We start from the raw sequence: 72,089 nt of genomic DNA, 5'->3' as shown, positions 1-72,089 counted from the left end.
TGCAAACTGTATTGTCGGACACATTTTTTTCATACCCCGGTGGTACCTGCATATAAATCTCCTCCTCAAGTTCCCCATGTAGGAAAGCATTCTTCACATCAAATTGTTGTAAATTCCAACCATAATTGGCAGCAAGTGACAAAATTACTCTCACTGTATTCATTTTCGCAACCGGTGCAAATGTCTCTGAGTAGTCAATTCCATAGGTTTGTGTAAACCCTTTGGCAACCAACCTGGCTTTATATCTTTCGATTGATCCATCAGCCTTATATTTTACCATGTACACCCATTTGCATCCAACTGGCCTCTTTCCTTCTGGTAAAGTCACTATCTCCCATGTTCCATTCTTCTTTAGTGTGTCCATCTCAATATTCATGGCTTGCTTCCATTTTTCATCAGACAATGCCTCAGAAACATTAATAGGTATGGAAGTAGCGTTAAGGTTTGTAAGGAAGGCTCTATGGGTAGGTGAGAATTTTTGAAAAGAAAGATAGTTTGAAAGGGGATATAAAGGTTGTTTGGTGCATTTTCTGGTATCTTTCCTAATAGCAATTGGAAGGTCTAGGTCATCATCTATTGTATGGGTCATAATTTTATCCTGCAATTCAGAAGAATTAATTACCTCATTTGAAGGAGTCGAGTCAGGCTCTTGAACTTGTGTCGATTCAGGAACGGCCTTTGACTTTCTCATGTAAACCAGATTCTTTCCATATCTCACATCCACTTCAGGTTCATGTTCAACTACTGGTATATTTGATTGATTTGACTCTACTCTCAGCTCTTCAGGCTCAGATGGGTTTGGTACAAGTGTGTTTAGCTCAAGACCAGAAAGATCAGGTCTATTTGACTCGAAACTGGACGAATTAGGTGGATTTGACTCGAGACCAGGGAGATTGAGTGTATTAGAGTCATGACCAGATGTATTTGACTTAATACTAGAAAAATTGAGTGTATTTGACTCAAGACCAGAAAGATCAAGACTTTCAAGCTTATCTTCCTTATAACTCTCCCCCTGAAGATAAGGTTGAGTGAAGTATGGTTCCTCTTCACGGAAGGTTACATCTCGCGACACAAAGAATCTTTTAGATGGAGGATGAAAACACTTATATCCCTTTTGAGTAGAGGAATAACCGACAAAAACACATCTTAGAGCTCTAGGATCGAGTTTTTTTCTATCTTGACTATGCACATGGACAAATGAGACACACCCAATGATTCGAGGTTTGAGATTACTACTTGTTAACAAATTTGGATAGAAGGAAGAAAGAACATCCATAGGACTCTTGAACCCTAATACTCTAGAGGGTAATCGATTAATAAGATATGTGCTAGTGAGAACGGCCTCCCCCCATAAATATTTGGGAACATTTTTATGAAACAATAGTGCTCGGGTTTGGTCTAATAGATGCCCATTTTTTCTTTCTGCGATTCCATTTTGTTGTGGTGTTTTAACACAAGAAGACTCATGGACAACTCCCTCTTTTTGACAGAAAGAAATAAGAACATGATTGAAGTACTCTTTTCCATTATCAGACCTAAGCCTTTTAATGTTTACTCCAAATTGATTTTTAATCATGTAGAAAAACTTTGGAAAAACAGTACTGACGTCAGACTTGTGATGGAGTAAAAATACCCAAGTAACCCGGGTACAATCATCTATAAAAGTCACAAACCACCTAGCACCTGTTACATTTGGATTGGTAGAGGGACCCCAAACATCTGAATGAATAAGATAGAAAGGGGAAAGACTTCTTTTGTTGTTTAATGGAAATGATAGACGCTTATGTTTAGCAAACTCGCACACATCACAATGAAGACTTTCAATATCTACCTTATTGAATAAAGACGGAAACAAAACTTTAATGACTCCAAAAGAAGGATGACCTAATCGACAATGAAAAAGAAAGATTTTTTCCTTTTTGGAGAGTATTGACTCTGACATAAATGAGTGAGACAAGTGGACTTTTTTACAGTGACCCGGTTCTTCAAGATAGTAAAGGCCATTCCTTTCTCTAGCACGTCCAATCGTCTTTCCCGAGTCCTTATCCTGAAATATACAACAATCATTAAAAAAAGTCACACTACAGGATAAATCATTTGTAAGTTTTTGTATGGAGACAAGGTTCATGGATAGCTTCGGAACATGGAGAACCCTTTTTAAGGTTATAGAATGATTTATTTGAATATCTCCAAAGCCAGCTACAATTACAAGAGTACCATCAACAGTAGAAATTTTTTTATTACTGGGACAAGGGGAATATATGGAGAACTGTTTTGAAGAGGGTGTCATGTGGTCTGTGGCTCCTGAATCTAATATCCAAAATAAATGAGAAGGTGTTTCTGAGACATGAAATCCAAATGAGAGTGGAAGCTTACCAGAATACGCCACACTATAATTACTTGATGATTTTTCGATACTATTAGTCTTAAAGAAAACAGGAGCAATCACCAAATGTTTATGTGTAAGATATCAAAGAAGATAAGATTCAATGAAGAAATCAACCCAGAAAATGCAGGGACAGCGGCTGGAACTTGCAGACAGTGGCTGGAACTTGGAGACAGTTGCGAGAACTGTGCAGACAACTGCTGGAACGGTGCAGACAACGGCTGAAAAATGTGCAGAGTTGTACTGACGACTGCAGGAAACTGTATGAAACAGTACGGACGGCTGCCGGAAAAATATAGATAGCGTTTAATTGAAAAAACTTGACAGCAGGTGTTGCCCAGTCAAGATTTAAGGGTTCTGACAGCATAAAAATGCCTGGTCAGATTTCTAAATACTAATATTAGCGGAAGTAGAGTCCCCTAGATTAGGAGCTCTGATGCCATGTGAAAAATAGAAATCAGAATGTTCTGAATGTGCTTGAGTGAGTAAAGCACTCAGCATCCATAATATTTATACACACTATATAATTAATTACATATTATGTTTACAAGGAGAAATAAATAATAGTCCAACTTCCTAAATGCATGAATCTAAATATACAAGAACCTAAAACTTAAATGCTCTTTTTAATGGAAAATATACAATGTATTTTTTTTATTTCCAACACGTAGTTCTTTCCTTTCAGGGATTGCTTTTGCCGAACATTTGGTTCATTTGTATTCGTATCAAGTTCCTAATGGCCTACAACAACAATTTGAGGTATTTTCATATCAAATTTCGATATGAAACTAATACAAAAAAAATTGCGGACAATTAATTCCTCGCTAATAACGTATTTGTTTTCGTTATTATAGATTGATGCTCATGATGGTGCGGTTAATGACGTAGTTTTTACATATCCGGAAAATCAGCTATGCATTATAACATGCGGAGATGATAAATTAATTAAGGTGATAGAAGAGTTTCTAGTCTATGATAGATTGTATCTAGCTATTTGAGATTATAAGTGTTAATATTGGAAGAATGATACATATAGGTATGGGATTTGGATGGACATAAGATCCATTGCTTGGAAGGTCACGTAGCACCTGTTTGTTCGCTTCTACCTCGCTCGAAGGAAAATATTCAGGTTAAATACTTTTTATCACCCCTCTTCATATTGTGGATGTTGATTGACATCAAATTCTTTAGTTTTTATTTTCGACTTCGATTGACGGGAAAGTTAGAGCTTGGATGTATGATGACAAGAGTTTCCATCTGGAGTACGACGCTCCCGAAAAATGTTCCACTACACTGATCTATAGTGCTGATGGAACTAGGTAGGAAGACTAGGAATAATCTAGATTATACTTTTTATTTTTTGTATCTTGGAAAGATATTAAAATGCAAAGGGATCATTAGAGAAACTTATTAAACATTTGAGTTTTAAGTGAAATCTAGATTATACTTGTCATTTTTAATAATGAGACTATGTAGTAACTTTGTTGAAAATTTTATAGTATCTTGTTTTATGAATTTGAATTTGTCTTATTTAAATTCAAAACATTTTAAATTATAATTTTATTTTTATATATAATTTATAATGTTTCAGTCATCTATTAAAATAAAAATTTGTTTAATTTGAGATAGAAACTACCTGCGGATTTTCCTGCGGATATTTCCTGTGGATTTTTTCTGCGGATTTATCTGCGGTCTTTCCTGCCGAAAATATTACCCACGAAGGTTTTAGTTGGGGACATAAAACCGCAGGAAAATCCGCAGGAAACGTGTATCCTGCGAAAATTTAGCTAAAATTTGCAGGTAATTCCGCAGAAAATTTGAGTATTTCCAGTAGTGGCACCTATAAGATTGATAGACTAGTTAAGGGATACTTCAATTTAGAGTTTAAAAGAAAACTATAGATCAAGAAAAATCTGGCTACCTGGGGGAAAAATAAAATTCAACTTGTTAGGTCGGTTAAAAGAGACTTTTGAAAACCTAAATTTATTAAGTCGGACATGTTTTAACTGACCTAAGAAAATTTCTTAAGTCAGGTCTAAATCCGACTTAAGTCAGCAGTTCTTAGGTCAGGCTCGAAACCGTCTTAATAAGTTATTTCTAACGGACTTAAAAAGTATTTTTTTTGTCTACTAGCGCTTAATGAACAAGTTGCCTATATTGGTAGCAACTTCTCTTTTTCTTTCATGCGGCAGAACTTATGTATGGATGTTTTGAGTAATATCATGATGTACCTTATTACTCTAGCTTATTCTAGGATGCCGCCTTGCATTCACTTGCCATGGCACGCACCATGCAACCAAATTGCCATCTTATGACATTAACTTCATATGCCTAACCCTTCAGTGGACCATATATCATCATGAGCTTATGATTCATGTAAGAGAAACAATTAGCATATCAAGATTGACGTTTAAGGGACCTTGATATGAAACTTGCGTCACCGTGTAAGCATGTCTCGAAACGTCTTGATAACAACCGTTTTTGCCACAGCACCACCAAACCAATGTATTTGCCTTAGCAACTTCAAATGCTTCCCCTTCTTGACATTCTAAATTTTCAATCAATGACTCAACCAATTAGCTTTCCTTTCACGTGGCCATATGTTGGTGCAAACTCCTCCAAATGCCAGCCTCCTTCAATCAAGAGCAAGAGCGAACATCCTAGATTAACCCTTACGTTGATGATTCATAAGATCGGGGCCTGGATCACTAAGTAAATTTCCCTCAAAAATCAAAATCTTGCCTTCAATAGGGATTAGAACATTTGGAAATTTTACTGATTTGAGATTTGTCAACATTGAGACATGGTTTGTCCTCCCCGTGTTTTTTTCCTCCAAACTCCAATTAAGATTATTCCAACCACAAGAATGTAGTAGGAATTGATATATTCACTTGTATGCTTCATTTGCTTAAATTGAATCTCAAATGAGAAAGTTATTGCTCTTGAAAAATGATAGTATGAACATGATTTCTTTAAGAAAAAGTCAACTGGAAGTCAAACCTCAACTTTCATATTTCCTTGATTTTCTAGACTCACCATGGCTAATCTTGATCACACTTCATCAAATGTCAATATTATAAGCGTCAACCTTGATTTTCCAAATCCTGAAAAAGTCAACGGTTGACTTTTGTCCAGATGAATTTCTTGATTGACAACCCTTAATTTCGACTTTCACCAATAATCAACCAATGAAATCAACTGAGTGGCACATGATATACCCCATGACACCTCACAACATCTCAAGGCTCTTGAATATAAACTTTGACCAAAAAGTCAATTGTGTTGACTTTGGTCAAAATCCCTAATTTTGAGGACCAGATGAACTTAAAGCTTGCAACTTCAAATCAAAGACCATGAATGTGATGATTGTGAAACCCTGATCCATGGGGGAGCTTGGTGAAGGTATTGTGGTCTAGTGAGACCTCAACTATTCTCTTTCACTCAGGTAAAATTCCAAGAGAAGCTCCTATCTTGTCAACTTCTTGAAGAAGCAACTATGCTATGGATGCATGCATTGAATTATGACCTAAATGGAATATGTTTATGAATATGACTTAAACCACTTCTAAGTTAAAAATGGGAGGGAAAATTTTGGGGTACAACAACATGTTTCCAGTTGATTAGAAGTTTGAAATATAATCCATTGTAAGTTCAAAAAAGGAAGGAAAATATATCTAGTTGTTGCGCATCATTAAGGCGCTATCCTAATTGCTTGAGACTCAATTTTAAACTGAGCTAACCAATTACCAAATATGCTAATCAATTAGGTAAGTTAAAATTCACCCATAACAATGTTAACAACTCCCAATTCATGTGGCACAACTTCAAGATGTTTTTGAAGATATTTTCTTTGGTAAAAACCATTTGAAAATATATTTTAGTGTGTGTGTGCTTTAGCCATGCACTTTTAGGGTAAAGCCCTTATGCTTTACAATTAGTTCAGTCATTTCTAATTTAGAAGGACTCTTTATCACTTCAAGACTTTGTCAAATGCTTTCTCTTTTGTGGACACTTGCTTGAGATGATGCTTTAGTTACATTCCATTTGATAACCATTATCGGATAGCCAAGTCATCAAACCCTAATACTTAAGTTTGTATCTTTATCATCTTAACCGTTTATGCTTGAATTGTCAGAAGACATTAGTTGTCATCACCAAAAGTTGATGTCCTTGTTAAAAACATATCACTTGTAAAATAAGGTTCCATATTATAATCTCATTAGCCAGGCTATAAACAACTCTGCTTGAAAGACTTAGATTCTCCAGGCTAACTAAACTCTCGTCCGAGGGACTTAGTGTCTCTTTAGCTGGATTTCACATTGTTATGGATAAAGAACCCTGATTCCTAGAATAGCTAAGACCTCATGAAAGGAAATAATAGTTCTCAGGATACTCCCACAAGCCATGATTTAAAAACACTCAGTCTTCTACCCAAGACCTTGTGCTTAAGGGACTATGTAGTGTTATATTTGCAAAATGTCTCGCCTAGGGGGATGCCTTTGGACCGCCCTAGAAGAGGCGATAGTAAAATATTTCTCAAAGGGAGATATCGCCTTGCCCCATGGTTTTCCAATCTCCTCGACGTGGGAAACATGGGATAAGACACTTCTTGAACAATGAGAAAGTCAGGGTCATTAACTGGCCCACATCTACCTTGGAAATATGGATTCAACGGTCCGTCATTGATTGAATGGGCAATGTCCCTTTCTAAGAAAACCCTAGGCCCAAACAGGCCTTTATAATTATATCTCCACTCAAGGGGAGAAGGGAAAAATCTTAAGGAAGAAGAAAAGATCATTCTTTACACCCTTAAAGAGCATAACACTTACTAAGGTCATAACACATGATTGGCCGTAACCATACGTTTGCTCCCAAGCATCACCGATCATCTGAACAATCTCTCATATCATGTGAGCAAGAATTCTAAATTGCCTAAAAACACCACCGTACAAGGCTTGTCTCTGACGTGGGCAGACCCTAACCACCATATCGTGTTATAAACCTACTAAGGTCTCTCAGTCTCCCTGCCCTTGTAGGGGGAACACATACACAGCTTTAATGTTGCACCCATTGTAGAGTATAAGTTCCTTGTTGTAACACCCTTCTAAACCCCCGCGGAAATTATAATAATAATCAGAGTAAACATGAAACAAGGGTGCCACAATTAAGAAAAATAGTTAAAACCATAAGTCGTCCGTCATGCTTTATTAGGAACGATCCACAAACTATCAAAACATATGATCAACACAGCGGAATATCATTCAACGGTATCGTAAGACATCACCAAAACATAAACCAAACGATACATAATCCAAAACAGCAAAAATAGAGTATTATAAGTAAATCTAAGTCTATCGTTCCCCAGTGTTACAAATCAGAGCATGACTCGACACGAACTACGGACTAGCCTACGAGCGATCCTCACCAATTCAAGATGCCGTTACTCCTTAATCTGAAAAATATCAACATGTAAGGGTGATTCTCATTCACAATTAACAAGTGTTATTAGATCATATACAATAATATATCATCAGTTTATCATTCACCCAATTGCATGTATTCAGATTTTCAAGAAAGCAGTCATCAACAAAAACACAATTACATCACCGAATACAACACTGAAAAACATCCAATCATGTCATAAGAATAATGCATATGTAATGTACTGACACTATGCATGTGGTACCAAACGTGAGATTAACCCACCCGACCGATCCAACATCTTCAAGATACGGCCCAACCGGCACAAATTCCACACAATGGGAATTATGCCCTCACTGATCCAACACATCTTCTGGAATCAGCCACCATATGATTTATGAATGAATGCACACACATAACATACTTACAACATCACCATTATCATCAATAACAAGTATGTACATGTCTCAACATCATTCAATAACTACTCATATATCAATCTCAACTAATCACCACAATCACAATATAGTTATATCCTAATCACATCAATCACATTGTTACATAAGGCCACATATGTCAACAATGCATAACATCACCAAAATAATTTAATCGAGGTTTTAGAATAAGTTCGGATATTGCCCAAAAATGTTATTTAATTAGATAGGATTTTTAATTACGGACACAACGCTCGAAACGACGCTTAAAACGGACGTACGGTTCAAAAAATATGAGTTTTACAAAATTTAAATTTTTTGAAAGTTGTCAAGTGTAACCGGTTACAGCAAGGCTGTTACCCGGTTACACATTACCGTCACTATATTCACTATTTGTTATGTTCAGCTGTAACCGGTTACAGCAGGGCTGTTACCCGGTTACAGTACCCCAGAATACCCAATCTGCCTATTTTACAACGTTGTAACCGGTTACAGCAGGGCTGCTACCCGGTTACAGCAGGGCTGCTACCCGGTTACAGCGTAACCAGAACCAAAAATCACAATTTTCACAACATATCAGTCCCTCTACTCATACCATTTCATATCCATATGAATTTCATACCAAAATCTCACTAAATTTAGTCATTTAGCATATTCCTAACATCACACAAATCCAGTTGACATCCATAATCATTCATACGCATTCTATTGCGCCAAAACATACAATTGAACCTAAAACCTCAAAATTCCAAAACCTAACATACATCACAATTAACACGAACAACAACCCCAAATCAATATTATCATCCAAAACCCAATAATAAATGATAATTGGAAGAGTCCCCGCTTACCTGAATTCAAAACTTGCTTTAGTGCTATCTTCCTCTTCTTCTCCTCTTTCACGTACTCTATCTTCTCTCTACTTGGCCTCTTATCTTCTTTTTGGCTTTCTATCTCTTTTCTAAAAAAATCCTCTATTTTATGAAAAGTAAGGAAATTCACTTAGTAAGGGCCTATCACTTAGCACCACTCTTTTACTAAACACAACACCAAGCCCAATAACTTCTTTTCTCCAAATTCTTCGTTTAATTGAATAAAACCGATTAATTCCAAATAACTAATTAAAATTCCGATTAAATTAATTTATGAAATTATGGGGTGTTATAACTCTCTCCCATTAAAATAGTTTTTGTCCTCGAAAACATACCTTAAGTAAACAACTCAGGATACGAGTCCTTCATCTGGCCTTCCAACTCCCAAGTAATATTTCCACCTGCCGGTCCTCCCCAAGCTACTCTAACCAAAGCTGTCTCCTTACCACGCAATTGTTTCAGATTTCGTTCTTTGATCCTCAGAGGTGAGGTCTCAACCGTCAAATTGTCTTTCACCTGTATATCATCCACTTGGATCACATGAGAAGGATCAGCAATGTACTTTCTCAACTGCGACACATGGAACACATCGTGAAAATTCGCAAGTGTCGGTGGTAGAGCAATACGGTAAGCTACTTCTCCCACTCTTTCCATAGTATGAAACGGACCAATGAAACACGACATTAACTTTTTTGACTTTAAAGCTCAACCAGCACCAGTCGTAGGAGTAACTCTCAGAAACACATGATCTCCCTCTTGAAACTCAAGTGTTCTCCGCCTCTTATCATGGTAGCTCTTCTGACGACTCTGAGAAGCTTTTATTTTCTCATGAATCATCTTAATCTTCTTTGTAGTTTCTTGAACAGTTTTTGGCCCAATTACAACACCTTCACCAGATTCATACCAGCACAATGGCGTCCTACACCTTCGACCATACAAGGCCTCAAACGGAGCCATACCAATACTCGAATGATAACTACTGTTATAAGTAAATTCAATCAAAGGTAGGTAACTATCCCAAGCACCACCTTTCTCTGGCACACAGGCGCGCAACAAGTCTTCTAACGATTGAATCGTCCTCTCTGTTTGACCATCAGTCTGCGGATGATAAGCAGAACTCAATCTTAACTTAGTACCCAACGCTTTCTACAAACCTTCCCAGAATCTCGATGTAAACCTTGGATCTCTATCTGACACGATACTCGAAGGAATACCATGCCTTCCCGCAATTCCGATTTCACAAAATCATATCCCCACAGAGTAATCCTCAAGAAGATATCTTCAAATGTTCTCATCCAACAAAAGACATAGCTCCTCAACAGAGTTCACATCTTTGACATCACCGGTTCTCCAACACTTTGCTCTTCTCCAACATGATTTATTAATGTCTCTAATCCCCAATCAGGGTACATTAAGTTACTAATCATCCCCAAGCAGAAATCATAAATCCCCAACTGAGCATCTTCAAAACGAAATCAGACAACAGAATCACCATAACACATAGATTTATTTTCTCAATCGAAACAGGATAAATCATATTCTGATATCATATATGATAAACGTATTCATACATTGCATACATTACCTCATAATAAATTCATACATAACATGTAAGTTTCTCATTTATTTTGAGAGACTCGTCACATAATACATGCATCATGACATTGCATAAAGACTAACTTTACCTTTTTCAGGATACAAGTACAAGCAGACGATCATATCTCTGATCCAATTCATTTACTACGAACGGTACTAACACGGTCAACTCTCAAGGATCTAATTCTATCATCACGAACGGTGTAGACACGATTAAAGAAAGAGACATACTTAATCATGACACTCAATTCAGAAAAGACAACTGAGTCACGATAATGGAATCACGGCAACTGAGTCACGATAATGGAATCACGACAACTGAGTCACGATAATGGAATCACGACAACTGAGTCACAATAATGGAATCACGACAACTGAGTCACGATAATGGAATCACGATAACGAAGTCACGAAAACTGAGTCACGATAATGGAATCACGACAAGGAAGTCACGACAACTGAGTCACGATAATGGAATCACGACAACTGAGTCACGATAATGGAATCACGACAATGGAGTCACGACAATGAAGTCACGACAATGGAGTCACGACAATTGAGTCACATATCTAATCCCGGTATTCAGTTCGCAAACAATCATGGCAATGAAGTCACGACGATGAAGTCACAGCAATGAAGTCACGACGATAAAGTTACAGCAATGGAGTCACGACAATTGAGTCACATATCTAATCCCGGTATTCAGTTCAGAAACAATCATGGCAATGAAGTCACGACAATGAAGTCACAGCAATGAAGTCACGACGATGAAGTCACAACAATCGAGTCACGACAATACGACAATGGAGTCATGACAATAGAGTCATTACAATTAGTTCACTTCACATCCCCAACATCCAGGTGGCATCTGTAAGCCCATCGCCGATAAATTTCCTGTCAAAACACCCGGATGGCATCTTTAAGCCCATCTCCAACAAACACTTCTCAATAATTCAAGCTCGGATATAGTCTAACGTACGACTTATTCTGACTTTCGTATTGATCAGATCAGACGACATCCTTAAGCCCGTCTCCGGCAAAAGCCCCTGTTTCAGCCAGGGCAAATTCCTGGGTATTCTAGTGTTCAATCCTTTTCTACCTTCAGATTCCGACTGGCACACATACCACTCTACATCTTCAGGTTTAAGAAAATTGAACAGGGGCAGCTGTCATACCCCAAAATTTTCCCACCACATCTTTACTCGAACTCAGAAGCTCAAGACTTGACTGACTGTACACTCTCCTAAACAACAACCCTCAAACCAGGGTTTTGATCTCTTCAAAGTAAAATCAAGTTACAAGACCTCAAATGGACCTCATAACCTCTCATATGCCTCAAAAAATCCTCATGCCAATTTTCAAGCTCTGATTCAAAAGATTGCTCATTCAATGGCCCAAACGATCAATAATCGGCTGGTTGACCTAAAAGTCAAACTATGGTCAAACCACAGTCAAAACTTCTGATTTTTTGTCAACACCTTCATTATGAAGTATCATTCACTGTTTGATCAAGTATTGATCATGGTTCATCAAGAAAAGATAAGAAATCAACAATTCCAAAAGTTTCTAAATTAGGGTTTTAAGGAGAAAGTCAACCCAACTTTGACCAGCCATAGCTCTCACATGGAACATAAAAAACTTCCCAACCAAAGCTCATTTTGAAGGAAATTGAATTCTATACAATTTTGTCTCTCACATGCCAAGTCTAAAAATGCTTCATTTGAGAGATATGGACCAAAACATTATAGGTCCTTTTCAAAAGTCAACCAAAAGACATTTTTTTCAAAAAGAACACACAAGGAGCATGGAAAATTATTTTGACATGAGACCAAAGACATTGGTTAGAGGACATCCTGGGCTTTCTAAAAAGTCCTAGAATATGTTCATATGACACAAATTGAGGGAGATATGAAGCTCATAAGTTGGTCAAATTTCAAGAAGATTACAAAAAGCTAAGTGAGGAAATTTGGTTTTTTAAGCAATGGGCCTTAACAATTGAAGTACCCACGTGGATTTTAGCTTATAAAAGGCCCATGAATCATTTTATCTTTATCTTGTGGTTTTTTATTTATTTTATTTTGAATTTATTCATTAAAATCAAAATAAATCAAAATAAAATCATTTTTTAATGATAAAATACGATTTGAATATTTGTAAAATCATATAATCAGCTGGAGGTTGATCCAATGGCCATGATTTAAGGAAAACATGCATAAAAGAGTAGAAGACTCAAAATATAAATACTTGGTGCAATATGGAATCAAATATTTTCTAATATTTTCCTCACAAATTAAGGGATCTTTGGCCTAAGTTCTCAACCCTAAAATACCTCTCTATATATTCCTAACAAGACCTAGTGGAGAGAGGACGAAAATTGCAGCCTCATAGAACTATCCAAAGCTTCCAACTTCACTCAAAATGTTAGAGCACACAAGAATAATTCGGTGGCTGTTCTCTTTCGATTTTAAGCGTTGCAACACACTTCTGAGATCACCAGCACCCGTCCCCAGCCACTTGGAAAGATCGGAACGCGTTGGATCACCACTTTTGCGGCTGCACCATCTTGGTTTAAATTCTGGAATTTATAGCTACTAAAACAATCGTAGCAATTTTGTAGCAATTTTGTGGCTGGCGTTTCGCAGGTTTAATGAAGAAGATGATGACCAAGCCATGACTTTCTGGGGATACGTGCGCGTGCGTGATTGGGCGGTCAACGGTTGCTGAATCTCTCCTTACTTCTCATTGGTTACGCATGCAGCATATGGGGCCCGATGGACTTTTCTTTGACTCCACCAATAATTATCTTGTTTCTACTTATTTAATGTCATCAAGTTTTCTAACAGATTAAACGTTTCAGTTCATCTGGCAATGTGGACACGCCATTCCCTTCCACGACCTGGGTTCGATTCCCAGGTTTTCACAAAATAATTTTACAATTTATTTGTGTACAAATCCAATGCCACGCTCAAGAGGGAGACCACTGTGCGCCGTCAACGTGAGGCCGTTAGATCCTTGTGCTATCAAATCCGACGCTCCAAAACGCACATCCACCATACACCTTCACAGATCAACCACACTGGATCACACGCCCAGCTAAGTTCCCATTATTTTTATTTTTCTTTTTTTTATTTATTTATTTTTAATTATATACATTTTTTATTTATTTATTTTTTTCTCTTATTCTTATTTATTTTATTTCATTTAAATATGTTTTTACATAATAAGTTTATTTGACTTTTTATTTTTATTTAATCAAAACTCGATTTTTCTCATAACCTTAAAGTTATTTGTTTCTAATCATAAAATTATTTTCATATATATTTTTAATTGATTAGCTAATTGAAATTTAATAGTTAATTTTTATTTTGTTAACTTTGATACATTTATAAACCCTGGTAGCCTTAGGCTTACTGGTAGGTGTTTCCCATTAACTTGCCATGCCTGTTCATTGGTTTGCCTAAATTGTTACAAATTTAACTTTTGATATTGTTGAGACCTTTAATGCACTCACAATTTCCTTTCTTTGTGCCCAATTGTCAGGATTAGCACCAGGATTTCCTCCGACTACGAACCATATCCAATCAAAGCTAAGTCCCGATTCAATTTTCTTTGTTATTTATTTTTGCTTTTCTTTTTATATTTAATACAATATTATTTTTGCCTTTTAATTTTTTTCCCTTGCTAATTTAAAAAGAACTGTCCATACACTCATTTCCCTATTATTTTTCTGTTTAATTCTCAGATTTTCAGAGTCAATGTTCGAGGAAGATCATGGCATTCGAAGATATGCTTTTATTTTTTCTATTACCCTATAAGGGGTTTCGCCTTTTAATTTCCCCCATCCCCGCAGGTGTTTATTGTAATAGCGTAGGGAATTTTATTTTTGCCTTTATTTTATTTTAACTGCGTGGTTAGTAATCTTAGGGAGTGCAAGCCTTTAACAGAATTAGGATAACTAATTATAAGATAAATACTGAATTAGCCACTTGATTGTGCCACACACACACCTCTAGGGTAATTCCTCTTGTTGCCTGTTGCCTTATTAATTGGTTGCCTTAATTTTGTTGCCTAAAAATAGTCAAGTCCCTCGATTCCGAGGATACCTAAAGCAATGTTGCCTGTCGCCTTAAAAGTTATTGAAACTCCCTCGATGTTGCCTTATAAAATGATTGTCCAAGTTGCTAAGGTATCCTCGCATGATGCCTTAAATGACTATTATATCCTTCCCTTAGACTACCTGCCCTCTTTATGGCAAGGGACAGTCTTGTGGAGAACGATATCTTCGATGACCCTTCAATATCCAATTGAAAGACTTCCTGCCCTCTCATGGTATGGATAGATCCTTTGACCCGAAAGACTAAAAGAACAATTTTTCTAACTTAAGGGTAGTTTCTATTAATTGCTTGCTCTAAATTCAAATTCAAACTTTTTTCCCACTCTTTTCCAAGATCAAATTCAAAAAGACTACGCTTATTTACAAGCTAAAGTTCTTCTTCAAAGTTTTTACTATTCACACTCCGCTTTTCAAACAATTCAAACATTTTGAAAACAAAAGTGAGCCAAGAAATTAAGAGCCCATGGATAACCATGGATACAAAGGGTGCCTTACACCTTCCCTTTGTATAACTTACCCCCCGAACTCAAAATCTTTTCAAAAGGTCTTTTTCTGTTCTTTTAGCCTTTCCTAATTGGATAAAAAAAGTCGGTGGCGACTCTTGCTATCCGCACATTTCAAATAAAGTCAGTTCACCGTATTACAGAACTGGCGACTCTGCTGGGGATGCTTTCGAATAAAAGAGGGGTTACCTTAGAGCTAGGATCACTTTAAATTTGTTTGACTTGTTTGCTTTATCTTTAAAGGTTGTTTTGGGTATTCTGCTGTGTGAAAGATCCTACACCCGGATCTAGTGTACCTTAGGTATGTGGCATTAGACCAGGGAGGCTGTACGACATGTATCGTTATGGTTGAACTGGTGGCCACCGTTAGTGCGACGCTTTGGTTTGTCCTGATGGCCCTTGAATATGATCGAGGAGACATTTGGCTACCGCGTGGTGTCATAAGCACTGATTCGCCCTTAGAACCCTAGTTGAACTTGACTTTGGCCTATAGGAAGTAGCGAGATAGCTGGCTTTGGATTCCTGACTGAAGCCGGTTGATACTCGATGCTACACTCATTGTGATTGGACTCTAGGGATGCTTTTGGCTGGCCGATCGAGTGCCATGTTGAGACAATGCCCGCGAGAAAGATCAGGGATATGAGCACCATAGAACCCGGTTACTATTCTAGGACACGTTGAACCAACTTAACTTCAGTGGGAAGGGTACTTACCTACGAACTTCATGCAAGCCTTTAAACCTAAGGACACTTGTGTGACTTGTATGTGCTTGCTACTAACCCTTTGGTTTTCTGGCAGATTTTTCTTGTGGGACTCACTCGTCCTTATTACCCTACGTTTTGTCTGATGCATTGCATTCGCATGACATCATGACATCATAAGCATAACATGATTTAACTAACCCTTTCAAGGATCTTAGGAATTTAGGGCGCACGATTTCAGGTGCTCTTATAAAGGACTGAACTCTTATCAAGGGGCAAGAGGATTTACTTTCCTCTCGCCACATACCTTCCAATTCAGAGACGTTGTACCTATCAAGGGGCAAGAGGATTTATTTTCCTCTAGCCATATACCTTCAAATTCAGAAGTATTCCAAATCAGAGGCTATGACCCACTCGATATGGTGAGCTTGATTCTCAAAGAAAGACGTTCAAAGACAAAGTTCAGATTTCTTCAGACGAAGACGCAACCAAATCATTTTCTAATGTTGCTAACTAAATGCCTAAAGATCCTTGAAAATATTGCATTTGCATTCATAACATCGCATAACATATTTCTTACAATAGGTCTCTCATCCTTCCTCGCTGTTTATTTCAGCATCATGAATCTCGAATAATCAGTTAAGGATCTCCAAGCTCAAAACACTGAGTTCCAAGCCTTGATTTTGAATTTGTCCAAGGGGCAAGAAGAGCTGAAAGTCATGCTGACTAAAAAGAAGAAAAAGAAGGGTAAGAAGACTCAGGTGAAAAAGCTTAGACCGATCTTGCAACTCAGGGATGCCGAAGCCTCTGAAGACAACGACGAGGATGAGCAAGATGATGATGCTAGTATCAAAACCGACGCAAAAAGTAACCATGATTCTGCCAAACCTTCTGAGGAAGAAGAGGACTATTACCATGAGGACGAACATCCTGATGACAAGTACAAATTGCTGGAAGAACGTATGAAAGCTATGGAAATTCAGAAGGTACCCGGTCTGGATTTTGAGGAACTAGGACTCGTCTCTGGAGTTGTCATCCCTCTGAAGTTCAAGATTCCGACTTTTGCTAAATATGACGTAGTCTCTTGTCCTAAGTTGCATTTAAGATCATATGTGAGGAAGATTCAACCTCACACCGCTGATAAAAAGCTGTGGATCCACTTCTTCCAAGATAGCTTATCTGGAACTCAGCTCGAATGGTACTATCAACTGGAGAGTACCAACATCCATACCTGGGAAGATTTGGTTGTTGCTTTTTACCAGCAATACCAATACAATGCTGACCTCGCACCAACTCGCATGCAACTACAAAGCATGTCTATGGGACCCGAGGAAAGTTTCAAGGAGTATGCTCAAAAATGGAGAGATCTAGCTGGAAGAGTCAAACCCTCCTTGGCTGACAGAGAGTTGGTAGATATGTTTATAAGTACACTGACCGACCCTTTCTATAGTCATTTGCTGGGAAGTTCATCATCTGGATTCACTGAACTTATACTGACTGGGGAACGTGTCGAGGATGGCATCCGAAGCGGTAAGATTCAAGCCGCTACATCCTCAGGAGTCACAAAGAAGCATCCCAATGGGAAGTCAGAGCCAAATGAGATATACGGTCAGAAAAGGAGTAACCATGACCAATCTGTTGGGACAGTCCTGATATCCACACCAACACCTCAAAAAGGTCGTCAAAACAAGCAAAACACGCCTAGGCGTCAATTCACAAAGATCAATATGTCACTGGCTCAAGCATTACAACACTTGTTGAAGTCAGAATTGATCACTTTAAAGGATCCCCCTAAGAATCCTAGTACTTATGCTCGTAGTTATAATCCTAAAGTGAGGTGTGCATATCACTCCGATAGTCCTGGTCATGATACGAATAGCTGCTGGACATTGAGGAACAAGATCCAAGATATGATCGATGCTGGGGAAATTGAATTTGATCCTCCTGAGACTCCTAACGTGACTGCTAATGTTGTGGATGGCTAGAAGGAGGAACTTTCAGATCATTAGTTTACTTTTCATTTGCTGATTTCTATTCTGTTTGTTTAAACATTCGAATTATGATAGACATTATCTGTTTTAATAATCATCATTAGTGCATTGCATATGTTTGTCTTGAATAAATTACTTCTCTATCACTCATTTTAAATTATGTCTTTACTTTGCATATATTTTGTGATATTCAACTCCTGCTAAGCTGTAAGCCTTTTGAGGGAGGATGACGAAAACAATACCACAACCTCATACAGTATGCTTTTGAGCGGACTATGCTGACGATGTACAGGCATTGTTTCAATTCCTAAACAGTGGAGATATAAGGATGTTAATCTCTCGTCAACCCCTTTGAGCCTAAGGAGTAGAAGTTTTCTTTCTTGAACAAATTAAAACCCTTGATCATAACCTGGGGCAGGATAGTTCTCAGTTAATTTGGCTGTGCATTCTATTTTAAGAGAATCATTCAGTACACTTTTCAACAAAGGTTTCAATCACAAGCGTTCATCCGCACACATCAAAGAAGTGTTGGAGATGTCAATCAAAAGCCAACGATGGTTCATCAATCATTAAGCAAGGCAGTCAATATCTTTCAAAAAAAAATGATGAAAAAACATATATACAAAGAAAAGCCTGCTAAGTCAAAAATCAAAAAAAGAAGACTTAGGCAAAAATCAAGGCATGCCGCTGACTGTAAGCTCAAAATAGACAGTTCAGGCAAAAGTTAGGGATATCAAAAAGATGAAAAAAGAGAATTCAATAAATTCCTCAACAACACAATGTTGTGACTACCAAAAGGAAGAAGTGTCTGTCATCTCAAAAGTTCTCTTTGCTTGTGAGCCATCATCATTATCAAAGGTGCAAATCCAAAAGGTCTCTTGGAACCTGAATGCATAAGTTGAATTAGATGAGCTTAGGACTGAAGATCATCACGAAGGGGATGGGTACGATCAAATTTTGAGCCTTTATCCTTTGTTTCTTAAACAGTGAACCAAGCCACGTTACAACCCTTGAAAGTCCTAATTGAAGCATGGTTAGTTCGAAAGCATACTGTCACCAAAAAGGTATCCCGACTCCTTAAGGTTTACTAAAATGCTGAGTCGATATTTCGCGTCTACAAAAATAGCATGTTTTTACAAATATCACGCTTTTACATCTCTTGTTTTAATGTTTTTTCAAAAACTCAAGACAAACGTATGCATTGTATCTCATGAATTCATTATTAAACATATTCTGCTACATAATTTCAAATGTTAGCAACAGAAAGAGTTTGCATAGGGTATGACTAATGACTCAAAGTTATCCCGACCAATAAGCAATGTCTCCCACACAAGGGGCACGACACGTTTTGCCCAATCAATCTGGGGCAATCAAGTCAAGATTCCAAGAATCTTTCAAAATGCCAAACAGTCAAAGGCATACATCCCAAGTGGATTTCAAACTATTTCCCAATCAATATGGGGCAATCAAGTCAAGATTCCAAGAATCTCTCAAAAAGCCAAACAGTAAGGGGTATCATCCTAAGTGTACGATTACTAGGGGCATGTCACCTACAGTATACATTTCATAAAGTCCTCGCGAGGAGAATCTTTCCAAAGTTCCTACTAGCAGGGGCAAATCTATACAAGTCCAGTTCGACATCTTGATCAATACTTAGTGACGTGTCCTAATCAAATCCAGGAATGGTAGCTACTATAATACTGGGGGCAATATTCAAGGCATCCATGCCTTCCCGCAATTCCGATTTCATAAAATCATATCCCCACAGAGTAATCCTCAAGAAGATATCTTCAAATGTTCTCATCCAACAAAAGACATAGCTCCTCAACAGAGTTCACATCTTTGACATCACCGGTTCTCCAACACTTTGCTCTTCTCCAACATGATTTATTAATGTCTCTAATCCCCAATCAGGGTACATTAAGTTACTAATCATCCCCAAGCAGAAATCATAAATCCCCAACTGAGCATCTTCAAAACGAAATCAGACAACAGAATCACCATAACACAGAGATTTATTTTCTCAATCGAAACAGGATAAATCATATTCTGATATCATATATCATAAATGTATTCATACATTGCATACATTACCTCATAATAAATTCATACATAACATGTAAGTTTCTCATTTATTTTGAGAGACTCGTCACATAATACATGCATCATGACATTGCATAAAGACTAACTTTACCTTTTTCAGGATACAAGTACAAGCAGACGATCATATCTCTGATCCAATTCATTTACTACGAACGGTACTAACACGGTCAACTCTCAAGGATCTAATTCTATCATCACGAACGGTGTAGACACGATTAAAGAAAGAGACATACTTAATCATGACACTCAATTCAGAAAAGACAACTGAGTCACGATAATGGAATCACGGCAACTGAGTCACGATAATGGAATCACAACAACTGAGTCACGATAATGGAATCACGACAACTGAGTCACAATAATGGAATCACGACAACTGAGTCACGATAATGGAATCACGATAACGAAGTCACGAAAACTGAGTCACGATAATGGAATCACGACAAGGAAGTCACGACAACTGAGTCACGATAATGGAATCACGACAACTGAGTCACGATAATGGAATCACGACAACAAAGTCACGACAACTGAGTCACGATAATGGAATCACGACAACTGAGTCACGATAATGGAGTCACGACAATGGAGTCACGACAATTGAGTCACATATCTAATCCCGGTATTCAGTTCAGAAGTAATCATGGCAATGAAGTCACGACGATGAAGTCACAGCAATGAAGTCACGACGATGAAGTCACATCAATGGATTCACGACAATTGAGTCACATATCTAATCCCGGTATTCAGTTCAGAAACAATCATGGCAATGAAGTCACGACAATGAAGTCACAGCAATGAAGTCACGACGATGAAGTCACAGCAATCGAGTCACGACAATACGACAATGGAGTCATGACAATAGAGTCATTACAATTAGTTCACTTCACATCCCCAACATCCAGATGGCATCTATAAGCCCATTGCCGATAAATTTCCTGTCAAAACGTCCGGATGGCATCTTTAAGCCCATCTCCAACAAACACTTCTCAATACTTCGAGCTCAGATATATTCTAACGTACGACTTATTCTGACTCTCATATCTATCAGATCAGACGGCATCCTTAAGCCCGTCTCCGGCAAAAGCCCCTGTTTCAGCCAGTGCAAATTCCTGGGTATTCTAGTGTTCAATCCTCTTCTACCTTCAGATTCCGACTGGCACACATACCACTCTATATCTTCAGGTTTAAGATAATTGAACAGGGGCAGCTGTCATACCTCAAAATTTGCCCACCACATCTTTACTCGAACTCAGAAGCTCAAGACTTGACTGACTGTACACTCTCCTAAACAACAACCCTCAAACTAGGGTTTTGATCTCTTCAAAGTAAAATCAAGTTACAAGACCTCAAATGGACCTCATAACCTCTCATATGCCTCAAAGAATCCTCATGCCAATTTTCAAGCTCTGATTCAAAAGATTGCTCATTCAATGGCCCAAACGATCAATAATCGACTGGTTGACCTAAAAGTCAAACTATGGTCAAACCACAGTCAAAACTTCTGATTTTTTGTCAACACCTTCATTATGAAGTATCATTCACCGTTTGATCAAGTATTGATCATGGTTCATCAAGAAAAGATCATAAATCAACAATTCCAAAAGTTTCTAAATTAGGGTTTTTAGGAGAAAGTCAACCCAACTTTGACCAGCCATAACTCTCACATGGAACATCAAAAATTTCCCAACCAAAGCTCATTTTGAAGGAAATTGAATTCTATACAATTTTTTCTCTCACATGCCAAGTCTAAAAATGCTTCATTTGAGAGATATGGACCAAAACATTATAGGTCCTTTTCAAAAGTCAACCAAAAGACATTTTTTTCAAAAAGAACACACAAGGAGCATGGAAAATTATTTTGACATGAGACCAAAGACATTGGTTAGAGGACATCTTGGGCTTTCTAAAAAGTCCTAGAATATGTTCATATGACACAAATTGAGGGAGATATGAAGCTCATAAGTTGGTCAAATTTCAAGAAGATTACAAAAACCTAAGTGAGGAAATTTGGTTTTTTAAGCAATGGGCCTTAACAATTGAAGTACCCACGTGGATTTTAGCTTATAAAAGGCCCATGAATCATTTTATCTTTATCTTGTGGTTTTTTATTTATTTTATTTTGAATTTATTCATTAAAATCAAAATAAATCAAAATAAAATCATTATTTAATGATAAAATACGATTTGAATATTTGTAAAATCATATAATCAGATGGAGGTTGATCCAATGGCCATGATTTAAGGAAGACATGCATAAAATAGTAGAAGACTCAAAATAGAAATACTTGGTGCAATATGGAATCAAATATTTTCTAATATTTTCCTCACAAATTAAGGGATCTTTGGCCTAAGTTCTCAACCCTAAAATACCTCTCTATATATTCCTAACAAGACCTAATGGAGAGAGGACGAAAATTGCAGCCTCATAGAACTCTCGAAAGCTTCCAACTTCACTCAAAAAGTTAGAGCACACAAGAATAGTTCGGTGGCTGTTCTCTTTCGATTTTAAGCGTTGCAACACACTTCTGAGATCACCAGCACCCGTCCCCAGCCACTTGGAAAGATCGGAACGCGTTGGATCACCACTTTTGCGGCTGCACCATCTTGGTTTAAATTCTGGAATTTATAGCTACTAAAACAATCGTAGCAATTTTGTAGCAATTTTGTGGCTGGCGTTTCGCAAGTTTAATGAAGAAGATGATGACCAAGCCATGACTTTCTGGGGATACATGCGCGTGCGTGATTGGGCGGTCAACGGTTGCTGAATCTCTCCCTACTTCTCATTGGTTACGCATGCAGCATATGGGGCCCGATGGACTTTTCTTTGACTCCACCAATAATTGTCTTGTTTCTACTTATTTAATGTCATCAAGTTCTCTAACAGATTAAACGTTTCAGTTCATCTGGCAATGTGGATACGCCATTCCCTTCCACGACCTGGGTTCGATTCCCAGGTTTTCACAAAATAATTTTACAATTTATTTGTGTACAAATCCAATGCCACGCTCAAGAGGGAGACCACTGTGCGTCGTCAACGTGAGGCCATCAGATCCTTGTGCTATCAAATCCGACTCTCCAAAACGCACATCCACCATACACCTTCACAGATCAACCACACTGGATCACACGCCCAGCTAAGTTCCCATTATTTTTATTTTTCTTTTTGTTATTTATTTATTTTTAATTATATACATTTTTTATTTATTTATTTTTTTTCTCTTATTCTTATTTACTTTATTTTATTTAAATATGTTTTTACATAATAAGTTTATATGACTTTTTATTTTTATTTAATCAAAACTCGATTTTTCTCATAACCTTAAAGTTATTTGTTTCTAATCATAAAATTATTTTCATATATATTTTTAATTGATTAGCTAATTGAAATTTAATAGTTAATTTTTATTATGTTAACTTTGATGCATTTATAAACCCTGGTAGCCTTAGGTTTACTGGTAGGTGTTGCCCATTAACTTGCCATGTTTGTTCATTGGTTTGCCTAAATTGTTACAAATTTTATTTTTGATAGTGTTGAAACCTTTAATGCACTCACAATTTCCTTTCTTTGTGCCCAATTGTCAGGATTAGCACCAGGATTTCCTCCGACTACGAACCATATCCGATCAAAGCTAAGTCCCGATTCAATTTTCTTTGTTATTTATTTTTGCCTTTTCTTTTTATATTTAATACAATATTATTTTTGCCTTTTAATTTTTTTCCCTTGCTAATTTAAAAAGAACTGTCCATACACTCATTTCCCTATTATTTTTCTGTTTAATTCTCAGATGTTCAGAGTCAATGTTCGAGGAAGATCAAGGCATTCGAAGATATGCTTTTATTTTTTCTATTACCCTATAAGGGGTTTCGCCTTTTAATTTCCCCCATCCCCGCAGGTGTTTATTGTAATAGCGTAGAGAATTTTATTTCTGCCTTTATTTTATTTTAACTGCGTGGTTAGTAATCTTAGGGAGTGCAAGCCTTTAACAGAATTAGGATAACTAATTATAAGATAAATATCTGAATTAACCACTTGATTGTGCCACACACACACCTCTAGGGTAATTCCTCTTGTTGCCTGTTGCCTTATTAATTGGTTGCCTTAATTTTGTTGCCTAAAAATAGTCAAGTCCCTCGATTCCGAGGATACCTAAAGCAATGTTGCCTGTCGCCTTCAAAGTTATTGAAACTCCCTCGATGTTGCCTTATAAAATGATTGTCCCAATTGCTAAGGTATCCTCGCATGATGCCTTAAATGACTATTATATCCTTCCCTTAGACTACCTGCCCTCTTTATGGCAAGGGACAGTCTTATGGAGAACGATATCTTCGATGACCCTTCAATATCCAATTGAAAGACTTCCTGCCCTCTCATGGTATGGATAGATCCTTTCACCCGAAAGACTAAAAGAACAATTTTTCTAACTTAAGGGTAGTTGCTATTAATTGCTTGCTCTAAATTCAAATTCAAACTTTTTTCCCACTCTTTTCCAAGATCAAATTCAAAAAGACTACGCTTATTTACAAGCTAAAGTTCTTCTTCAAAGTTTTTATTATTCAATCTCCGCTTTTCAAACAATTCAAACATTTTGAAAACAAAAGTGAGCCAAGAAATTAAGAGCCCATGGATAACCATGGATACAAAGGGTGCCTTACACCTTCCCTTTGTATAACTTACCCCCCGAACTCAAAATCTTTTCAAAAGGTCTTTTTCTGTTCTTTTAGCCTTTCCTAATTGGATAAAATAAAAGTCGGTGGCGACTCTTGCTATCCGCACATTTCAAATAAAGTCAGTTCACCGTATTACAACTTTTATATAATGAATTGAGTACCGTTGTTTTACGAATTTGAAGTTTCTATGAATTTAGTTTATTTTCAAAGTATCTCATGCTTCATTCTATTGGAAAATATTATGTTGATTTACGGTTAAGGTTAGGTCGGAAAAACCACCTTAACGCTTTTTGAATAATAACACTACCGGTAAACCGCTTAGGAATAAGGATTTGACGGTATTGATCATCTTTTCTTGGTTTTTTTTACAAGGTTCTTGGTGCAACAATTTAGTTGTTAAGGAATTGAAACTGAATTTTAGTGCCAAATAGATTTTCCGCTAAGGAATTAGGGAAAATTAACATTGAGAATTGATACTAAATCATATAAACAACTCTTTCGTAAGATAGCGGTTATGTGAATTACAAGGCGGTTCATACATCTACCTTAGCATATCTTCTCATATTTGTACCAAGTCAACTTTTATTTATTATTACTTTTAAAGATAGTCTTTTTAACTAAATCAAACCAACAAAACCCACACCTAATGATCTTTTGTTCACTTGAATTATAATTCTCACTTATATTGCCACAGCAGTCCTCGAGATCGATACTTGGATAATCTCCACTTTAATAACTACATCGGTAGAAAGTAGTACACTTGCTATTTTCCGATCAAGTTTTTGGCGCCGTTGCTTGGGACTGCCAAAATATAAGTTCAATTTGTAATTCAATTGAAATTTTGTTGCTCTGCAACCAAAATTTTTCTTTCTGTATTTTGATTTATTACTACTAATAATTGTCTAATCTGTGGATGCGAGGTAAGACCTCAGCTGAATTTCTTTTTGACGCAGAGCCAGAAAGATTATTGCGTACCAAACTCCGTAAAGCTAGACAAGAAAGACTGAAAATGCCCAAAGCAACACTGACAGTTTCTGAATCCGAAGAAGAGGAAGTAATTTCTGCTTATTCAGAACATTCAGACACCGAGTCTGAAACTATGGCTGCAGATCCACCTCCAGTGGAGAGACTTCTGGGTGACAATGGAGGAGCAAATGCTCCAACTGGACGGTTGACAATAGTAAATCAACCGGTCAATGTGGCTCATTTTCAGTTGCACCCTTCAACGATCCGGCAACTCGAGAGGAGACCTTTTTCGGGAAAAATCAATGAAGTTGCAAATAAGCATTTACAGAGATTTCTTAGGATGACCACGTCGTTGAAAATTGAAGGGCACTCTGAAGAAGCAAAAAAATTGGTAATGTTTCCCTTTACCCTTTCAGAAGATGCTGAAGAGTGGTTCTACTCTTTACCTGCTGGGAGCATTACAACTTGGCAACAGATGGAGACGACATTTCTCAACGAGTATTTTCCTGCTTCTGTGTATATTCGCAAGAGGTACGACATAGTGAATTTTAAACAGAAGGAAAGAGAATCACTTGGAGATGCGTACAAGAGGTTTAAACGATTATTGGTTGCATGTCCTACTCATAACATGGATGCAACTGAACAAATGCAGAATTTTATGAATGGCCTCAAGATGAAGACTAAGCAACTAATTGACACAGCTGCCGGTGGCTCATCTAATTTTACAACAGCCACTGGTATCAAGAAGATCATTGAAGCTATTGCTGCGAATGAGCATTTGGAATTATATGACCGTAGTGTAAGCCAACCTGAAGGGATAATTGATTTGAAGTTGGCTAATCAAGTTATAAAAATGGAAGATTAAATTGCAGCTGAAGTCGAGAGAAAACTCAAGAAGATGACTGTTGAGACTCAAACTGTGGCTCAAGTTCAACCGGCTCAAACTGTCAGTTGTGAGATTTGTAATGGCCCTCACCAAACTGTGTATTGTTTGGCAACTCCTCAACAAATTGAAGAGATCAAGTTCTTGAAGCAGAACAATCCTTATTCTAACACCTATAATCTGGGGTGGAAGAATCATCCAAACTTCTCCTGGAAAGATCAACAACAACAAGTGCCTCAGAAGGCGGAGTGGGAAGTAGCTATTAAGAGACTGGCCGGACAATGTTCTCAGTTTCAAGAAGAGACGAGAAACAACCATAGGAACACCACAGCTTCAATCAAAAATCTGGAAGTTCAAGTGGGTCAGATAGCACAGCATCTCACTCTACAGGCACAAGGTACCCTTCCAAGCTCAACTGTGAAAAATCCTAAAAACCAAGAGAATATCAATGTTGTCACAACAAGAAGTCATAAAATACCAGAGTCTGAAGAAAAAAAGAAAATAGATGACGACTTGGTAATAGGGGTAGATCTTGAAATAAGAGAGAATGTGAAAGAACCTGAAGTAGTGGCACTACCGGTTAAGCCACTTGAAGAGAAAAATAAAAATGAGGCTAAACCGGTGATTAAATTACCATTCCCCTCTATAGTAGCTAAGAAGGATTCGAAAGAGAAGGATTTTGAGAAGTTTGCTGCAATGTTCAAAAAGTTAGAGATTAACTTACCCTTCTTTGAAGCACTGGAGAATATGCCTTTGTACAAGAAATTTATGAAATAAGTGATTTCTAAAAAGAGACCAGTAGGAGTGGAGCCTGAAGTGGTAACTGAAAAGTGTGGTAAAGTCTCACCAGAAAGGAGGATCCCAATCAAGAAGAAAGACCCTAGAGAAGTGGCAATTCCTTGCACTATCAATGACAGATCGTTCAAGAAGGTGTTAATTGATTCTGGTTCTAGTGTAAGTTTAATGCCATTGTCTATCTTCAAAAAGCTTGACATTGGAAAGATAAGCGAGAGTGAGACCAAATTGAAATTTGCTGATCACACCATTAAGCAGTCATATGGGATAGTTGAAGATGTATTGGTGGAGATCGATGAGTTTATCTTTCCAGTTAATTTCCATATTATGGACATTCCCGAAGATGAAGAGACTCCTATCCTTCTTGGGCGGCCATTTTTGATTACTAGTCGATGCAGTCTGGATCTCGAGAAAGGGACTCTAACAGTAAAATCATTTGATGAAGAGGTAACAATGAAGGTCTTGGACGTCAAAAAGAAAGGTGCATCTGGAAATAATAAATCGCCGGTTGGTATGATTAGAAGTGAGGAAGAAAGCAAAAGTCCAAAACCTCTCCCAGAAAAAGTTTCGAGCATAGTCTCTCATGTGGGCTCAGCTCAAGCATCTATCATAAGTTCTGCGTTCATTCAAGAGGTCAAAAAGAAGAAACAAGAGGACAATCAAAGTGAGAAGATGAAAGTGGATAGTAACTTGAAGAGAAAAGCAACCAGGTTCGGAGAAGTGACAAGCAACCAGGTTTGGAGGAGGAAGTACCCTCCTTAATAAAGGGTAATGGACCGTCGAGCCATGCGACGTTAAACGAAGCGCTTCGTAGGGGCAACCCACGGTTTTTATAATGTGGTTTACTTTTTGTTTTATTTTTCAGAAAATAAAGAAAAGTGGGTCTCTCTGGTGAAAGCTGGGAAGCGGCAACTGGAGTCGCAGTGCCCTCTGTGATTTCACCCTCGCTATCTCAAATTTAAACATTGAGGTCAATGTTTGGTTCAAGTGTGGGGGGGTTTTATTGCGTTCCGTTTTTATTTTGAGTATTTGTTTTTCCTAGTATTTCTATGCTATTATGTCTACCATGTGTTACAGATTGATGAGATTTACCGGATGGTTGATGGAGTGGTAGTAAAAGGATGAAAGATCCAACCCAAGCTTGCACCCCAGGCATCCCTGGAAGTTGATACAACCAAAAATAATTGTTGGACGCAACTTGATGACACCAGACCGAGATTGAAAGTTGGTACTTACGAACCGGAAAAGAAGCGACATTACACAATAAGCACTCGGGATCCTGTAAGCTATGCCCAACATGGTGAGTTCATAAAAGCCAGAAATTTATCATCATGAGAGAGTAGTCAGGTATGACTTTATCACTTTGAATTTGCGTAAGTTTTACTCATATGACACTACATGATAACACACACTGAGGCACTTTTTTTATTTCCCCTTGAGCCTTTCTAGCCGCCCCTTATTTATGTTTACCCATTGCAAACCCTTTTGAGCCTGTATCCCTTGTTTGTTTTTAAACCGCACATATTACCCCTTGGCCAAAAAGAAAAAAAACCCCTTTTACCCGTGCTCGGCATAAATGTTGTGGATGTAGAAATTGTGCAAAGTTCTAAGTTTGGGGTGGTGAACCTTATACGAAAAGAGCAAGTGTGAAAAAAATATGGAGACTCTTGAATGCTCCGGAAAAAAAAAATAAGAAAAAAAATATAGAACTCATAAAAACACACTTGTCCTGGCTAAACGACTTGGTTATATTTGAAACACTCGAATAATTGAGTGAAAGTAAAGAGTCAACGTTAAACCCCATCGTATTAAAATAAGCACAATGACAAGAAAGACAACATGACTGCCGAGCTCTCAAAACCTTTGTGTATCCGTTTCTTTATTTATCCCACATGTCCTAAGCCCAGTTACAACCCAAAAGACCTCAAAAAGTGTGTGCATAGTGTTTGTGTATGAAAGTATAATTTATTCAAATTTAAAAGTTGATATTGCATATCGTGATTTATGAGTGAATTGCTTTTAACCGTGAGAGACTTGGTGAGAAGTGTGAAAAAGCTTACAGGTGAAGGAGAATTTTTAATGTGAAAGTGGAGCGGAAAATTCGGGTAATAAAATCTAGCACGATTGACCAGAAGGGTGGAAGTCGAGTTGTGAAAAGTACGGTTGTATTGTGGAAGCATAAATTCAGGGGTGACCTTTGTTTGTTGTCTCAGGCATTGCTAGAGGACAAGCAACGAGCTAAGTTTGGGGCTGTGATCGGTCACAAATTCTACATACTTTCAGTTAACTATTTGATGAAAAATCTCTCATTTCGGTAACACTTCAGTTTAGCTTTTTATCGTTCTAACTTAGTTATTTCGTATTTTGCAAATTCGTACTTGTTTGATTTTTATTTATAATTAGATGCTTTTGATACCTTGGTTTGGTAGTTGTTTGTGATTTCAGATGCAATTGAGGCGCACCAAAAGAAGTAGACGGAAAAATTCCATAAAGTCGTGGTTTTCCAAGTCATCCCGTGTGAAGAAGAGATGAAAAAATGAAGAAAAAGAAGGAAAAATAAATGACACGGGCGCCCGTGTCAATTGACACGGCCGTGTCAATGTTGCTGATGGAAAAATGGAAACAAAAAGAGTGGACAGAAGCTGACACGGGCACCCGTGTCAATTGACACGCCCGTGTCAATTTGGCTGGGCAAGAAGAGATGAAAGGGCGTGTGAGGCAGAAGCTGACACGGGCGCCTGTGTCAATTGACACGGCCGTGTCAGCAGTTCCGGACAGATTTTCAGCTTTTGCAGTTTTTGCAATTTTTGACTCATTAAGGGCGTTTTTGACATTCTGCATCACAAAAGAACAACCTAACACTATTTAGAACTAGTTTTTGGAAAGCATTAGGATTATCTTGGATCATATTGGAGATTTCTACGAAGGAGAGAAGAGCAATAGAGGGTTTGAAAAAAGGAGATCTTCAAGAGCGGAAGCAATTGAAGGTTGAAGCAATCCTCATCTCTTGTAATGTTTACAATTACCTTTGTTGATTTCTTAATTACTATGAGTAGCTAAACATATTTATGTTAAGGGGATGTCCCTGAATCGCTTTTATGTAATGAATTGAGTACCGTTGTTTTACGAATTTGAAGTTTCTATGAATTTAGTTTATTTTCAAAGTATCTCATGCTTCATTCTATTGGAAAATATTATGTTGATTTACAGTTAAGGTTAGGTCGGAAAAACCACCTTAACGCTTTTTGAATAATAACACTACCGGTAAACCGCTTAGGAATAAGGATTTGACGGTATTGATTATCTATTCTTGGTTTTTTTTACAAGGTTCTTGGTGCAACAATTTAGTTGTTAAGGAATTGAAACTGAATTTTAGTGCCAAATAGATTTTCCGCTAAGATAGCGGTTACGTGAATTAACATTGAGAATTGATACTAAATCATATAGATAACTCTTTCGTAAGATAGCGGTTACGTGAATTACAAGGCGGTTCATACATCTACCTTAGCATATCTTCTCATATTTGTACCAAGTCAACTTTTATTTATTATTACTTTTAAAGATAGTCTTTTTAACTAAATCAAACCAATAAAACCCACACCTGATGATCTTTTGTTCACTTGAATTATAATTCTCACTTATATTACCACAGCAGTCCTCGAGATCGATACTTGGATAATCTCCACTTTAATAACTACATCGGTAGAAAGTAGTACACTTGCTATTTTCCGATCAGGTATGCTGTCCCATTTTCACTCAAGAATAAACAACGGTTGCATAACCCCATACGTCTTCTGATGCTCAACCTTCGACTTTTGGCAAGTCAAACAAGAATAAACAAACTCGACAATCTCCTTCTTCATTCTAGGCCACCAGAATATCTTTTTCAAATCGTGATACATCTTGGTAGCACCAGGATGAATACTCAACCCATTACGATGTCCTTCTTCAAGAATACTCTTCCTAAGCTCAGCAACATCAGGAACACAAACACGATCACCAAACCTCATAACACCATTCACGTCAACTCTGAAATCACCTCCTTTGCCTTGGTTAATCAACATCATCCTATCCACTAACTCAACGTCACTTTTCTGACCCACTCTAATATCAAGAATACCACTTGTCAGCTTCAGCATACCAAACACTATTAGGAATACCACTTTTCTGACCCAGCCTAACACTATTAGGAGTACCTTCACATACCAAACTCAAATCAAGAATTTTTCAATTAAATCCAATTCTCGCACCATTAGCATAGACATATGTAAAGACTTCCTACTCAATGCATCAGCAATGACGTTCGCTTTACCCGGATGGTAATTCAATCCAAAATCATAATCTTTAAGAAACTCTAACAATCTCCTCTGCCTCATATTAAGCTCTTTCTGATCAAAGAGATACTTTAGACTCTTGTGATTCACTAAACACTTCAAACCTCGACCCATACAGATAATTTGTCCATAATTTTAGCACAAATACCATAGCTGTTGATTCTGCATCAATACACCACCAAATCCCATCAATGAAGCATCACAATATACTACAAAAGATTCTGCCGGATTCGGCAAAATCATAATAGGAACACTAGTTAACCTCCTCTTTAACTCTTAGAACCCTTTTATGAACTTTCTGTCGTAACCTGCAAGACCAAGAAAACTACGAATCTCGGAAACAGACTTCGGAGCTTCCCACTGAGATACTGCTTCTACTTTCATCGGATCAACAACAATCCCATTCTTAGAAATCACATGACCAAGAAAGCTTACTTCACTTAACCAGAATTCACATTTCGACAACTTAGCATAAAGTTTCTCCAAAAGGCATTATTGTATACTCGTAATGACTATACCTTGTCATGAATGCAGTCTTCTGAATATCGTCCGCTCTTACACGAATTTGATGATACCCAGATCTCAGATCAATTTTACTGAACATACGTGCCACCACCAACTAATCCATCAAATCATCAATCATCGGAAGTGGATACTTGTTCTTAATCGTCACCTTGTTGAGTTAACTATAATCAACACACAACCTCATAGAACCTACCCAACATTCAAAACAGCATCTAAAATGAACTTACGGTTTGAAAGATATGAATTTCTGAAATTAAAATATTTTCCAAAAAGCATCAAGTGTAACCGGTTATAGTAGGGAGCATACCCGGTTACTCATTTACGTCAATCATTCGCTATTCTGAAAAGTCAGTTTGTAATCGGTTACAGCATAGAGGGTAACCGGTTACAATTTCCAAAAATCCTCAATTTAACTATTTTTCAACGCTGTAATCAGTTACAGCCCCGCTGTTACCCGATAACAGCGTACCCAGTAGCAGAAAATCAGCATTTTGACAGCACCTTCTCATCTCTAACTCAATCCAATTCGTACCCACATAGTTATAACACAAAAACAAAATCAAATCACCACATCAAACACTTTTCTTTTTCTTGACCAACAATAGGTGCACCCCACAGCGATACACTCGGACGAATAAACCTTTTCTCAAATGAATCCTCAAGTTGACTCTTCAACCCTTTCAACTCAGAAGTTGACATCTGATATGGAGCCATCGAAACAGGACTATTTCCAAGAACTAAGTCGATGCCAACTCCCCTTCACGTTCCAGCGATAAATCACTTACATCCTCAAGGAATACCTCCGCAAAATCATGAACTATTGACAATTCTTCATTTGTTCTCTTCTCATTGACATCCAAGGTTGCCATCAAAGCCAATAACACTACACCATCTTGCTTAGACTCATCAACTTTGCATACTATCAAGTTGGCAAGACAGCCTATACCATCCACTACGATCCCGTCTACTATTAACAACAGATAAAGGGTGATTAATTCCTCAATTTGTCAATAGGTAGCCGACAACCATAATGGTAGCATAAACCATCATTACCCAACTTCAACAACACCCTCGATCTTATGCTCAAAGTTACCAACGCAAAATGTCGCACGTAGTAACGGCTTCTCCCCCACTTGTTTCAATCCCACCTTCACAGACAAACAGCTAGGAACACACCGAGTACCGATAGTGTTTCACACACATGTCGCATATCGAAGGAATAATTAACAATAAGACACTGGCCACAACGACCGACTATGCTCTGATACCAATATTGTAACACCATTCTAAACCTCCGCGACAATTATAATAATAATCAGAGTAAAAATGAAACAAGGGTACCAAAATTAAGAAAAATAATTAAAACCATAAGTCATCTGTCATGCTTTATTAGGAACGATCCACAAAATATCAAAACACATGATCAACACAGCGGAATATCATTCAACGATATCGTAAGACATCACCAAAACATAAACCAAACGATACATAATCCAAAACAGCAAAAATAGAGTATCATAAGTAACTCTAAGTCTATCGTTCCCCAGTGTTACAAATCAGAGCATGACTCGACACGAACTACATACTAGCCTACGAGTTATCCTCACCAATTCAAGATGCCGCTACTCCTTAATCTGAAAAATATCAACATGTAAGGGTGAGTCTCATTCACAGTTAACAAGTGTTATTAGATCATAAACAATAATATATCATCAGTTTATCATTCACCCAATTGCATGTATTCAGATTTTCAAGAAAGCATTCATCAACAAAGACGCAATTACACCACCGAATACAACACTAGTAAACATATAATCATGTCATAAGAATAATGCATATGTAATGTACTGACATTATGCACGTGGTACCAAACATGAGATTAACCCACCCGACTGATCCAACATCTTCAAGATACGACCCAACCGGCACAAATTCCACACAATGGGAATTATGCCCTCACTGATCTAGCACATCTCCTGGATTCAGCCACCATATGATTTATGAATGAATGCACACACATAACATACTTACAACATCACCATTATCATCAATAACAAGTACGTACATGTCTCAGCATCATTCAATAACTACTCATATATCACTCAACAAATCACCACAATCTCAATATAGTTATATCATAATCACATCAATCACATTGTTACATAAGGCCACATATGTCAAGAATGCATAACATCACCAAAATAATTTAATCGAGGTTTTAGAATACGTTCGGCTACTTCCCAAAATTGTTATTTAATTAGATAGGATTTTTAATTACGGACACAACGCTCGAAACGACACTTAAAACGAACGTAGGGATCAAAAGATATGAGTTTTACAAAAATTAAATTTTCTGAAAGTTGTCAGGTGTAATCTGTAACACCCCAAATCTACCCGGTAATTATAAACAAAAATCAGAGTATAAAAGTCTTAAATCACACATCTCATCTGAGGCATCACAATTGCGTCTAAAACAAATCACAAACACATGCTCACATAGATAGATACATAGCAAGTACAAAGGAGGGAAACTTAATCCATTAGTCATCAAAAGTCATATATCTATAATATCGCAGCGGAACAACATCGATAACAATATCCAAGTCATGCATGCCAAACATGAGCGACTAAGAATCCAACATATCTCTATAGGATGTAACAACATAATTCATAAGAGGTAACCATATCCAAACATAATACAAGAAACGACAAGACAACAACAATACGACTCGACATCATCAAAGCAAACTAGACATTCCCCGAGTGCTACGTATCAGAGCATCGACACACCGACACGAGCTAATATGTATACGACTACTCATCGACATTACTTGCACGTTACCAACAAAGGGTAACATTCAAACAGAAGGGGTGATATAACATTAATTATAAAGAAACGTATGATAATATTCAGAGCTTAGTAAAGATCATACATATATCACCACTTCTCATCACATAGCATGTTATACAGTTCAATTCGCTAAACATGTAGCAATACGGTAAGATTGTCAACCAACAAGTATAACATCATATTCAAATCATAAATATAACACCAATACATCAAGCAAACATCTCATCATCACATCTCAACAACATCCCATCACCATATCATACAAACACATATTGAGCATAACATCAAATGTCATTCAAATGCGACTCGACTTATGCAAATGCATGTGGTACCAATTTGGAGTAAAACTCCCACCGTCTCAATTTTGACATTGGGCACATTGTCGCTATTTGCCAATAAGGCCACCGTCGCTTTTGCCAAAAGGCCATCGTTGCTTATGCAAATGGATGTGACACAATGAATGCAACATCCACATGAACACAACACATACAACATGAAAAATACGTCACAACATCACTCAAAATCACCATCGAACATCATCAATATAATGTCGAACTTCAACAACAACAACAACAAAATCACCATCATTTATAAGAATGCATCACGTCATTATCACGTCACCATGTTGCATCATCATACAACAATAATTCATCTCACAACAACAATTACATCATACAACAACAATTACATCATACAACAACCCAATTCAAGAAAAGGATTCATAAGAGTTTCCAAAAATATTCAAAGCATATACAATGGAAAGACATCAATTACAGATTCACGGAGGTTCAAACGACATACAAAAAGGAGTTACGGATCAAAAGATACATCATTCCAAAGTTTGGAGAAGTTTTGTAAAACAGGGTCCGCTTAGCGGCTCCAAGCGCGCTTATGCTCATTGAAATTCAACAAGCGCACTTCAAGCGGCGTGTGGCAGAAAATTTTTACGAAACAGGCTCCATTTAGCAGACTGGCTCCGCTTAGCGAGCCTCTTTATTTTTCAAAATGAAACAGCATCCGCTTAGCGAGCCCGAGCCCGCTTAGCGTTAGCGCGATTATGCAGAAAAATGATAGCAGCAACAAACCTGCGTAATCACCCTTCCCTCACCCAAGACGCATTCAAATCAACAATTAAACATGTATAAACACGAAATCTATCACCAAACATCCATCATAACACATTTTCAATCAAAGATTTCATGCATTTTCATCATAAACCCTAAAGTTCTACACAAAGATAATCCATGGTTCAACATACAATCCAACCCACCCTAAACATCATCATACATCATCATACATCCCTTTAGCATGAAATAATCCTACCCTTATCTTAGGTTTTGGATTGAATCCAACTCTATCTTCAACCTTAATATTCTCCTTTCCTCTTCTCTCTTCTCTTCTTTCACCCAAATCCCCAAAAATGAGTTCTAATTTTTTTCTTCTCTAAAACCCTTGTTTTGTGAAAATCTTACTATCTTCCTAATTACTAATAGGCTCTAATTAACACTCCCCACTTACTAGTGCTAACTTAGGCCCAATAATTCATCTAACTCATTAACTCATGTTATTTACTATTAAAACTCGATATATATAACACAAATATCACATAAACATATAATTTACCACTTAATGATTAAATAAATCACATAGCTCATAATTAAATAAAATAATTAAATGAAAAACGGGCATTACAACTCTCCCCCACTTAGAATATTTTCGTCCTCGAAAATTACCTCAAGCAAACAACTCAGAATACGACTCGCGCATCTTGCTCTCCAATTCCCATGTCAAACTCTCACCGGTAGCACCCGACCAAACAACCTTCACCAAAGAAATCTCTTTGCCTCTAAGCGTCTTTGTCTCGCAGTCCTCAATCCTTATAGGCATAGTCTCCACCGTGAGATTATCCCGCACTTGCACATCATCCATATGGATCACATGTGAAGGATCCAAAACATACTTCCGAAGTTTCGACACATGAAACACGTCATGCAAATTCGAAAGAATAGGCGGCAACGCCACCCTATACGCCACATTACCAAATTTCTCCAAAATATGATACGGTCCAATAAAACAAGGAGTGAGCTTCTTTGACTTCAAGGCTCTCCCCACACCGGTCACCAGCGTAACTCTCAAGAATACATGATCACCAGCTTGGAATTCCAAAATCTTTCCTCCTCTTGTCATTGAACTCTTCTGACTACTTTGCGAAGTCTTCATCTTTTCACGAATCAAATTAAGCTTCTTGGTAGTCTCTCGAACAATCTCAGGTCCAAGCACTACACTCTCACCCAATTCATGCCAACACAACGGAGTCCTACACCTCCGACCATACAACGCTTCAAACGGTGCCATACCAATACTCGAATGGTAATAATTGTTGTATGTGAAATCGATCAATGGAAGATAAGTATCCCACGTACCTCCCTGCTCAAGAACACAAGCTCTCAACAAATCCTCTAAAGACTGAATCGTCCTCTCCGTTTGACCATTGGTCTGAGGATGATACGCCAAACTCAACCTCAACTTAGAACCTAATGCCTCTTGTTAACTCTTTCAAAAATCTAAAGTGAACCTCGGATCTCTATCCGAAACAATACACAAAGGAACACCATGCAACTTCACAATCACATGGACATAAATCTCCACCAACCTCGAAACTGGATAAGTGATGTTAATAGGTATGAAATGAGATGACTTTGTAAGCCTATCAACAATCACCTAAATCGAATCATGTCCTCTTACGGTACTCGGCAAACCCGTCACAAAGTCCATAGAAATGTTATCCCATTTCCATTCCAGAACCTCCAAAGGTTTCATTAATCCAGCAGGCTTCTGATGTTCAACTTTCGATTTCTAACAAATCAAACATGCATACACAAACTGAGCTATGTCACGCTTCATTCCGGACCACCAAAACAACTTCTTCAAATCTTGATACATCTCTGTAGCTCCCGGATGAATACTCAATTTACTCCTATGACCTTCTTCAAGAATAGCTCTCTTCAATTCCACATTATCAGGAATACAAATCCGATCACGAAACCTCAACACACCGTGCGCATCCAACTTGAAATCACTATTCTCAACTTGATCGATTCCAACCCTCGAATCAACCAATTTCACATCCAACTTTTGGGCTTCCTTGATACTATCTAGAAAATCATTGTTAATCTTCAACATACCTAATTGAACACTCTTAGGGGTCACTTCACATACTAAACTCATATCTCGGAATTGCTCAATCAATTCCAATTCCTTAACCATCATTGCCGACATATGCAAAGTCTTACGACTCAAGGCATCGGCAACAACATTAGCTTTTCCTGGATGATAGTTCAAACCAAAATCATAGTCCTTCAACAACTCTAACCATCTCCGTTGCCTCATATTCAATTCCTTCTGATCAAATAAGTACTTCAAACTCTTATGGTCACTAAATACTTCAAATCTAGAACCATAAAGATAATGCCTCCAAATTTTTAAAACAAATACAACAGCAGCAAGCTCTAAATCATGCGTAGGATAATTATTCTCATGAACTCTCAACTGCCCCGACGCATAAGCAACAACCTTATCATTCTGCATGAGCACACCTCTTAGTCCCATCTTAGAAGCATCACAATAGACCACAAACGATTATTCCGGATTAGGCAATATCAAAATCGGTGCCGATGTCAACCTCTTCTTCAACTCGGCAAAGCTCTCTTCACAAAAAACATCCCACACAAAAGCCTTACCCTTGCACGTCAACTTAGTCAACAGAAGAGCTAACTTAGAGAAACCTTCAATGAACCTTCTATAATAGCCAGCTAATCCCAAAAAGCTTCGAATATCGGTAACCGACTTAGGATTTTCCCATCTCAACACGGCTTCAATCTTAGACGGATCCACGACAATGCCATCACCATAAATGACATGACCGAGAAAACTAACTTTTGTCAACCAGAACTCGCACTTGGACAACTTGGCATATAACTTCTTCTCTCTCAAGACTTGCAATACCAACTTCAAATGCTCAGCATGATCTGATTCTGATTTAGAGTAAATCAAAATATCATCAATGAACACCACCACAAAACGATCCAGATACTCATGAACGGTTCATGTACTCCATAAATACTCCAGGTGCATTAGTAACACCAAAGGGCATCACAGAATACTCATAATGTCCATAACGTGTTCTAAAAGCCGTCTTTTGCATGTCCTCATCTTTCACTTTGATCTGATGGTAACCCGACCTCAAATCAATCTTGCTAAAGACACGAGCACCAACCAATTGATCCATCAACTCATCAATTCTTGGAAGTGGATACTTGTTCTTGATTATCACCTTATTCAACTGACGATAATCAATACAAAGTCTCATACTTCCATCCTTCTTCTTAACCAACAACACTAGAGCTTCCCACAGTGACACACTAGGTCTCACAAACCTCTTCTCAAGCAACCGTTCCAATTGCTTCTTCAATTCATACAACTCTGATGCAGACATCCTGTACGGTGCCATAAACACGGGTCTAGTACCAGGTACAAGATCGATAGAGAACTCAACATCTCTCTCAGGCGGCACATCAAGAATTTCATCAGGGAAAACTTCAGGAAATTCTCACACCACCTTCAACTCTTCTATGATCGCTCGTTTCTCAACAGACATTGATGCAACCAAAGCAAACACTTGAACATCCTATTTCACCAACAAACACAACTGTCTAGCAGACAACAACTCAACACCTTCCTCTTCAGGAGAAGAAAACCTCACAGACTTATCATAGCAATTGATGTGAACACGGTGAAGGATAGAAAAACACTTAGAAAGGGGGGGTTTGAATAAGTGTAGCTTTTACAACTTGTAAGATAAAAACAATTTGCACAAAGATTTTTATCCTGGTTCGTTGTTAACTAAACTACTCCAGTCCACCCCCTTGGAGTGATTTACCTCACCTGAGGATTTAATCCACTAATCACACAAGATTACAATGGTTTTCCACTTATACAACTTCTAAGTCTTCTAGAGTATACTGATCACAACCTGATCACTCTAGGAACAAACTGCTTAGATACCCTCTAAGACTTTCTAGAGTATTCTGATCAACAACCTGATCACTCTAGTTCTTACAAATAAATGTAAACAAATTCTTTTAAGAGTTACAATGCTTCTTATAAAGCTATTATCACAACTGTGATTTTCTCTTAAGTTTAAGCTTAATCTCACTAATATATTACAACAGTAGTGTAGTGAGGTTGAAGATGAAGTTTGAGTCAGTGCCAAACCATGTTCTAATGTTGCATGTTGAATCTTCTGAGTCAGTGCTTCTTGCGCTGATTTTGTGCATACTCTTTATATAATTCCTGAAATGGAAATTGCATAGGATTAGAGTACCACATTATCTCATACAAAATTCATATACATTGTTATCATCAAAACTAAGAATATTGATCAGAACAAATCTTGTTCTAACAATCTCCCCCTTTTCGATGATGACAAAAACATATATAAATGATATGAATTTGCAATCAGAATATGAGACGGCTAAAGACAATTACAGATTTCTAGCATAAGCATATAAACATAGTGTGTGAATATGTCTCCCCCTGAGATTAACAATCTCCCCCTGAGATAAATAATCTCCCCCTGAAATAAATACTGGAAGAAATTTATAAATAAAGGACTTCCCTGAGTATTTTCCATTTCAGTTGAGACGATCACATATGCTTAGATCTTCAGAACATTCATAGCTTCTGCTTCTTGCTTCCATAGGACAGCTTCAGAGCTTGAATTTCTTCTTGGATCATTGCATGCTAGATTGTATCAGAACATTGTTGAATGTACCAGAGCATCATCAGAGCATCTCTACATCCTGAAATGTTACAAAACAACCTACACGACAAAAGTCAGAGCATGAATGAATCAGAACATAAAATATGTATCAGAGCATAAACAATAATGTTTCAGAGCATATTTAGAACAAAAACATGCATCAGAACATTTAAGGGATAAGAATGAGTTAGATCATATTCTATCATCAGAATATGATAACATTCTTCCTTCTTGCTTCTGATCTTGAAGCTTCATAGCTCTCAGCTTGCTTCAATTTCCATGAGCTTATTTCCATACAGAATTGCTTTTCCCATGTCTTTGCTTCTCATGTTGAGCTTTTAAGATTGTCTTCAATCCTGCAAAACACTTAAAGACACAGAACTTGCAAATTCTTGTTAGAAATGTGGAGACTTTCTCCTAGCAACTGATAATATAAATCAGATCATTTATCACATTTTCTCCCCCTTTTTGTCATAACATCAAAAACACAAAAGATTCAGATGAAAAACAAAACAATATGAGAGAAAAGAAGATAATTTTCATTGATAGCAAAAGAGAATTATCAGAAGGTACAAGGAAGATGCATAGAAGACAAATGCAAGAAACAAAGAAACAACTAAGACACAGAGAACTAAGACGACCCTAGCTTAGACATAATCTTTGCCAGCATGTCATGAATCCCAGCATTGCTCTCAGTCTGTCTCTCCATGAAAGAGCGGAACTCAGCATTGATGTCTTCTTGCTTGTCCATACGAGAAGCTAGCTTAGCTTGGTTCTTCTGAATACCCTCTAGAGTCTTCACTAGAAGAGAGGGTTCACCAGAAGAAGCTTCACAACTTCTGTTCAGAGGGACAACAATCTCAACAGCAGCTTCCATTGTCAGATCATCATCATGATTTTCCTCAACAGGAATAGTCTCAACAGGATGATCTTCAGCATCAGCTTCTCCCATATAAGCATCTTCTTCATACTCAGGAGCAGGAAGATCAGAATCTCCATTCTCAAGAGCTTGAAGAATGGCATCAATATTCCTTGGAGCAGAAGGTCCTTCAACTTCTGGAGGATCAACAACTTCTGGAATGACCAAGTTGGGGTCCTCCTCAGAAGGATTTTCCCTCAGAAAGTCAAACAGTGACTTGAAGTCTCCAGTCAGAACTGGATACTTAGGTCTCCAGACCACAATTTCCCTGCAAGGATTATCTAGCAATTCATCAACAAACATCTTCTCCTCAAGAACTCTCCTGTTTCTGATGGGATGATAGTATACACCATCATCAGCTTCTAGTCGATAGCCAGCATAACCAGGTGCAGCAGCCACTAGTCTCTTCTGGACTTTCATTGCTTCAACTTGAAAATCCTGCCGAAAGCTTCTCCAAAGGTTTCTAGTAGAAACATCATCAAGATCATTGAGGAAGGCGTCTCGCAAGAGATCCAGCCTAGAGACAAATTCATGCTTGAACAACTCCAGGAAGATATGAGGTTTAGGTTCAGGAGGGTTGAAGGTGAATTTGTAGTCAGGGTAAAGGAGACAATATGGGTTGGATTTTCGGGGAGGTAAGGGATGGGATAGAGAAGGTGGAGCTGCTGTGGTGGATGAAGATGGAATATTTGTGGGGAGGATTGATGAGGATGGGATACCAGAAGATGTGGGAGGATATACATTTAGTGGATTGGGGTTCAAAACAGGTGAAGAAAGAGATGGTTGAGGAGGATTTGGAGTGGTGAAGGTGTTGTGAGGTTCAGAAGGAGGAGGTTGGATAGAAGATTGAGGTTCAGAAGGAGGTGGTTGGTATACTTGCCTGGGAAAATTTGTAGTACTTTTAGTATGGAAAGACTCCCTGATGCGCTGATCTTGATATTCTTCGGAGTTTACTTTGACAGGATCAAAGGTGACCCTTTGCTTCTTGGCTTTCTTGGCTTCTTCTTCTTGAGCCTTTCTCTTCAGTCTTGCTTCTTGCTTCTTCTTATCCTTCTTCTGAAGGTCAGCCAAAGAAGGAAGCACTCTTCCACGAATCCATGCAGGATCAACAGAAGATTGAGCTCTTACAAACGCTTCCAGATAGTGCTTAACAGCCTTTTTAAGTTCTGCTTGGAACAAGGTAGCAAATCCTTCAACCGGAATTCTTCTGGTCAGAATGTCTGTGGGGATTACAGGAACAGAAGTAATCTCCCTGATAAGTTCCAACCTTCACAGATCAAAACCATTAATAAAGTGCCCTTGAACAACTCCAAAGAACTTGAACGTTCCAATAGTCCTTAGGGAATCCATCAAATCACTTTCTATCAGAATGTCTGAAATCATTCTGGCGAAAGGAATGGCAGTTTTTGGAAGGTGAGGATACTTCTCACGTTCTTCATCTCTTGACTCTTCAATAGACGTCTTCAAATTTTGAAAGAGAATGTTGGAGATGTTGAGTTCAATTCTTCTTCCAATGCAGAAGAGAGTATATTTATGATCAGGACTGATGTACGATGAGGAGGATGATCTTCTTCTATGATGGAGAGATCCCAGAATAATCTCAGCCCAAACTTGGTAGAACGACCTCAACACACCAGTTTTATGGGATTCAGTACCAATTGCATTTGATATTTGTCTATCAACCCGTGGCCAACAAACTCTGCCATGAAGAGGACCAGTACATCCTTCTTCATCTTCCAGGTTGTACAGCTTCCTTAAAAACTTCTCAATTATCACAACTCCATGCCCTAACACGAAGGAGATGATTGCAGTTGGGGTAACCGTTGCATGAGCACAAAAATCTTTCCCAAGACCCGGATAAATTGGTCCAACCAATCTATCAAGGTAGTTTGACCAGCCTTGAGCCATTGTCTTTGCTTCTGGTTTGAAACCATATATCTTCAGATTTTCAAAATCCACTGAAGATTCACATAGAACTTCCATTTCTGAAGCAGGAATGGAACAGGTCTTCAATGGAGCAAAACCACGCTTGCTAAAAACCAGTTGAGTGGAAGACATTTCTGCTTGGTTTGAAGAGTTTGATGAAGGATTCATGGTGAGATCCAAAGATGCAGACACAGACTAGGGTTATGCGTTGAATGCAAAAAGAGATGGACGAATGAGGAGAGAGAGTGAAAAAGATGAAATGAAGATGAAGAGGAGTATATTAAAGGTTGGGTAAAAAAATAATAACTGCAATATGGTTTAAGTGAAATGATTACAGAAAAACATGACATCAATTTGCATTTAATGAGATATGACGTTAGGAGAGATAAAGTGACAGAATGAAATGATTTGCCCAGTTACCTAGGGCGGCGTCTCCTCAACTGCACGCATGCTTGTCCAAAAATAGTGAACACGTGTTCATTTTCTGGAAAAACTGATGACAGCTGTTTTACTTTAAAAGAGATTCTGAATTAACTTAGATAATGAAACGTTAGTAATAACAGAATAAGAACTTCTAATTGATCATAATCAGAACTTCTTATAAAAACATAATCCCAACACATTTCAGAACTTAGCCATACGTAAGACCTTCTTATCTTCTCATTCTGGACATAAGTCCATACTGATATTCTTCAGAATGAACTTAAACCTATCTTCAGCAAGGGGTTTTGTAAAGATATCAGCCCATTGATGGTCTATATCCACAAAGTTTAAAGAGAGAACACCCTTCTGAACATAGTCCCTAATGAAATGATGTTTAATCTTAATATGTTTAGCTTTGGAATGTAAGATAGGATTTTTAGATAAACATATGGCAGAAGTATTATCACAGAAGATAGGAATGTTACTCTCATATATTTGATAATCTTCTAGCTGACTCTTCATTCAGAGCATTTGTGTGCTACAACCAGCAGCAGCAACATATTCTGCTTCTGTTGTTGAGAGGGCAATGGTAGCTTGCTTCTTGCTGTACCAGGAGATCAGGTGACTTCCTAGAAATTGACAACTTCCTGAAGTACTCTTCCTTTCAATTTTGTCTCCAGCATAGTCAACATCACAAAATCCTACTAAGTTGTATTCTTTAGATCTTCTGTAGACTAAACCAACATTAGTAGTACCTTTCAGATACCTCATAATTCTCTTAACAGCAATTAAGTGAGATTCTCTAGGATCTGATTGGAATCTAGCGCATAAACAAACACTGAATATAATATCAGGTCTAGAAGCAGTTAAATATAAAAGAGATCCAATCATACCTCTGTACAACTTCTGATCAACCTTTTTACTTACCTCATCCTTACCTAGAACACACGTTGGATGCATAGGAGTTTTGGCTTCTTTGCTTTCAGAAAGATTAAACTTCTTCAGAAGTTCTTTCACATACTTCGTTTGATGAACATATGTTCCATCAGAAGTTTGATTGATTTGAATTCCAAGAAAATACTTGAGTTCTCCCATCATACTCATTTCAAATTCAGCCTGCATAGACTTAGCAAACTCCTTTCCAAGTGAAGCATTAGATGTTCCAAAAATAATATCATCAACATAAATTTGACAAATTAAAATGTCATTCTTAGATGTTTTACAGAAGAAAGTCGTATCCACTTGTCCTCTAGTGAAACCATTGTCCAGAAGGAAAGAACTTAATCTTTCGTACCAAGCTCTAGGAGCTTGCTTCAATCTGTAACACCCCATTTCTACCCGGCAAATATATATAAATCAGAGTTTTTTTCAAAATTTCTCAATAAACAAATGAGGCGTCACATAATCAAAACAAAACAAATCACCTCGTCGCATAAAGCGGATACATAGCACCTTTGAAATAGAATAACTTATTTTATTAAAACACAGCGGAATCACTTAAGAATGTATTCAATAAAATATCTTCAGTTAACTTAACATTTTGTCCAACCAAAATTAAACAATTAGATAACAACATCAATAATAGTATAAATCGTTCCCCCCAGAGTGCTACGTATCAGAGCGACAACCGACTCGAGTAACGGCAACTAAATCTTCATACTTGAATACCTGCACGTTGCCAATATAAAGGCAACGGCGAAACAAGAAAAAAAGGGTGAGATATCAAATCATATAAGTGGGCGCATGATAAATTGCATGCTAGGATTCAGACATATAAAATCATTACATCGCAAGTATCAACAGTTACCATACACATCATACTTCCACATTTCATTAATCTCTCATACTTTTCATCGCACAACAAGTCATAATTATGTAAATAGTATCATCTAATAAATTTCACATATTCAAGTAAGCACAAAATTCAATAGTATAATACTCAAAAGATTCAATACTATTATCCCAAATATATACACAATCCATCATTATCACATATTCACACGTTTAACCAATTATATATCAAAACATCACCAATATCAATTATCACATCTCATGTACACATGACAATCACATAAATGCATATATTCAAACATCACTTAACCTCAATGTGACTCAATGCAAGACATGTGACTCTATGCATGTGGTACCCAATATGGACCCAAAGTTCCACCGCTTCCGATTCATATAGAATCTAGCCACGCTTCAGATCCGGACAAGACCAAAGCCACCAAATGTAAACATATAGTTTACCGCTTTCCGATTCACTCTAGAATCCAAGCCACGCTTATGTTCCAAAGCAAACCACCTTTGTTTCAAGGCATCCATGATATGAATGTATGTACAATATTAATCAAACATATGCAATTAAGATCATCTCTACCATCTTAATATTTAGCATATCACAATAATTCAACTCGATGAATTATCGACCAATTGTACACAACATTCACAACACATACATATCATTCACATATAAAAGGTCAATTAATCAATTACGATTCACAAAATCCAATTAACACTAGTAACCAAACTATCTCATGTTAATTCTCATTTTGCCCATTATATATGAACATACACATTTAAAATCAAGCAATTAATCATTAAAATTAATGCTATCCAACTACCCACAGAGAATCAATATCAAAACAAAATCATTGACATAATAATATATATTTCTCAACATACATATTCAATCAAAACACAATTACGGATAAATTCTCAAAATATCGTAATTTATCGACAAACCAAATAGTTAATCTAATTCCAAATTATATTCTAATCAATTAAACACATTGAAATTAATTCAACTATTAATTTAATCAACCAATTAATAATCACACTATATTAATTTAATTCACTTCTATTTCTACTCCATTTCCAATTTTCTAGCATTCTACTGCTCAAGACCATTTTTATTAAAAAGAATATCGCGTTAGCTTTCTAACGCCTCGAACGGAGACTCAAACGGAGTTACGGTTCAAAAGATATGAATTGTTAAAGTTCCAATAAAAAAACAAACACCGACGTTATACACTCACAACTCTAAACATGTCAGAATTACTCAAAACAAATAAAAATATGACTCTTAATAATTCAAAACAACTTTGACAACTTATTGTTGACTTTAACAACTCTATTGACAATTCTATTAAGTTATTATAATTTATTTATAAAAAATATTTAAACCAAACACAATTTTAGTCCATTCGTAAAATATCACAATTTCAACAAAATAACGTTACCACGTTAATCTACTAATTAAACTTAGCTACCACGTAAATTTTCATCAAATTCCGGATAACTAATTTTACCGCTTAATTCGGCTATTTCGATCAAACGAGACTTTTTATTTATTTATCAATTCTATATGTTTCTAATTATATTCCACATCATTATCATTCATTCACATGTAGCATACCAATACATATTATTAAGTTACAGTGTAAGGCATGAATAGAAAAAAAAAAGAAGCTATAGGATAGAATATGAATGAAACAGAACCGTAGACATCCTAATGGCATAAAACGAACAGTAAGTGGCTTAGGTGAGATTTCTTTTTCCCATTTGCATCAACCCACTATATATGAATACTTTATGAACACTAATTGACATGGAACAAATGGTACATAGATCAAACAGGAAAGAAGCAATGGAACAATACACAGTTATGAAATTTAAAAGAAAAGAACAAGTTCACATGTGTATGAAACATAATTAGCATGAGATGTAAGTATAGTAGCTTAATGAACCGCTACCCACCCTTGCAACTGGTGTCGTTCATCTACGGCAAGTAATGCCGAACAGTAAGGCATCTTATTTCCTCTTCGTTTCCAAATTTTAAATACACAGAATTCATCCTATTTCAATTTCAATTTTTGTTGGACAGAACATTTTCAAACAATGGCAACACAATAATAAATTTATACCCTAAACCCAAATCCCCAACATACAAGGTTTCATAAGCCCCATTATAGGAAGAGAACCCCACCCTTACCTTATTCAATGGAAGCACTCAATGGGTCTCTAATTGCATCTTCAATTTGGCACCATGGATGAAAATTTCTAAGCTCCTTCTTCTTCTTCATTGCTTGCCTCTTTCTCCTCTATTCTTGATTCCTCCCAAAATGACAACTACCCTTTTCCATCTCTAAAACCCTAATATAAAACCAATTGGGCTTAGTGTTTAAATCCTCTCTTTATTTAGTATCCTCCAAAATCAATTTAGGCCCAATAAGAGATATATCTCAAATAATCAATTATATCACTTATAATAATAATTTCTTCAATATAATAATTCCGACTTATAAATAATATTATTCTTAATATTATTTTCTGACTATCCGACTTCGATTTATATAATTCCAAATACGCCCTTAAATAACACCGACGATCCAATTCCGACTAAATCAAATATTTAAATCCTTCAATAATTTAATTAACCAATTTAATTAAATTCGGGGTGTTACAACTCTCCCCCACTTAGAATATTTTCGTCCTCGAAAATTGGCTCAACACCATCCAAACACAAACCTCGTATCCAAATATCAATCTCCAAATCGCGCTTGGTAACACATCGATCACTACCTTTTCGTTAAGACAACGATTCTCATGAACACTAACACATTACAGTTCTTACCAGTTTTGCAATAATCAACGACTCAATGCAGTATTCTGGCGCATCACACTTATTCCAACAGTCTATCAATCCAAATATCAAGATAACTCATCTTTACCGACTTGTGACATATAATTTCTTACTCCCTCAAGCCTTACAACAACAATGTCACCTAATGCTTCCGCTGATCAACTCTGATAATTCTCTTTTAAGTCACCATTCTCGATAAAATCCCGTCTACTTATACAGTTCACAAATTCTCAATCCAATACAAACTTTCTTCAATACTGATCCTCACATCGTTGTTTACTTGATAAATCCAATCTTTCACTTTGCGACACTCGCTTGCATAAAACGTACCACAACGATTGTTAATCTCATCTAATTCTAACTCAACCATCCTTCTTACCAAGCTACACAACTTGATGGGCGACTATCTTCATGATAAAATATAGACTCTTTCTACACTATTAAGACAACAAGACAAATCTATAACGTCCAACACGAGTTTCGTCTACCATTAACAATAGATTGAGGGTGATCAGTTCCCCAATTTGCCAATTAGTATCCGACAACCTTAGTGGAGTATAAATCGTTGTTACATCAAAATAACGTCCTTTCCGAATTTCCACTTAAATCCAATAACACGACGTAATCCAATGATTCACTTTAGGCTTTTACAATTCCTACAACATCTTACCTTATCAATCGATCTTGTCAATGAGACACCGACGTCCAAACATAATACAAAAGTCTAATTCATAATCACTTAGCATCACACAATTTTTTTTTTGAACCGAAGTCATCCTCACGATAAACTAGCGATAGAAATTCCATGCAGTCCTTCTTTTATACACACCGCCACTTTTGGCATCCCAAATACGACTTCTATCATCCCTAAGTCTGACTTTTTCTTTGCTACTACTTCACTCTTCCTTAAAAGTCATCAGTACTCAAATCATCTGTAATACCGAACATCTCGTTCTCTCATCTTAATCATCAACAACAAGTTCTGCTTAACTTCGCTTCAGACATTTGCGGTTATAACCATTCTTATTCAACAGGATTACACATTTCCATAAGGTAGAATACAACTTCACCTCTTCGTAGGCTCAAACGGTACGTCCAACTGATACTCGAAACCCAAGATACAAATCTCTAACGTTATTCGAATTGTAAACATCAACGTCAAGCATCGACAATTTTTATGTTATCTCCCAAACTCCTCAAATAACTTCGACGACAAACTACAGTCCATCCCAACATCATCACGTCAAAATCAACTCTATTACGGTTGCGGAAATTATTCTTATAATACACTTCATCTCGTTATCTTTCTGATGCTTCAAACAGAGTTCAAATCAGATATCCGAAACTCAAGCTACGCGCATTCTCGAGTTCCAACTCGGATTTGCGATTCACAACACTTCACACATCGACTACGTCAATTAATCACTTATGCGAGTCTAACATAAAGTCTACCGCAGCTTTATCACTTTAACACTTGTCAAACACCGGCATCAAACGCAAAGGTTAAACACACCGACAAGTTCTCAGTCCTCAACCGTGCTGAACATCGCCACTCAGCATACTTGACCATCCCTTACAACAGAAACATCTTCAAGAAGTAAAACTTCTCCCCCACTTGTAATCAAACCAATCCCTACAACAAAGCAAACAAGTACTGACAGTGTTTCACACACATGTCGCGTACTAAGAAATAAAACACTGACAGCATTCAACTGTCACACAACTCAACTGACCCGACAACTAGGCCGGACGGACCGACTTGCTCTGATACCACTATTGTAACACCCCATTTCTACCCGGCAAATATATATAAATCAGAGTTTTTTTCAAAATTTCTCAATAAACAAATGAGGCGTCACATAATCAAAACAAAACAAATCACCTCGTCGCATAAAGCGGATACATAGCACCTTTGAAATAGAATAACTTATTTTATTAAAACACAGCGGAATCACTTAAGAATGTATTCAATAAAATATCTTCAGTTAACTTAACATTGTGTCCAACCAAAATTAAACAATTAGATAACAACATCAATAATAGTATAAATCGTTCCCCCCAGAGTGCTACGTATCAGAGCGACAACCGACTCGAGTAACGGCAACTAAATCTTCATACTTGAATACCTGCACGTTGCCAATATAAAGGCAACGGCGAAACAAGAAAAAAAGGGTGAGATATCAAATCATATAAGTGGGCGCATGATAAATTGCATGCTAGGATTCAGACATATAAAATCATTACATCGCAAGTATCAACAGTTACCATACACATCATACTTCCACATTTCATTAATCTCTCATACTTTTCATCGCACAACAAGTCATAATTATGTAAATAGTATCATCTAATAAATTTCACATATTCAAGTAAGCACAAAATTCAATAGTATAATACTCAAAAGATTCAATACTATTATCCCAAATATATACACAATCCATCATTATCACATATTCACACGTTTAACCAATTATATATCAAAACATCACCAATATCAATTATCACATCTCATGTACACATGACAATCACATAAATGCATATATTCAAACATCACTTAACCTCAATGTGACTCAATGCAAGACATGTGACTCTATGCATGTGGTACCCAATATGGACCCAAAGTTCCACCGCTTCCGATTCATATAGAATCTAGCCACGCTTCAGATCCGGACAAGACCAAAGCCACCAAATGTAAACATATAGTTTACCGCTTTCCGATTCATTCTAGAATCCAAGCCACGCTTATGTTCCAAAGCAAACCACCTTTGTTTCAAGGCATCCATGATATGAATGTATGTACAATATTAATCAAACATATGCAATTAAGATCATCTCTACCATCTTAATATTTATCATATCACAATAATTCAACTCGATGAATTATCCACCAATTGTACACAACATTCACAACACATACATATCATTCACATATAAAAGGTCAATTAATCAATTACGATTCACAAAATCCAATTAACACTAGTAACCATACTATCTCATGTTAATTCTCATTTTGCCCATTATATATGAACATACACATTTAAAATCAAGCAATTAATCATTAAAATTAATGCTATCCAACTACCCACAGAGAATCAATATCAAAACAAAATCATTGACATAATAATATATATTTCTCAACATACATATTCAATCAAAACACAATTACGGATAAATTCTCAAAATATCGTAATTTATCGACAAACCAAATAGTTAATCTAATTCCAAATTATATTCTAATCAATTAAACACATTGAAATTAATTCAACTATTAATTTAATCAACCAATTAATAATCACACTATATTAATTTAATTCACTTCTATTTCTACTCCATTTCCAATTTTCTAGCATTCTACTGCTCAAGACCATTTTTATTAAAAAGAATATCGCGTTAGCTTTCTAACGCCTCGAACGGAGACTCAAACGGAGTTACGGTTCAAAAGATATGAATTGTTAAAGTTCCAATAAAAAAAACAAACACCGACGTTATACACTGACAACTCTAAACATGTCAGAATTACTCAAAACAAATAAAAATATGACTCTTAATAATTCAAAACAACTCTGACAACTTATTGTCGACTTTAACAACTCTATTGACAATTCTATTAAATTATTATAATTTATTTATAAAAAATATTTAAACCAAACACAATTTTAGTCCATTCGTAAAATATCACAATTTCAACAAAATAACGTTACCACGTTAATCTACTAATTAAACTTAGCTACCACGTAAATTTTCATCAAATTCCGGATAACTAATTTTACCGCTTAATTCGGCTATTTCGATCAAACGAGACTTTTTATTTATTTATCAATTCTATATGTTTCTAATTATATTCCACATCATTATCATTCATTCACATGTAGCATACCAATACATATTATTAAGTTACAGTGTAAGGCATGAATAGAAGAAAAAAAAGAAGCTATAGGATAGAATATGAATGAAACAGAACCGTAGACATCCTAATGGCATAAAACGAACAGTAAGTGGCTTAGGTGAGATTTCTTTTTCCCATTTGCATCAACCCACTATATATGAATACTTTATGAACACTAATTGACATGGAACAAATGGTACATAGATCAAACAGGAAAGAAGCAATGGAACAATACACAGTTATGAAATTTAAAAGAAAAGAACAAGTTCACATGTGTATGAAACATAATTAGCATGAGATGTAAGTATAGTAGCTTAATGAACCGCTACCCACCCTTGCAACTGGTGTCGTTCATCTACGGCAAGTAATGCCGAACAGTAAGGCATCTTATTTCCTCTTCGTTTCCAAATTTTAAATACACAGAATTCATCCTATTTCAATTTCAATTTTTGTTGGACAGAACATTTTCAAACAATGGCAACACAATAATAAATTTATACCCTAAACCCAAATCCCCAACATACAAGGTTTCATAAGCCCCATTATAGGAAGAGAACCCCACCCTTACCTTATTCAATGGAAGCACTCAATGGGTCTCTAATTGCATCTTCAATTTGGCACCATGGATGAAAATTTCTAAGCTCCTTCTTCTTCTTCATTGCTTGCCTCTTTCTCCTCTATTCTTGATTCCTCCCAAAATGACAACTACCCTTTTCCATCTCTAAAACCCTAATATAAAACCAATTGGGCTTAGTGTTTAAATCCTCTCTTTATTTAGTATCCTCCAAAATCAATTTAGGCCCAATAAGAGATATATCTCAAATAATCAATTATATCACTTATAATAATAATTTCTTCAATATAATAATTCCGACTTATAAATAATATTATTCTTAATATTATTTTCTGACTATCCGACTTCGATTTATATAATTCCAAATACGCCCTTAAATAACACCGACGATCCAATTCCGACTAAATCAAATATTTAAATCCTTCAATAATTTAATTAACCAATTTAATTAAATTCGGGGTGTTACACAATCCATACAATGATTTCTTAAGTTTGAAAACATGTTCTGGAGACTTAGAGTCTTCAAAACCAGGAGGTTGGTGGACATAGACTTCCTCATCTATATAACCATTTAAGAAGGCACTCTTAACATCCATCTGATACAGAGTGATGTTATGGTGAGTGGCAAAAGAAATCAATAAGCGAATAGATTCTAACCTGGCCACTGGTGCAAAGGTTTCTGTATAGTCAATACCTTCTTGCTGACTATAACCCTGAGCCACCAGTCTGGCTTTGTTTCTTACCACTTCTCCCTTCTCGCTAAGCTTGTTTCTGAAAACCCACTTTGTACCAATGATGTTGAAACCTTTTGGTCTAGGAACAAGATCCCATACATCATTCCTTGTAAACTGATTAAGTTCTTCTTGCATGGAAATTATCCAGTCTGGATCTTCTAGAGCTTGATCAACAGAAGTTGGCTCGATCAAAGAAACAAGACCTAATTGACATTCTGCATTGTTCTTAAGGAATCTTGTTCTGATAGGATCATCTTTCTTTCCAAGAATCACATCTTCTGAGTGAGCTGACGTGAGTCTAGAAGATCTTCTGACTGTTGGCTCTTCAGAAATTCTGAGATTCTCTAAAGATGCAGCAACTTGATCTTCTGATTCTTTGCTTCTGAGATTTTCAGCTTCTGAAACTTTGCTTCTTGGTTCTACAGCTTTTGATATATCAATATCTATATCTGCAAAATTCTCAACCTGCTTTGGCTTTTCAAGACCAAGATTATCATCAAATCTGATTTTTATTGATTCTTCTACAACAAATGTTTCAGTGTTGTATACTCTGTAGCCTTTAGAGCGTTCAGAATATCCAAGAAGGAAACATTTTTGTGCCTTAGAATCAAACTTACCAAGATGATCTTTAGTATTCAAAATGAAACAGACACATCCAAAAGGATGAAAATATGAAATGTTGGGCTTTCTGTTCTTCCACAATTCATAAGGAGTCTTATTTAGAATAGGTCTTATAGAGATTCTATTCTGAATATAACATGCAGTGTTTATTGCTTCTGCCCAGAAGTGCTTAGCCATATTGGTTTCATTGATCATAGTTCTGGCCATTTCTTGTAGAGTCCTATTCTTTCGCTCTACGACTCCATTTTGCTGTGGAGTTCTAGGGCAAGAGAAATCATGGGCAATACCATTTTCTTTGAAGAACTCCTCAAAGAATCTGTTCTCAAATTCACCACCATGATCACTTCTGACCTTTATGATTTTGCACTCCTTCTCTGATTGTATCTGAGTGCAGAATTCAAAGAACACTGAATGAGACTCATCCTTGTGTTTTAAGAACTTTACCCATGTCCAGCGGCTATAATCATCTACGATGACTAATCCATATTTCTCCCCTCTGACAGATGCTGTTTGGACTGGTCCAAACAGATCAATGCGCAGAAGTTCTAACGGCCTTGAGGAAGAGACAACATTCTTAGATTTGAAAGCAGGTTTGGAGAACTTGCCCTTCTGACATGCCTCACAAAGAGCATCTGATTTGTATTTCAGATTTGGGAGTCCTTTGACCAGATTTATATTGTTAATCTGAGAAATCTTTCTCAAACTAGAATGACCTAATCTTTTGTGCCAGACCCATTGCTCTTCAGAAACAGACATAAGGCAAGTCACCTTCTGCTTCTCAAGATCTGAAAGATCAATCTTATAAATGTTGTTCTTTCTCTTGCCTGTAAATAGGATTGAGCCATCCTTCTGACTTACAGCCTTGCAAGACTTTTGATTGAAGATAATGTCATAACCATTGTCACTTAATTGACTTATGGACAATAAGTTATGCGCTAATCCTTCTACAAGAAGTACATTAGTTATGGAAGGAGAGTTACCAATACTTATGGTTCTAGAGCCAATAATCTTTCCCTTCTGATCTCCTCCAAACTTGACTTCTCCACCAGATTTAAGCACCAAGTCTTGGAACATAGACCTTCTTCCCGTCATGTGTCGCGAGCACCCAGAGTCCAGGTACCATGACATTTTGTGCTTTTTCTTCTTTGCTGCTAAGGATATCTGCAACAGAAATTATCTTCTCCTTAGGTACCCACAGTTTCTTGGGTCCTTTCTTGTTAGTTTTCCTCAAGTTCTGATTGAACTTGGGTTTGGCATGATAAGTAACAGGAGGAACAACATGATATTCTTTAGGTTTGGCAGCCTGATATTTTTTAGGTTGTGTCACATGCTTCTTGGTGTGTGTAGTGTTAAAGCTTTTGGCATGTGAAGTGAGCCTAATATCATGTGAGTGGCCATATTTGAACTGATCATACAATGGCTTGTATGTGATTTTCAAATCATCTACAGGTTCAAATTTACGTGGGATATCACCCTCATAGCCAACGCCAATCCTTTTGTTTCCAGAAACACCATATATCATAGAAGCCAGATGACTTCTGCCAATACTTCTAGATAGAAACTTTCTGAAGCTCGAGTCATATTCTTTCAGAATATGATTGAGACTAGGAATGGATTTTTCTGATTCAGAAGGAGATCCAATATCTTTGGATAATTTTAAAACTTTTTCCTTCAGTTCAGAATTTTCCACTTCCAGCTTCTTAGTTTCAAATTCAAATAGCTTTTTCAGCTTTTTGTATTTGATACTAAGATGAGCCTTGAGTTCCAGAAGTTCAGTTAAACTGGAAACTAACTCTTCTCTAGATAGTTCAGAAAATACCTCTTCAGAATCTGATTCTGATGTAGATTCTGATCCGTCATCCACTGTGGCCATCAGTGCAAGGTTTGCCTGCTCGCCTTCAGAGTCTGATTTTGATTCAGATTCTGAATCATCCCATGTTGCCATAAGACCTTTCTTCTTATGAAACTTCTTCTTGGGATTCTCCTTCTGAAGTTTTGGACATTCATTCTTGAAGTGTCCAGGCTTATTGCATTCATAGCAGATGACCTTCTTCTTGTCAGATCTTCTGCCTCCAGAAGATTCTCCTCTTTCAGGCTTCTTTGAACTTCTGAAGCTCTTGAACTTCCTTTGCTTGCTCGTCCAGAGTTGGTTTACCCTTCTGGAGATCATGGACAGTTCATCTTCTTCTTCTTCTGATTCTGATTCTTCAGAATCTACTTCTTCAGCCTGAAAAGCGTTAGTGCATTTTTTATAATTAGATTTTAATGCAATAGACTTACCTTTCTTCTAAGGTTCATTAGCATCCAGCTCAATTTCACGACTCCTCAGAGCACTGATCAATTCTTCAAGAGAGACTTCATTCAGATTCTTGGAAATTTTGAAAGCAGTCACCATAGGACCCCATCTTCTTGGCAAGCTTCTGATGATCTTCTTGACATGATCAGCCCTTGTGTATCCCTTGTCAAGAACTCTCAATCCAGCAGTTAGCGTTTGAAATCTTGAGAACATCTTCTCAATATTTTCATCATCCTCCATCTTGAAGGCTTCATATTTCTAGATCAAGGCAAGAGCTTTAGTCTCCTTGACTTGGGCATTTCCTTCATGGGTCATTTTCAATGACTCATATATATCATAGGCAGTTTCCCTGTTAGATATCTTCTCATATTCAGCATGAGAGATAGAATTCAGCAAAACAGTCCTACACTTATGATGATTTTTGAATTTCTTCTTTTGATCATCATTCATTTCTTGTCTTGTAAGCTTTACACCAGTAGCTTTCACTGGATGTTTGTAACCATAAGTCACCATCTAGACCAAGGAAGTAACTTTCAAGTTTATCTTTCCAGTATTCAAAGTTTTCACCATCAAATACTGGTGGTCTAGTATAACCATTGTTACCATTTCCATTGTATTGCTCAGCAGAGCCAGATGTAGATGTATTTGTTGGATCTTCACCAGCCATCTTGACTTAAGCGTTTTTCTCTTCCTGAATCTTTTCTAAACACGGTTAAGTGCTTGCACCTTAGAACCGGCGCTCTGATGCCAATTGAAGGATAGAAAAACACTTAGAAAGAGGGGGTTTGAATAAGTGTAGCTTTTACAACTTGTAAGATAAAAACAATTTGCACAAAGATTTTTATCCTGGTTCGTTGTTAACTAAACTACTCCAGTCCACCCCCTTGGAGTGATTTACCTCACCTGAGGATTTAATCCACTAATCACACAAGATTACAATGGTTTTCCACTTAGACAACTTCTAAGTCTTCTAGAGTATACTGATCACAACCTGATCACTCTAGGAACAAACTGCTTAGATACCCTCTAAGACTTTCTAGAGTATTCTGATCAACAACCTGATCATTCTAGTTCTTACAAATAAATGTAAACAAATTCTTTTAAGAGTTACAATGCTTCTTATAAAGCTATTATCACAACTGTGATTTTCTCTTAAGTTTAAGCTTAATCTCATTAATATATTACAACAGCAATGTAGTGAGGTTGAAGATGAAGTTTGAGAGCTTTTTGAATTTGACAGCGTTTCTGTATATTTGCGCAAGTGTTGTATTCAGCTTCTCATCAGAACTTCTATTTATAGGCGTTTGAGAAGATGACCGTTGGGAGCATTTAATGCTTTGCGTGATCCGTACAGCGTTGCATTTAATGTTTCACTCTTTTGTCAACTACCTCGAGCCTTGCTTTCGCTGTGTCTACTGACGTTGCCTTTAATAGCTACTAACGTTCCTTTTGTCAGTCAGCGTAGCCTGCCATCTTGTACTTGCTTCTGATCTGATGTTTGTGTAAACAACGTTTGAATATCATCAGAGTCAAACAACTTGGTGCAGAGCATCTTCTTGTCTTCTGACCTTGAAGTGCTTCTTAGCGTGATACCATGAGAACTTCAGTGCTTCTACTTCTGATCTCAAGTCCTTCTGATGCTTCCATAGACCATGTTCTGATTCTGCTTGACCATCTTCTGATGTCATGCCAGACCATGTTCTGATGTTGCATGCTGAACCTTCTGAGTCAGTGCTTCTTGCGTTGATTTTGTGCATACTCTTTATATAATTCCTGAAATGGAAATTGCATAGGATTAGAGTACCCCATTATCTCATACAAAATTCATATACATTGTTATCATCAAAACTAAGAATATTGATCAGAACAAATCTTGTTCTAACACACGGTTATGCTCTAACCGGTTCATCCCCAAGATCACATCCAAACCTCTCAACGGCAAGCAAAAAAATCAACAAGAAAGTCTCTATCGAAAATCGACACGGGACACTTCAAACACACAAGAGAAGTAGTCACCGAACCCTTAGCCAGAGTATCCACAACCATCTCTCCGTACAGAGCAGACAACACAAGACCCAATCGTTCAACACAATCAGCCGATATAAAGCAATTAGAAGCACCGGTATCAATAATAGTAATTAAAGGAATGCTATTAATGAAACAAGTACCTCTAATGAGTGAATCCTCACTAGTGGTCTGAGTTCCTAACAGAGCGAACACCTTTCCACTAGATTGCTCCTTCTTGGGCTTCTGACACTTGCTTCCAATATGTCCTTCTTCACCACAGTTGAAACACACCATCTGTTTATGCTTGCAAGCAGGTTCCGTATGTCCAATCTCACCACAACGATAACACCTTATGGCGTCAGCATTACACACAGTGCTCTTATGGCCAACCTTGCCACATTTGAAGCACGTAACACTAGCAGGAGCATCTCCCCCACTAGATCTCTTTCCCTCATTAGCTTTTTGCTTACCCTTGCCACTCGGAGCTTCATAAGTCTTACCACGGCCTTGTTGACTCTTGCCCCTCTTCTCATTAATAACACGATAATGATCATTGTTGTCTTCCTCATAGATCCGACAACTATCCACCAAAACAGGGAAGATACGAATCTTCTGATAACTAACCGCCTTCTTGATTTCCGGACGCAAACTGTTCTCAAATTTAATGCACTTGGAAAACTCACCATTCGGTCCATCATAGTGTTGGTAAAACTTAGCCAACTCACCAAACTTAGAAGCATACTCTACAACATACTTGTTTCCTTGCTTTAGCTCAAGAAATTCAATCTCCTTCTTGCCACGGACATCCTCAGGAAAGTACTTCCTTAAGAACTCAATGCAGAACAAAATCCAAGAGATCTCCTCACCATTAGCCTCCAACCTCCTACGGGTTTCTAGCCACCAATCTTCCGCCTCGATAGCTAGCATATGAGTCCCATATCGAACCTTCTGATCAGGAATGCAATCCATCACACAGAAGATTCTCTCAATCTCCTTTAGTCATGTCAATGCACCATCAGGATCATGAGTTCCCTTAAACACAAGAGGGTTTTCTCTTTGGAAAGTAGCCAAATTGTGAGAAGTAGCATTCTCACCAACGTTCGGCTGATGTTCTAAAGCTTAGGCCATCGCCTCCAAAGCAGCAGCAATCGCAGCATCATTCCTTCTAGCCATCTAAATTCTTCACTACAACACAAAAACAATCAGCATAAATAACAATACAAGTATTGTTAGGCTACACTACGACACGACACTTGGCCGGACAAGACCAACCAGGCTCTCATACCACTATTGTAACACCCCAAATCTACTCGATAATTATAAACAAAAATCAGAGTATAAAAGTCTTAAAACACACATCTCATCTGAGACGTCACAATTGCGTCTAAAACAAATCACAAACACATGCTCACATAGACAGATACATAGCAAGTACAAAGGAGGGAAACTTAATCCATTAGTCATCAAAAGTCATATATCTATAATATCGCAGCAGAATAACATCGACAACAATATCCAAGTCATGCATGCCAAACATGGGCGACTAAGAATCCAACATATCTCTATAGGATGTAACAACATAATCCATAAGAGGTAACCATATCCAAACATAATACAAGAAACGACAAGACAACAACAATAAGACTCGACATCATCAAAGCAAAATAGACGTTCTCCGAGTGCTACGTATCAGAGCATTGACACACCGACACGAGCTAATAGGTATACGACTACTCCACGACATTACCTGCACGTTACCAACAAAGGGTAACATTCAAACAGAAGGGGTGAGATATCATTCATTATAAAGAAACGTATCATAATATTCAGAGCATAGTAAAGATCATACATATATCACCACTTCTCATCACATAGCATGTTATACAGTTCAATTCGCTAAACATCTAGCAATACGGTAAGATTGTTAACCAACAAGTATAACATCATATTCTAATCACAAATATAACACCAATACATCAAGCAAACATCTCATCATCACATCTGAACAACATCCCATCACCACATCATACAAACACATATTGAGCATATCAAATGCCATTCAAATGCGACTCGACTTACGCAAATGCATGTGCTACCAATTTGGAGTAAAACTCCCACCGTCTCAATTTTTCCATTGGGCACACCGTCGCTATTTGCCAATAAGGCCACCGTCGCTTATGCAAATAGATGTGGCACAATGAATGCAACATCCACACCAACACAACACATACAACACGAACAATACGTCGCAACATCACTCAAAATCACCATCGAACATCATCAATATAATGTCGAACTTCAACAACAACAAAATCACCACCATTCATAAGAATGCATCATGTCATTATCACGTCACCATGTTGCATCATCTTACAACAACAATTACATCATACAACAACAATTACATCATACAACAATCTAATTCAAGAAAAGCATTCACAAGAGTTTCCAAAGATATTCAAAGCATATACAATGGAAAGACATCAATTACAGCTTCACGGAGGTACAAACAGAATATAAAAAGGAGTTACGGATCAAAAGATACATCATTCCAAAGTTTGGAAAAGTTTTGTAAAACAGGGTCCGCTTAGCGGCTCCAAGCGCACTTATGCTCATTGAAATTCAACAAACGCGCTTCAAGCGGCGTGTGGCAGAAACTTTTTACGAAACAGGCTCCGCTTAGCGGACTGGCTCCGCTTAGCGAGCCTCTTTATTTTTCAAAATGAAACAACATCCGCTTAGCGAGCCCGAGCCCTCTTAGCGGAAGCGCGATTATGCAGAAAAGTGATAGCAGCAATAGACCTGCGTAATCACCCATCCCTCACCCAAGACTCATTCAAATTAACAATTAAACATGTATAAACACGAAATCTATCATCAACTATCATCAAACATCAATCAAAACACATTTTCAATCAAAGATTTCATGCATTTTCATCATAAACCCTAAAGTTCTACACAAAGATAATCCATGGTTCAACATACAATCCAACCCACCCTAAACATCATCATACATCCCTTTAGCATGAAATAATCCCAACCTTACCTTAGGTTTTGGATTGAAGCCAACTTTATCTTCAACCTTAAGAGTCTCCTGTTCTCTTCTCTCTTCTCTTCTTTCACCCAAATCCCCAAAAACGAGTTCTAATTCTATTCTTCTCTAAAACCCTTGTTTTGTGAAACTCTTACTATCTTCCTAACTACTAATGGGCTCTAATTAACACTCCCCACTTACTAATACCAACTTAGGCCCAATAATTCATCTAACTCATTAACTCATGTTATTTACTATTAAAACTCGATATATATATATATATATATATATATATATATATATATATATATATATATATATATATATATATATATATATATATATATATATATATATATATATATAACACAAATATCACATAAGCATATAATTTACCACTTAATGATTAAATAAATCACATAGCACATAATTAAATAAAATACTTAAATGAAAAACGGGCGTCACATAATCGGTTACAGCAGGGCTGTTACCCGGTTACACATAACCGTCACTGTATTCGCTATTTGTTACGTTCAGCAGTAACCGGTTACAGTACCCCAGAATGCCCAATCTGCCTATTTTACAATGCTGTAACCGGTTACAGCAGGGCTGCTACCCGGTTACAGCGTAACTAGAACCAAAAATCACAGTTTTGACAGCTTATCAGTCCCTCTACTCATACCATTTCATATCCATACGAGTTTCACACCAAAATCTCACCAAATTCAGTCATTTAGCATATTCCTAACATCACACAAATCCTGTTGACATCCATAATCATTCATACGCATTCTATTGCACCAAAACATACAATTGAACCTAAAACCTCAAAATTCTAAATCCTAACATACATCACAATTAACACGAACAACAACCCCAATTCAATATTATCATCCAAAACCCAATAATAAATGATAATTGGAAGAGTCCCCCTTACCTGAATTCAAAACTGGCAGTGCTCTCTTCCTCTTCTTCTCCTCTTTCACGTACTCTGTTTTCTCTCTACTTGGCCTCTTCTCTTCTTTTTGGCTTTCTATCTCTTTTCCATAAAAATCCTCTATTTTATGAAAAGTAAGGAAATTCACTTAGTAAGGGCCTATCACTTAGCACCCCTCTTTTACCAAACACAACACCAAGCCCAATAACTTCTTTTCTCCAAATTCTCTGTTTAACTGAATAAAACCGATTAATTCCAAATAACTAGTTTAAATTCCGATTAAATTAATTTATGAAATTATGGGGTGTTACACTTGTCAATGAGTTATAGCGAGTGGAATAACTCGGTGTACATGATATCGTCAAAACTCCTCATATCTAGTAATACCCGACATACATAAAAGACAACAAGAACTCCCTTGATCTACTAATACATTATAGTAACATCTAAATATGTTGGATTGGAACTCCATTGACCATTTCTTCCCCGTAAAAGGATAATGAACAATGTTTTCTTTTCCTCAGTCCTGATTCCTTTTTATCGGTCGGTGTAATCATTTAAATTAAATTCCTCTTCACTAATTTGCATGATGCTTGCTCAGGGTTTAGGAACATTTCAAACACGAAATAAGTAGCCCCCCAGGTGGTCCCACTTCATTGACCTATCACTCGTGGAAATGTAAATACAAGGGTTTTCCCAATAGATTCTTGAGGTGACATTCATAATATCAGGATTTTTGTCCCATTGCTTGAACATTCCTCCGAAGATTGTGTATGCTATATCCAACTTTTGACCGTCCTCCTCTTCTGATATTCTATCCTCTTTAGAAATAATGACTCTCTGGACCCTCCTCTTGGGCGAATAGGACCTATCTCACAACTTTATTTCGTCGTATGTTCACCATCATATACGAAACAAATGGTAGACACACCGATTGCTCTTTTCCCACACGCGACACCAATGATTCGGTCAAACCTAGAGGATCTGATTAGTAGTGAATGCTTGATGACAATCATTGATCTATTACTTCTAGAGGTGAGAGTGTACCAGCAAACACTCTGACGATAAAGTTAATAAAGAATGTGAGTGCAAGGTTTAAAATTTTAGAATAATGTGTATTTGAGTATAAACCGTATTATAGAGTATATAATATAAGTCTAAAGTTTAGAGGTTTTGAAACCTTCTCTTTGGCAATTGTTTCAAGAAACAAATATCAAAGAATCTTATAAACTCTATCATTTGATAGTCTTCATGAACCAATCAACATTGATCAAGCATGTCGCTACGACATATCCATTCCCTGATCTATCCTACTTCCTTAAACTAAGGTAATCCATTTTTAAGTATATTAGACCTTCGCTGAGTTTGAAGTATATACATATATTTTTATTATTATTTAAAGAATAATTGTTATGTATTATCGGTGTAAATTTATGTAGGTAATACATTTTAATTATTCATGAGTATGACTTTAGAAATAGTTAAAATAAGAATCAAATATTTCATAAGATCTAACGGTAGTAATTGAGTGCTAGTATAAAAATACTTTACACCATATATATCAATTAAACCATATTATTTAATTCTACTTATGATTAATATAATATTATATTTAAAAGAAAAAAAAGCAAGGCATCATCTTTTATTTTTCCATCTTTCAGTTCTGGCACAAATATTCTCAACTGAAGTTGCAAGTTAAAAATAGAATCAAACCAAAAGAGACATCACACAAGCTGTCTTCAATACATTTCATGTTAATTACACCACAATTTGAATCCTCTTGTCCCTTGATTGATGAACACTGAAGCTTAATCAAAAGCAAAATTGATTAACTCAACAATCTTTTATGGTAGCTTCCCAAGTATTAAAGGCATAGATAGATGACGACAAGATTTATATTCCAAGAACTTAATTATGGATAAAGAAAGGAAGTTGATTCATCTCAACTTTATTCCTTTTTAAGTATTATATTTACACCTATCACATTCCATTAAAAAACACAACTTCACTATCACTATCATCTCAATCCATACACCTTTTAACTTTCACTTTCATTTTTGTTTTGCTGCTCACAATGACTAGCATAGGCAAGTTGGGTGCCATGCAACAACTGATGAAAGGTGGGAAAATGATGCCAGCAAATGTAATATCTGATGATAGTATTTTGGTGAAGAAAATAGTTTCAGATCATAATCCTGAGGGACTTGATTATGATGTTAAGCCACTTCTACATATTGTTGAAGATATTCTTCGACGTTCAACGCTCACCAGTTCTGAACATGCTTCGGTGGTATATGATTATAATGTCTAAAATATTTTAGTTACTTCAATTCCAAGTAAACTAAGTTTTCTTATTTCATGTGACTAACTTGTAGTTTCTTTCAGGGTGAACTTTCAACTGTTGATCATGTCGAAGACAGAAATAACCTTCCTGCTTACACAAACATGCTCGAGGCTTTGTCTGTTAAGATTGATCGAATTTCTTGCGAGGTGATAAAAAAATTACCTAACATATTGAGTTCTTAATTTTGGTGCTAGAACATCATTTGCATGCATTTTTTTTTTGTTTAAATAGTCTTTTGGCCCTTGTAAGTTAGCGTGTTTTTAGTTTTCGTCCCTGTATCTTTTTTTCTTCGATAAAATCCTTAAATATTGAATTTCTTTTGGATTTAGTCCCTAAAACTCAAATCCGCAGGAAAATCTCCAGGTTTCCTGCGAACACGCCAACTTTCAGGGAACAAATGACTATTTAAGTTTTTTTTTCATGAATATAACAAATTAACAGTACAAATGCAACATGAAATTTCAGATATCCTACAAGATTCTTTCTGGTGTAGATGCACACTCCACAACAGTTTCGATATTTGAGATGCTAACAATCTACAAATGGGATGTAAAGTTAGTCCTGGCCTTAGCTGCATTTGCTCTGAACTATGGTGAATTCTGGCTTCTAGCTCATATTCACGACACAAACCAACTCGCAAAATCAATGGCGATTCTCAAGCAGTTACCTGGTATAATGCAGCATTCGACCTCGCTAAAACCACGATTCGATACACTTAACGATCTAGTAAATGTCATATTGGAGGTTACCAAGTGTGTCATAGAGTTCAATGAACTTCCAGTTCAGTACATTTCACAAGATGTACCAGCCTACAGCACTGCCTCTAAGCATATCCCAGTTGCTGCATATTGGTGTATTAGAAGTATTGTGGCTTGTGCTGCTCAGATTACAAGCCTCACTACACTTGGTTATGAGTATGTTTTTCCAGTAATTTCTCATGATTTTTGAAATTTACAAGCACAGACAAATGATATAGAAACATTTTTTTTTTTTCAGAATCTTTACCTCTAACGATGCTTGGGAGCTTTCTACATTGGCTTTCAAGCTCAAAAGTATAGTGGACCATCTCAAAAATGAACTTGCTATCTGCCACAAACACATTGGTAAGCGACTTATGTATTATATTGAAATGGAGACATACATAATCTACAAGTCGTGCGCGCACGCATATATAAATAAATATTATTGAAGATAAATGAAAATATGACGCCAGAAATCATACATAGATGTTCAACATGACTTAAGATGGTTATTGAATGTAGGGGACATAATGGATGCTGAAGCTTATAGAATGCTACGCGAATTATTTTCGAGACCACACAATGACAACATGAAGATCATCAAGGCTTTAATTTATTCACATGAAGACAATTTACCTCTATATGACGGTGTTTCGAAGAAAAGGGTTTGATTTTCTAACACTTGCAACATATATATGATAGATACATTAACTATAATCAGAAGCTGATGTGATACTAATACTGATATGATTGATTAATGCAAAAAAAAAAAAAACAGGCTAGCCTTGAGGCACTTAGGAGGAAGAATGTGCTACTTCTGTTTTCAGGCTTGGAGTTTTCAACGGACGAGCTTCTAATACTCGAACAGATCTACAACGAATCGAAGGCGCACACAAAGAGACAGGACAATAGATATGAGTTAGTTTGGATCCCAATTGTGGACCAAACATCTGAGTGGACAGATCAAAAGCAAATTCAGTTTGAGAATCTGAGAGATAGTATGACATGGTACTCAGTGTATGATCCTTCATCGATAAGCAAGGCGGTTGTTTGGTTCATTCAGAGTGAATGGAAATACAAAAATAAGCCAATTCTTGTGGTTTTGGATGCTCAAGGTAGGGTTGCTTGCCCTAATGCTATTCACATGATGTGGATTTGGGGAAGTGCTGCTTTTCCTTTTACAAGTTCTAAAGAAGAAAATCTTTGGAAGGATGAGACTTGGAGACTTGAACTTCTTGTGGATGGCATTGACTCTGAAATATTGAACTGGGTAAGCTTATATTCTATCAATATAGAAATCTCTTTCTATTCCTTTTTGGTACACTCTGACTATTGAACTGGTGAAAGCTTGGGATCAGAGAGTGTACTCCACTCAAGGTCTCAGGTTCAGGGTCAGTCCCTATTGCATATACGACTATTTTAAATTTTGAAATTTATGATTGGACAGATTAAGGAAGGAAAATACATTTTCTTGTACGGAGGAGATGATCCCGAATGGGTGAGGAGATTTGTGAAAGAGGCCCGAAAAGTAGCACAGGCGACACAAACACCGTTAGAGATGGTATACGTAGGACAAAGCAACAAGCGAGATCAAGTACAACGAGTATTCGACATGATAATGCGCGAAAAGCTCTACACTCACAGCTGGTCAGAGCAAAGCATGATATGGTTCTTCTGGACACGTCTCCAAAGCATGCTGTTCTCAAAAATCCAGCTGAAACAAGTTGATGACAACGACATCGTGATGCAAGAAATCAAAAAGCTCCTTAGCTACGACAAACAAGGCGGATGGATTGTTCTTGCAAAGGGATCGCGAATCGTGGTGAATGGACATGCTGCAACTGGTTTACAAGCTTTGGCTGAGTATGATCTTATGTGGAAAGAACAAGCTGCAAATGATGGGTTTGAAACAGCTTATAAGGATCACTATGGGAAGCTTCATTCAGTTGCTAACCCTTGTTGTAGATTTGAGTTTTCACATTCAATGGGAAGGATACCGGATAGGCTCACGTGCCCGGAGTGTCGCCGCAATATGCATGTGCTTACTACTTTTCAGTGCTGCCATGATGATAATGTTGAGGAGGATTTTTTTGTTAGCAGTGTTTCTCCTCCTACTACTATTTAAACCATCATTTGATGTTTTATTCATTCTGTTGCTTAATGCTTATGGTTCTATGTAGTTTGTTGCATAGTCCTCAATGTTTGTGTGTTTGTTTTAATCATGGATTGATGTAATAAATTTGTCTTTCTGTTGTAATAAAATTTCTGGCTATTAAGCTTTTGTGAACTTTGAAAGACCAAAGTTTGGTTTGTTTGAATAATTTAAAATATAGAATATAATGTTTAACAATAAGCTCTTTAAGCATACATATTTGATAATGATTAAACAGATTAACATATGAGGCTGGCTTATTAGGTTTCCGATTTTGATCTAAAGACCTAACCCAAGCTTCAAACAAATCCATGCAAGCGAACATGTTAAGAAGCGCCCAAAAGGGGTTAGAGAGTTTGAGGAGGAACGTGAAGTGGCCATAATTTCACTTCTTGTGTCACATCATTGACTTGGATAATCAGCTTAATGCTTATCAAAATAAAAGTTTATAATTGTTTTTATCAAAATAGGTCTCATATTATTTCCTTTAAAAAAAACTTCATCTTATTACTCATTTTTAATCTTTGATAAGTGTTGGGTTATCCTTGATAAGTGTTGTTTTAATGGTAAATATGTCCATCTATTATGGAGTGTGTTAAGAAATATAGTCGGATGAGTACGGGTTCTTAGAATCCTTTTTACATATTGGAATTTTTTAGCATGATTTGTTCTCATTTGAAGTATGTTTTCCAGGACGAAAACTCTTTTAGTGGAGGAGAGTTGTAACACCCCATATTTTCTAATTTTAATTTAATCGGAAATTAAATTATTATTTAGAATTATTTGGTATTTTCGTTGAACTAATTGGAAGAATTATGGAGTATTAGTCTTTGGGCCAAGTGGGGTATTTAGTAATGAGGGGGTGTTAAGTGTTGAGCCTATTACTAAATTATGTCATGTTTTAATAAAACAAGGAGATAAGAGAAAATTGAGAAATAGAGAAGGAAAACCTAGGAGGGAGAGAAGGAGAATTCATGGAGAAAAGAGATTTTCGTATTCATGGTGCAGCAATCACGAAACGGGCCATAACTTTCTGCTCGTAGCTCCAAATCAGGTAATTCTTGAAGATTCGGATTCTACACAAAATTTCCTTCGATTTGATATATTAATTCGTGTCAGGGAAGTTCTCGATGAGGGAGATAAGCGGGTTTGAAGATTGGAGATTCTTGCTGAAAGTGATGAAAAGAGACTTACAGGTTTGATGGAGAAGAAGGGTAAAAGTCCAGATTCTTGGCTAAGGTAAGGGGGAACTCTTCCGGTTAATTTCTATTATATGATTATAGGTAATATGATGGATTAACGTATGATTCGATTCGATTGGGTATATTGGGATTTGATATTGTTAGGTATGTTATGATTTGGGATAATTGATGAATTTGTATAGATTGTTGGTTATTGATGTGTTTTTTTGATGTATATGATGTGTGATGATAGATTCGATGTTTGTGTACCTGTATATGATGTTTGGAATCGTTTTTGGGTGGAAAGGGTGTGAAATCGCAGGTCTGTCGCAAACCTGAGAATTGGTAAAATCGCAGGTCCGCTGAGCGGAGGGGGGTCCGCTGAGCGGAGGTCCCGACCTGGTTAATTTCTGTCTAACGTCGCTAGAGGTCCGCTGAGCGGAGGTCTGAAGGAATTCGCTTCTGCCTCGCGTCGTTAAGCGAACCTTGTTTTGTGAGAATTTTTCTAAGACTTTAAGATAACGTATTTTTTGATCCGTGAATCCTTTCTTAATGCCGTTTTGGGCGTTGTGCAAGTAATTGAATGTTTTATATGATGAATGATGAATATGGGCAGTGGCCGACTTTATTTCTTTAAAACCTGATTTAATTACTTGATGAGAATTGAACATTGTGTGCATATGAGATAGGTGTGACAATGTATTCGATGTGATGATGAATTGGTTGTGATTATTATTATGATTTTATGATAATATGACGGTGGTGATTGAATGATGTGTATGATGGAATAACCTTGTGATTAATTGATGATTGATTTTGATTGAATGATGTGATTGAGATATTTTGAATGATGTTAATGTATATGAACATACTTTGATGATGATAATGATAATGATGATGATGATGATGTGAGTATAAGATGATGTTACTCATTTGTTGATGATGGTATAAGTATGTTGCATATATGTTTGCATTCATTCATAAGCATTGTGAAGCTCTATCTTGTTGATGTTGGATACAGTGAAGGGCAAGATTCCCATTGTGTGGAATTTGTGCTGGCAGGGCCGTATCTTGATGATGTTGGATCGGTCATGGGTTATTCCCATTTGATGATGTTGGTACCACATGCATAGTGTCAATTGAGTCACATTGCATTTTGTCATAACATGATTGGATGGATTCTAGTGTTATGTTGTATGATTTATTGTTGTATGAATTGATGAATGATGAATGAAATCTGAATATATGACAAATTGGGTGAATGATATATTATGATGTTTTGTTGCTTATGAATGCATAACATTGATTAATTGAGAATGAGACTCACCCTTACTTGTTGACAATTTTCAGATTAAGGAGTAGCGGCATTAGTGCTCGGTGAGGATGACTCGTAGAGTTTATCCGTTGTTTTGGGTTGTGTCGGTCATGCTCTGGTCTTGTAACACTGGGGGTTGATAGTTTAGAGTTTTATGAGATTACTCTATTTTATTTGGTGTTGGATTATATTTCCATTAGTCGTGTTGGTGATGTATTCATATTCCGCTGTGATGAACATGATTGTGTTTTGGTAAATTCGTTCCTAATAAAGCATGACTTAAGACTATAATGTGGTTTATTTGTTGTATTTAATTGTGGCACCCTTGTTTCATGTTTTACTCTGATTTATTCTATTAATTTCTGCGGGGTTTAAAAGGGTGTTACAACAACCACTCTCTCGCCCTCGGGTGTTACATGTAACCACTCTCTGCCCTCTTGGCCTCAGGTGTTTCAATGTTTTAATCAAATTCTCTCTATTTCCTCAACAACCTATAAAAAGGTATAGTGCTTGTTGAGCGAATCTTGAAATGAACATGTTCAAAGCAGTCAGCGTTCCATTAAGTCTTTGGATATCCATCTTCGAGGTTAGGGCCTTCATCTAGATAATTGATTCACATTTGTCAGGATTGACTTTAATCTCTCGTTTTGTCAAATAGAAACCTACAAATTTTCCAACCCTTACAGCGAAAGTGCATTTTTCGGGGTTAAGTCTCATGTTGCATTGTCAAACCCTTTTAAATACATGATTGAGATGTTGAACATGAAGGGTGTCTGCGCCGGACTTCACTATCATATAATCCATGTAAACTTCCAGCATTTCCCATATTTCTTCGTAGAAGATTTTGTTCATCATTCTCTAGTAGGTCGCTCCGACATTATTTAGCCCAAATGGCATGACATTGTATAGGTAGTTGGATTGCTCGATCATGACCACAGTTTTTACTTGGTCAGGTTTGAACATTGATATCTGGTTGTATCCGGAGTATGCGTCTATGAGGATAGCCATTGGTAATCGACTAAACTATCGACAAGTTGGTCAATATTCAGAAGCGAACATAAATCTTTTAGACATGCTAGATTGAGGTCAGTATAATCGATGCACATTCCCCACTTGCTTGAGGCCTTCTTAAGTAGAACCACGTTAGATAATCATTCAATATACTTTGTTTCCGAAATAAACGTGACATCTAACAGGCCCTTTATTGTGTTCTCTATGGCTTCGTCTTTTTTAGGAGATTATTTTCTCCGCCATTGGGACATGTACTTGGAACTGGCGTGTATGTTCAACTTATGACAAGTCACTCAGGGATCAATACCGAATATCTCTTGCAGAGAAGTAGCAAAGAGGTAGGCATTTGCTTGGAGGAATTCGATTAACAGGGACCT

At 36.9% G+C, this 72,089-nt stretch overlaps 1 protein-coding gene and 2 long non-coding RNA genes across 3 annotated transcripts; 2 read left to right on the top strand and 1 right to left on the bottom strand.

The window, feature by feature from the left end:
* Positions 1–3,070: 3,070 nt before the first annotated feature.
* LOC131611421 (uncharacterized) lies at positions 3,071–3,771 on the top strand. The gene is made up of 3 exons (XR_009286896.1): positions 3,071–3,145; positions 3,241–3,515; positions 3,578–3,771. It is a non-coding gene; the product is annotated as an uncharacterized LOC131611421 (long non-coding RNA).
* Positions 3,772–45,728: 41,957 nt separating this feature from the next.
* Positions 45,729–48,604, bottom strand: LOC131611420 (uncharacterized). Its single transcript, XR_009286895.1, has 2 exons — positions 48,230–48,604; positions 45,729–45,903 (listed from the first exon to the last, which is right to left on the bottom strand). It is a non-coding gene; the product is annotated as an uncharacterized LOC131611420 (long non-coding RNA).
* A 16,380-nt stretch (positions 48,605–64,984) lies between these two features.
* LOC131611418 (protein SIEVE ELEMENT OCCLUSION B-like) lies at positions 64,985–68,340 on the top strand. The gene is made up of 7 exons (XM_058883446.1): positions 64,985–65,259; positions 65,355–65,459; positions 65,779–66,227; positions 66,310–66,416; positions 66,576–66,718; positions 66,832–67,323; positions 67,501–68,340. The coding sequence occupies exons 1-7, from the start codon at positions 65,044–65,046 to the stop codon at positions 68,176–68,178; spliced, it is 2,190 nt and encodes a 729-aa protein (XP_058739429.1). The 5' UTR covers positions 64,985–65,043; the 3' UTR covers positions 68,179–68,340.
* The last annotated feature ends 3,749 nt before the right edge of the window (positions 68,341–72,089 follow it).

This window comes from Vicia villosa, linkage group LG6, assembly GCF_029867415.1.
Source record: "Vicia villosa cultivar HV-30 ecotype Madison, WI linkage group LG6, Vvil1.0, whole genome shotgun sequence".
Taxonomy (NCBI): Eukaryota; Viridiplantae; Streptophyta; class Magnoliopsida; order Fabales; family Fabaceae; genus Vicia; species Vicia villosa.
The sequence above is the reverse complement of the archived record's forward strand: the minus strand, read 5'-3'. Positions and strand labels throughout refer to the sequence as shown.

Excerpts from the sequence above, each read along its gene's own strand:
- LOC131611418 (XM_058883446.1), top strand. The coding sequence starts at position 65,044 with ATGACTAGCATAGGCAAGTTGGGTGCCATGCAACAACTGATGAAAGGT. Across the intron at positions 65,460-65,778 it reads TTGATCGAATTTCTTGCGAG|ATATCCTACAAGATTCTTTC; the intron begins GTGATAAAAAAA and ends ATGAAATTTCAG. Across the intron at positions 66,719-66,831 it reads ACGGTGTTTCGAAGAAAAGG|GCTAGCCTTGAGGCACTTAG; the intron begins GTTTGATTTTCT and ends AAAAAAAAACAG.